At 40.6% G+C, this 59,686-nt stretch overlaps 1 protein-coding gene across 1 annotated transcript; it reads right to left on the bottom strand.

Annotated features, from left to right (window-relative positions):
- Positions 1 to 24,775: 24,775 nt before the first annotated feature.
- Positions 24,776 to 50,600, bottom strand: NDP (norrin cystine knot growth factor NDP). The gene is made up of 3 exons (XM_033201597.1): positions 50,310 to 50,600; positions 34,768 to 35,148; positions 24,776 to 26,026 (listed from the first exon to the last, which is right to left on the bottom strand). Exons 2-3 carry the CDS (start codon positions 34,939 to 34,941, stop codon positions 25,799 to 25,801), a joined length of 402 nt encoding a protein of 133 aa, XP_033057488.1. The 5' UTR covers positions 34,942 to 35,148; positions 50,310 to 50,600; the 3' UTR covers positions 24,776 to 25,798.
- Between the last annotated feature and the right edge of the window lie 9,086 nt (positions 50,601 to 59,686).

Genomic DNA, 59,686 nt, shown 5'->3' with positions numbered 1-59,686 from the left:
TCACGGTAACTCTCCAGTGATTGATCATGTAAGCGCTGATAGCAAATTTATACTCATAAAGGTTTTAATGTTATTCTTTTCAAACAGAAGAAAGCTTCTGAAGTAAATCTCTTAAGGCTAAGATATTACATTTCTGTTTTTTTCTTGGAGATCATTTAAATTAAAATTGTGGCTGAAAAAACCAGTATGTAAAATATCACCTAGTGGTTTCAAATACCATGAGCTCATTAGAACAGCAAAACACTTGCTGATAATTTATCAGAAACGGAACAAGGGGGCACCTAGCAAATGAAGAAAAGTAAATTTAATCTGCAGTTTAATTAAAGAGCAAAGGGATAGGATGATTATATTAATCATATATTTTCATGGGAAAAGTACCCATAGAAATCTAGGACATAATAATTGGCAGTATCTTTGCAGTTTTAACATTTGGAATTTTCATGCAAGTGTAAAGACACAGTTTGAGCAAGGTCTGGGTGCCAGGAAATTGCATGCTTAGATTTAATGGCAATTCTTGGGATGACTTTATGTAGCTCTTGGTTTTAGTTCCTTCACACAATGGAAGTCATCACAATTCTTTATTTCCTCACATAAATCTTGATAAACGTTAGTTTAAGAAATATACCAACCAGGCCGGGCGCGGTGGCTCAAGCCTGTAATCCCAGCACTTTGGGAGGCCGAGATGGGCGGATCACGAGGTCAGGAGATCGAGACCATCCTGGCTAACACGGTGAAACTCCATCTCTACTAAAAATACAAAAACGAGCCAGGCGAGGTGGCGGGCGCCTGTAGTCCCAGCTACTCAGGAGGCTGAGGCAGGAGAATGGCGTAAATCCGGGAGGCGGAGCTTGCAGTGAGCTGAGATCTGGCCACTGCACTCCAGTCTGGGCGACAGAGCGAGACTCCGCCTCAAAAAAAAAAAAAAAAAAAAGAAATATACCAACCAAAAATATTTTATTGTGTTAAGCCTTCTGAACACCTGTGGTCCATACCATTACATAAACATTTTCAAAACAGACACAAATAAAGATTAAGAAAAAGCAGTTTGCATTCAGACATGATGAAGTGCTCTTCTTTCCAAAATGCATGCTATTTTCCAGAATTTGGGGGTATCTTAGTCCACTTTGTGCTGTGCTGCTAATACCTGAGACTGAGTAATTGATAAACAATAGAAGTTTATTTGGCTCCCAATTCTTGAGGCTAGTAAGTTCAAGAGCATGGTACTGGCATCCATTGAAGACCCCTGTGCTGCCTCATCCCATGGTGGAAGGAGAAAGGGCAAGAGTAGCAAGAGAGGGCTGAAATCACTTTTCAAACAACCCACTTTCGCAGTCACAAAACCACTCCAGTGATAACGTCATTAATCCATTCATAAGGGCAAAGCCCTCCTGGCCTAATCACCTTTCAACAATCCCACCTCTTAATATAGTCACAATGGCAATTAAATTTCAACATGAGTTTTAGAAAGAACATTCAAACAGTAGCAGGGCGCCTGGTATTATGGCACAAGAGATAGAGAATTCTAATTGCTGACACAGAAATAATGTGTCTGCTTTTTGAGCATTTAAAAATCCTCCTTTTTTTTTTTTTTTTTTTTTTTACCGTGAAGAGGATGTTTTCTTATTTATTTATTTATTTTTTGAGACGGACTCTCGCTTTTTCGCCCAGGCTTGAGTACAGTGGCGTGATCTCGGATCACTGCAAGCTCCGCCTCCTGGGTTCACACCATTCTCCTGACTCAGCCTCCCTAGTAGCTGGGACTACAGGCGCCCGCAACCATGCCCAGCTAATTTTTTTGTATTTTTAGTGGAGACGGGGTTTCACCGTGTTAGCCAGGATAGTCTCGATCTCCTGACTTTGTGATCTGTCCGCCTCGGCCTCCCAAGGTGCTGGGATTACAGGCTTGAGCCACTGCGCCCGGCCCCGAAGAGGGTTTTCTTACAGACTAAAAAACACCAAATAGCCTTTATTTAATTATGGGCTAAGTGCATTCTGGTGGGAGAATAATGCAACTTCATGATACTATGTCAATATTCTCAGTTATCAAAAAAAGCAGAGTCTCACTGATTTCAACATACATTTTGTCAAGATTTAATATCTTAGGGTCTTTATTTGCAAATTCTCTGCTATCTCTATGAATGTGCCATCCAATTATTTAACCTGTCTGCAATCTCTATCAGCATACAAGATATGGATGGATTGATAGGTATTGACAGATGAATAGCTGTGGAGCTGTGTGTATAATTCTTGTGACAAATTACTCTTTAATTCATAAATGTTGCAGAAATATTATGAAAATAAGTGAATTCAGTCCTTTCTTGTTACTTTTGCCCTTTCTCCTTCCACCATGGGATGACTACTCAAAAATTAAGTTTCTGAAAATAATCGTTTTTTTAGCTTACAATTTTACAAATTGGCAACTTGAGCTAGGGACAGCTAGGAAGGTCCTTCTGGTGGTTTTGACTGGAATTACTCATTTGTCTGGAGCAGGAGTCAGCAAACTTTTTCTGTAAAGGGCCAGATAACAAATATTTTAGGTTTTATGGGCCATACAGTCTCAATCACAACTACTTAACTCTACCAATATAGCACTAAGGGAGCCATAGATGGTAGCAAATGAATGAGCATGGCTGTTTTTCAATGAAACATTATTTACAAAAATAGGCAGCTATTCAGAGAACTCTAGTTGCCATACTCTGGTTTAGGGTCAGAAGCCTGTTGGCTATGGGCTGGCTGGTCTAGAGTGAACTCAGCTGAAAGGTTCCGCACTTTTCAAGTTTCTGTTTGCATCCTGTTTGCTAACTCCCCATTAGCCAAAGCAAATTGCCAGCCAACCCAAATCCAAGGGCTGCAGAAACAGACTACACATCTTGATGGGAGGGGAATAATTTGTGTAATTATTTAGTTCCCAGTCAATCATGATCTATGTATCTAAATAATCTTCAGTAAGATATGCTAAGAGACAATACACAGCTAAAGCTCATAGTAGCCACACATATTCAGTGAGGCTTCCTGTGTAGATCCTGGATGTCCCCATTGCTGACCAGGGCTGGAATTCACGAAATCTCTTAGAATGCTTCTTCTCCTTCCTGAAGAGGTGGGATGGCCCTGGGAAGATTGACACCCTATGCATCTTATATGTAGTGAGCAACTAAGTAAGGTAACCTGAGAATATAGAAGGACCCAGGTGGTCCAAAAGCATCACTCACTGCCAATAACATCTTCTACCATTTGAACTACTTCTTCGAGGTTAAAAGCTGTGAGGCACTTATCCTCCAGAGCATCTGGTTAAAGTGCGTTCAGGCCAGCAGAAAGCCCAACTTCTAGCTCAGATTTACTGCCTGCCACCTTGTGGCTTGTCTCAAATTTCTCACAATGCTTTCATGTTGTTCTATAATGATCTCTTCTTTGTTCTGTTTTCTCCTTACCATTGATAATAAGAGTATGTCTTACCCAATATCTGTTGAAGGGCCTCTCAAATGTAAATTTGGAGTGGGAATATGGATACTGTGGGGTGAGAGAAAATGCAGGCACAGAAGGCAATTTACAGGAAGGCAGATCCTGGGGAGGTTTTGCTCTGCCATCCCAATAGCAGCATGAGAAATCCCAAATCAAATACAGCATGTTTCACCATTTACCTGGAGGAAGGAGAATATCCTTAACTGAGTGTCTGCCATTTTGCAGGAGCCCACCTTAAGAATTTGGCTCACATCCCCTTGTTCAGTCTTCTTAAAAACCCTTTGGCATATACAGTATTATCCCCATTTTACTGATGAGAGAACTGAGGCTCAGAGATGTTCAGTGTATTGGCTGAGGCCACTCACCTAGTAAATGGCATAATCAGGGTTGAAACCCGAGACATTCTCTGGCAACTCCAAATGATGCCGCCAAGACTGACAAAGAAACATCTTCCATCAAATTATCTAAATCCTTCAAAGCAAGCAGCATTAACTTACCAAATGTTTGACATGTAAGTTTTCCTTCACACTTTAGCTGACAAGTTTTCCAAGTCATCCAATGACAGTCAGCAACAATAGCATTTGAATTCGGACTGTGACACATAACACACTCTCTATCTTGTGCTCAGAATCTTGTCATCTCTTATTAGAATTAGGAATGTTCCTAGGGAATCATCCATCATGCCTGGTCCTCACTTCAAGGCTGTGGAATTGTCTCAGCCTTTCTCAAACTGCTATTCTGTTCCTTTCTCAAGGTTCTCTAGCAGAGAGTTCCTATCTTTTCTACTGGAGACCTCTTCTAGTGTTTTCTTCTCTTGAAAGAAAGGAGTTTCTTCTTAATGAAGATCTAAAGTTACTGTAGTTCTAAATGAAATCATTCCTGTATTTTCGTCTTCTAAGAAAATAAAGAAAGATGATCCAATTCATCCCCACGAAAACTCCATTATACAGTCATGTGCCACATAATGATGCTTCAGTTGACACCAGACTACATATACAATGGGTGGTTGAAATTATAATGGAGGTGTCCTATTCAGGTATGCCATTTTTTATCTTTTATGCAACATTTTTACTGTACCATTTCTATCCTTACATATGTTTTGATACACAAAAAGATACCATCACATTACAGTTGCCTACAGTATTCCCTACATCCACATGCTATACAGGTTTGTAGCCTAGGAGGCATAGGCAATACCATATGGCCTAGGTGTGTAGTAGGCTATACCGTCTAGGTTTATGTAAGTACAGTATATGATGTTCACATAATGACAAAATCGTTTTGTGATGCGTTTCTTAGAATGTATCCCCATTGTTAAGTGACACATGAATATATAGTTAAAGATAGCAATTACGCCTTCAGCTTCTCTTGAGCACCTCTATCTTCCTCAATTAGTTTTTGGCATTCTTTAGGAGCACAATCCTGATCATAATTATTTCTTCATCTTTAGAAACTCCTTATTTACAAGAATCAGACTGACAGTCATAATTTCACTTCTTAAGAGATGAGTCTCTGAACTTTGCCATGTCAAGTAATAAAAGATCATGGAATTTGGAGTCAGATGTTCAAGATTTGAACCTTGGGTCTGTCAACTATTAGCTTATTTACCTCTGAACCTCAGTTTTCCCTTAAATCTTCTATTGTACTTTTTATTTTTATTTTGGGGGCAGAGAATATATTGTATCACTTAGGAAATGTTGAGTTTTTGTTAAAACCTAGTACATAGTTACTGTGGTAGGCAGAATAATGCCCCCACCAAAGATATTCTCCTTCTAAACCTTGAAACTTGTGAATGTGTTATGTGACATGGCAAAGAGGGATGAAGGTTGCAGATGGAATGAAGATTGCTAATAAGCTGACCTTAAGATAACAAGAACATCCTGAATTATCTGGTGGGCTCAATGTAATCACAAGGGTCCTTAAAAGTGGACAAGGGTAGCAGGAGAGTTAGAGTTAGAGAAGGACATATAATGGTGGAAGCAAGGTTAGAGCGGTGCAATGTGAGAAGGGCTCAACTCATATTTGCTAGCTTTGAAGATTGAGGAAGTGTTACTAGCCAAGGAGTGTGGGTGGTCTCTAGAAGCTTTCAGAGGCGCGAGAAGATAATCCATTTTCTTGTCTTTCCAGCTTCTAGAGACCACACACACTCCTTCGCTCAGGGCTCCTTCCCCCATCTTCAAAGCTAGCAAATGTGAGTTGAGTCCTTCTCACATCACTCCACTCTTTCCTTGCATCCATCATCATATGTCCTTTTCTGACTCTGACTCTTTGCCTCCTTCATCCACTTTGAAGGACCCTTGTGATTACATTGGGCCCGCTGCAATAATCCAGGATAATATCCTTATTTTATGGTCAGGTTATTAGCAACCACAATTTCATCTATAACCTTGATCCCCCTTTACCATGTAACCAGAGGCTCCCCTGTGCCATCTAAACCCCCAGTTCTCATACAATCCATTTGTGAGTGATGCACTGCTAACCACTCTCTGAATCCTCTCCAACCTCCACTTCATTGGCTTCTGTCTTCACTGGTCCTGCTTCAGCAACTCTGGCTGAAACCCCCCGGTATCTGCATCAGCTCCCTCTCTTCTACCTGCCTCTGAGATGTGAGTGTTCCCAGGGTCTCCTTTTAAGTTTGTTTGCTCTCATGGCTTCCATTACCACTATAGGCTGCAGACTGCCACACCTGTTTCTGTGTTCCAGCCTCCATCTTGTCCAACCCAGCACAGTGCTTCTAAGGGCCTGTCACTCTGCTCTCTGCAGAATGTGCCAGATAATTCACTAATGGGACATTTTAGTACTGCCTTCGACATCTAAACCCCTCACTTCATCTGCAAATCATATGTCTCTTCCCTCTCTACTAGTCCTTCTTCTATTATGCCCTCATGTAACGCTTGGAGGATGACAGATATAGCCAGCAGAGCTACAGCTTCCATGTTCAGATATGATCATGTCACTCCATTAGTAAATGCCAAGTCTTTACTCCAATACTCCCCTCTCCATGAGGCCTCCCTGTCTACCCTACTTAACATTGCTACCATCCCCTGCCAACATTCCTAACTCCCCATACCCTGAGTTATTTTTTTCTTTCCTCCATAACACATACAACCTTCTAACATGCTATACAATTAACTTACTATGAGCATTGTTTGTTGTTTGTCTCCCTATTAGAATAAAAGCAGGAATTTGTGTGTGTTTTGTTCTCTGGTACATTCCCAGCACCTAGAAGAGTGCCTGGCACAAAACATAGTGAGCCCTCAATAGTTATTTGCTACATGAATAGTGAATAAAGCAATAACAGAACAGTGATTCATGAGGCATATGAGAACTAGAAAGAGAAAAAAGACGAGGACGCAGTGAAGGCCAGAGTACAGGGTTCAAAATTCCATCCATATATAATGTCTCAGGCCCTAATGTAGGGCACTATCAGTGGTTATGCAAAATGGAATTACAATCAGAGGACCTGGAAAGGGCCCAGCTTATATAATAGATGGATAATTTAATATCAGAACTACTATAATATATTTTAATATTATTAAAACCTGAAAGTTGTGTGCTTGGTTAAGTCCCAGATGATAGGTGACAGGTAGACAAAAGCTACATAAAATAAGTTCTTCCAACGGTTGCTTATTCTTCTTGGATGGGGTTCCCAGAGTATATTAATCATTTTTTAAATGTTCTGATGCTTTGATATATTGACCTTTTGCAGATCCAGGGAAGGACTATGCCTCTGAAGGGTGGCTAATTCCTAGCTGTAGCAAACAACATACACAAACCAAAGAAGCCAAGCTCATATTCCCCTTTGCCTTCTTTTATTAAGCTCCTGTTATCTGGGACACCATCTCCCTCCCCTAAAACACCCCAGGGCCAAGTACCAAGCAATCCTAGACTTTGCCAACGTTATTCAAACTATTCAATCCTAAAACTGTTTAGCTTGCTTACCCTGACTTGCCCATTTTTTTCCCATGGAAACCAAAATAAAGGCTCTGGCCCATGTGTTCCCCTCACTCCTTCTGCCTCCTGACTGACTCTGGTGATTTCTCATGTGGCCCTGCAGGCTTCTCTCTTTTTTTAAGATTCTAGAAATGCTTAAGAGCATTTGATCTACTAAATAAACTTACCAGATTCACAGAAGTGGTAAGAAGGATTTTACTTGTTAGATTTGTGAGTTTGCCTTTGTAAAAGTGAAAGAATCAAATATATTCAACCTGTAAATGCAGTTTGAAATAGCTAAGGTAATTTGATTACTTAAAGATGAAATTGGTGCTAAATACTTAGAAGGATTTAATCTGTAAAATTAATGAAATTTATGAATTAATTGAACATTAATCAAATAACCAATTAAAATGACTGTCCTTTTTCTTATACAAAAATACTGTTTATAAATATAACCTAAAAGATGGGCTTAAAAGCTTAAGAAAGTATAGGTTTTTATAGTTCTTATTTAAAAAATTAAATAGTAGGAGCCAACCTATGGAATGAGAGAAAATATTGCAAATCATATATCTGATAAGGGGTTAACATCCAAAATATATAAGGAACTCACACAACACAACAGCAGAAAAACAAATAATCTGATTTTTAAACAAGCAAAGGCTCTGACTAGACATTTTTTCCAAAGAAGACATACAAATGACCACCAGGCACATGGAAAGGCACTCAACATCACTAATCATCTGAGAAATGCAAGTCAAAACCACAAACACCTGTTAGAATGGCTATTATCAAAAAGACAAGAGATAAATGTTGCTGAGGATGTGGAGAAAAGGAAACCCTCATATACCATTGGTGGGAATGTAAATTGGTGCATCTATTATGAAAAACAGTATGGAATTTCCTCAAAAAATTAAAAACAGAATTATCACAAGCTCCAACAATCTCACTTGTGGGTATACATCCAATGGAAATGAGATCAGTAGCTCAAAGAGATGTCTGCAGTCCCATGTTCATTGAAACATTGTTCACAATAACCAAGAGATGGAAACAATCTAAGTGCCCTTTGACAGTGAATGGATTTTTTAAAATGTAGTATACAAAAAGGATAAAATACCTAGAATACAGCCAACCAGGAAGGTGAAAGATCTCTACGATGAGAACTACAAAACACTGCTGAGAGAAGTCAGAGATGACACAAACGAATGAAAAAACATTCCATGCTCATGGATAGGAAGAAACAATATTGTTAAAATGGCCATAGTGCCCAAAGCAATTTACAGATTAAATGCTACTCCTATCAAACTACTGATGACAGTTTTCACAGAATTTAAAAAAAAAATTATTCTAAAATTAGTTTGGAACCAAAATAGAGCCCAAATAGCCAAAGCATCCCAAGCAAAAACAACAAAGCTGGAGGCATCACACTGCCTGACTTTAAACTATACTACAAGGCTACAGTAACTAAAACAGCATTACTCTGGTACAAAAACAGACACATAGATCAATGGAACAGGTTAGAGAACCCAGAAATAAAGCCATACACCTATAACCATCTGATCTTCGACAAAACTGACAATAACAAGCAATGAAAAAACGACTCCCTATTTAATAAATGGTGCTGGGGTAACTGGCTAGACATATGCAGAAGATTGAAACTAAACATCTTCCTTACACCATATACAAAAATCACTTTGGGAGGCCGAGGCAGGTGGATCACCTGAGGTCGGGAGTTAGAGACCAGCCTGGCCAACATGGTGAAACCCTGTCTCTACTAAAAATACAAAAATTAGCCGGTTGTGGTGGCACATGCTTGTGGTCCCAGCTACTCAGGAGGCTGAGGCAGTAGAATCGCTCTAACTTGGGAGGAGGAGCTTGCAGTGAGCTGAGATCCCACCACTGTGCTTCATCCTGGGCAATAGAGAGAGACTCCATCTCAAAAAAAAAAAAAAAAAAAAAAAAAAATCAACTCAAGACGGATTATAGACTAAAATGTAAAATTCAAAACTACAAAAACCCTGGAAGACAACCTAGACAATATCATTCTGGACATAGAAATGGGCAAAGATTTCGTGATGGAGACCCCAAAAGTGATTGCAACAAAAACAAAAATTGAGAAATGGGACCTATTTAAACTAAAGATCCTCTGCACAGCAAAAGAAACTATCAATACAGTGAATGGGCAACCTACAGAATAGGAGAAAATATTTCTAAACTATGCATCCTATAAAGGTTGAACATCCAGAATCTCTAAGGAACTTAAATCGATCAACAAGCAAAAAACAAACAATCCCATTAAAAAACAGGCAAATGACATGAACAGACACTTCTCAAAAGACATACACATGGCCAACAAACATGAAAAAAAGCTCAACGTCACTAATCATTAGAGAAATGCAAATCGAGACCACAATGAAATATCATCTCACGCCAGTCAGAATGACTATTAAAAAGTCAAAAAATAACAGATGCTGGTGAGGTTACAGAGAAAAGGAAATGCTTATACACCACTGGTGGAATGCAAATTAGTTCAGCCACTGTAGAAAACAGTCTGAAGATTTCTCAAAGAACTTAAAATAGAACTAGCATTCAAGATGGCAATCCCATTCCTGAGTATATACACAATGGAATATAAATCGTTCTATCATAAAGACACATGCATGTGCATGTTCATCACAACACTATTAACAACAGCAAATACATGGAATCAGCCTAGATGTCCATCAACCAAGGACTAGATTTTTAAAATGTGGTACATATACACCATAGAATAAATACTATGCAGCCATAAAAAAGAATGAGATCATGTCCTTTGCAGCAACTTGGATAGAGCTGGAAACCAATTAATGCAGGAACAGAAAACCGAATACTGCATGTTCACACTTATAAGTGGGAGCTAAGCATTGAGTACACATGGATATAAAGAATGAAACAATAGACTTCAGGGCCTACTTGGGGGTGGAGAGTGGGAGGAGAGTGAGGATTGAAAAACTACCTATTGGGTACTATGCGAATTACTTGGGTGACAAAATTATCTGTACAATAAACCCCTGCAACACGCAATTTACCCATGTAACAAACCTGCACATGTACCCCCTGAACCTAAAATAAAAGTTGAAAAGAAAAGAAATGTGGTGTATATACACAGTGGAATATTGTTCAGCCTTAAAAAGGAAATGTTGACATTTGTGACAACATGGTTGGTAAGTGAAATAAGTCAGGCACCTAAATACAAGCACTGTATGATCTCCCTTATATGTGAAATCTTAAAAAGTCAAGCACCTAGAAGCAGAGAGTAGAATACTGGTTGCCAGAGCCTGTGGGGTGGGGAAGCAGGGAGACGTTGGTCGAAGGATATAAACTTTCAGTTATAAGATGAGTAAGTTCTGTGACTCTTATATACAGCATGGTGACTACAGTTAATAATACTTCATTGTACACGTGAAATTTCCTAAGAGAATAGATCTTGAATGCTCTCACCACACACATACAAAAAAAAGTAATCACGTGAGGTAATAGATGTGTTAACTACTTGATTGTGGTAATTATTTCACAATATATACATATATCAAATCATCATGTTGGACACCCTACATTTATAAAATTTTATTTGTCAATTGTACCTCAGTAAAAGTGGAAAAAAATAAATGGTAAGATACAAGTACTTATAAGAACATTTTTCTATGCACAAAAACATTTTGGACAGAAAAGTCTTTGACCCTTAAAATCTTTCAAAGTCTTCACAATGCACCTCTATTCACAATAGCAAAGACTTGGAATCAACCCAAATGTCCATCTGTGACAGACTGGATTAAGAAAATGTGGCACATATACACCATGGAATATTATGCAGCCATAAAAAAGAATGAGATCATGTCCTTTGCAGCAACTTGGATAGAGCTGGAAACCAATTAATGCAGGAACAGAAAACCGAATACTGCATGTTCACACTTATAAGTGGGAGCTAAGCATTGAGTACACATGGATATAAAGAATGAAACAATAGACTTCAGGGCCTACTTGGGGGTGGAGAGTGGGAGGAGAGTGAGGATTGAAAAACTACCTATTGGGTACTATGCGAATTACTTGGGTGACAAAATTATCTGTACAATAAACCCCTGCAACACGCAATTTACCCATGTAACAAACCTGCACATGTACCCCCTGAACCTAAAATAAAAGTTGAAAAGAAAAGAAATGTGGTGTATATACACAGTGGAATATTGTTCAGCCTTAAAAAGGAAATGTTGACATTTGTGACAACATGGTTGGTAAGTGAAATAAGTCAGGCACCTAAATACAAGCACTGTATGATCTCCCTTATATGTGAAATCTTAAAAAGTCAAGCACCTAGAAGCAGAGAGTAGAATACTGGTTGCCAGAGCCTGTGGGGTGGGGAAGCAGGGAGACGTTGGTCGAAGGATATAAACTTTCAGTTATAAGATGAGTAAGTTCTGTGACTCTTATATACAGCATGGTGACTACAGTTAATAATACTTCATTGTACACGTGAAATTTCCTAAGAGAATAGATCTTGAATGCTCTCACCACACACATACAAAAAAAAGTAATCACGTGAGGTAATAGATGTGTTAACTAACTTGATTGTGGTAATTATTTCACAATATATACATATATCAAATCATCATGTTGGACACCCTACATTTATAAAATTTTATTTGTCAATTGTACCTCAGTAAAAGTGGAAAAAAATAAATGGTAAGATACAAGTACTTATAAGAACATTTTTCTATGCACAAAAACATTTTGGACAGAAAAGTCTTTGACCCTTAAAATCTTTCAAAGTCTTCACAATGCACCTCTATTCACAATAGCAAAGACTTGGAATCAACCCAAATGTCCATCTGTGACAGACTGGATTAAGAAAATGTGGCACATATACACCATGGAATATTATGCAGCCATAAAAAAGGATGAGTTTGCGTCCTTTGTAGGGACATGGATGCAGCTGGAAACCATCATTCTCAGCAAACTATCGCAAGAACAGAAAACCAAATACCGCATGTTCTCACTCATAGGTGGGAATTGAACAATGAGATCACTTGGACACAGGAAGGGGAACATCACACACCAGGTCCTACTGTGGGGAGGGGGGAGGGGGTAGGGGAGAGGGATAGCATTAGGAGATATACCTAATGTAAATGACGAGTTAATGTGTGCAGCACACCAACATGGCACATGTATACATATGTAACAAACCTGCACGTTGTGCACATGTACCCTAGAACTTAAAGTATAATAAAAAAAACAAAAGGAAATCCCTAGCACACCCCAAATTTCCTTGGCAAGGCAAGTCAGCCCCTGCCTGCTTTGCCATGTCATGCTTATGCTCCTCCATCCCCTGCCCAACTTCTCACTTCCCAGTCTGTGTGACTGCCAGCTGGATGCCAGCTCCTCCACCTCCTGCATGTGTTTGGCACCATCCAAACCCTCTTCTTCACCTGGCTCTCTCTTGCTCATCCTTCAAGTCTCAGCCTGAATGTCTCTTCTTTGGAAACTCCACATTCCAACTAAATTTGTCCCCTTTCCCTGAAAAATGCTCTCACAGCATCCTTTAGTTTTCAGTTTGAATCCACCCTGAAATTCTGATCCATGTACTTATTGCCTTAGGGCATTGCTAGACTCGGTTGCAGCTTTTAGGGCAGGAACAACCTCCTCTGAGTGGTAATTTACTGTTTAACCAGGTCATTGATGGGAGTTTTCTGAAACAGCAAGCAAGTCTCTTGTGATTTTCTGAAATTCAGGAGGAAGACTACAAGTCACATCTCAGATCCCCAGGACTAATTTCCAATGACTGACATTCAAGCGAAAAGAATACAATCCGTCTCCCCGTCATACGACCACACCCTCTCAACGCAGCGCCCTCTCCACCCAGCTCTGTATCAGGGTGCAACTCTTTGGTCAAATTTCTTCATGTAGGCAAGATTTCCGAAGATTAGCAGGACTGTAATGTTTTAAACAAATGGAACCAGAGCAATTGGATAGAATTAACAAAAAGAACTTCTACCTCTATACCATTGACAAAAATTTATTCAGAATGGATCATAAACCTGAATGTAAAGCCTGGAGCTATAAGCTTCCAGAAGAAGACATAGGAGGACATCTTCATAACTTTGGAACAGACAAAATTTCCTACACAGCTCACAAAAAGTCCTAACCAAAAAGTTTTTGGTTATTTATTTAAATAGGTCATTTACTCTGCCGCACACATCAAGCTGGTGTCTCCCATATGATATATTTGCTGTGCTGATTCTTGAAATTTGATTTGTGATATAGCCTTTTTCAGTTTTGAAAATCTAAATCTTAAACAGTTCATATTTATTAACATCACCAGTAATGTATCCTAGTGGATCCTGGATCAGAGGGAAAAATACGGTTACAAGTGCATCAATGAGACAATTGCTGAAATTTTAGTATCATTTATCCTGGTTATGTAAGAGAATGTCCTTGTTCTTAGGAAATGCATGATGAAATATCTAGGAATAAAGGAATATTATAATGCTGTTTACTGTCAAATAGTAACATATATAATATATATGTATTTTATATATATAGTGGGAATGTGTGCGTGCATTATATATATTTATATATGTAAATAACATTGTTTACTGTCAAATAGTAACATATATATATAAAACAAAGGGATATTATAATGCTGTTTACTGTCAAATAGTAATTATATATATATAGAGAGAGAGAGAGAGAGATTGGAAGAAAACATGGCAAAATATTAACAATTGAGGAATCTAGGTGAATAGCACATGGGTGTCCTTTGTACTTTTTTGCAACTCTTCTGTAAGTCAGATTTTTTTTAATTTTTAAAACCTGAAAAATACCATTGGAATTGAATTGAAATCTATCTCCTGAAGATTTCTATCCCTTTGAATCTAATTCTACCCCAACATGATCTTTCTGGAAAAAGTATTTTTTCCACTATAATGGAAATCCAGACATTATAATAATGGTACCATGATCCTCCCAAACCTTTTTCTCGTTCAGTGTCCTGGATGGGAACTTCACCTCCATCCTGACTTTTGCCCCCTTCTTGCTTTGAGCCATTCTTCTAATTGGAGTGGAGATACATATACATGCAAGCACACATTCCCATAAGCACCATGTATCTATATTAGGCGTGACATCTCACTTGGAAACCTATGTCAGCTCCCACATGTACAGAGCCATCCATGTGAATGGACAAGAAGTTATTTTTCTTCCTGCAGAGAAAACCTTATCAATGTCCAGGGCTTCTCAATGCAACTGTGACACAGCCTGTCACCTGCTGCATTGGCAAAGAAAAATTGGATAGCAAAGCATTGTCTGTTTTGGGAGGACTCTGAGACTGATGGAGTCTCAAGAACTCACAATGTGTGGAAAAGAAAAGAAAGAAGACATAAACCTGTAGTAGAAATGTTGCTGCAGTGTGATGTGCTCTTCCCCAACCCTCTTTTCAGAGCAATAAAAAAAATGATGCTAGAGTTTTATCAGTTCTTATTAATTGAATGAATGAGGCTTTCCTGAAGAAAACTGTCCCACAAAATGAATGGTTCCAACACACAATCCAGCAACACAATCAGACATTATGAACTAAGATTGCCACAAGCTCCAGTCAATACACAAAGACACAAGATAAATCTGAATCCAGAGGATGTATATTCGTGTTTGAAGTATTGACTGATGGCATGGATTGCACAAGACCTGCCCAGGATAACTTGGTACATTTAGCATCACCAAAACTTTGCTGTGGCAACCAAAGCCCCAGAAATTTATTTTTGTCAAGATGCCTCCAAATCTGTGAATGGGTTTCCCTGACTGGGCACAGGATGTTTGAAATATAGCTAGCCTCTTGAGGTCTCATCCAGCTCTTTGATTTCAAGTTTAAAGGAGTACTTGCAGATTTTGTGTTATAGTAGACCATTAGCACCATCTAAAGGCTTCATACCAAATGTCTTGACAGTCAATGTGCATGTTGCTCAAAATGCTTTTTGCTCTGATGATATAATTATTTGGGAGACTGACACTCTGAAAACTTTTGCCTACCTGGAATGACACAGTAGGCCCCTATTGTATACGATGTGTCTGTGACTTAGGTTGTATTCCTGGGGAAGTGCATGTTGTCTGTAGCCCTTGCCTGTTTGAAAGAGGTAAAAGTGTAGTCCATGTATATCAGAAGCTGTGTTGGCCTGCTTTCTTGGGTAGGTGCCCTGTCATTCTTCAGCTCAAGAAATTCATTCTGCAATTGAGCCTCGTCTAAACTTGGCTATGAGTGCAGGAGTCAGAGGGTCGGGGATGGGAAGAAGAATGGGGCAGACATCCAATAATAACCATTAGCTTGGGCTTGAGCAATTGAGGCTCCAGTCCTGCATTGCTGTGTACTAGGTTTGTGACTTTAACCTCTTTGAGCCTTTCATTTCTAAAGCAAGGCCATTATCTTTAGGGGCCCCTCCTATTCTGCCATCTGTGTGGCCTTGGGTTTTGGGAAGATTATATAGATGGCCCAGTCCATTACCTCTGTTTCATATCATGGCGGGGAGCAAAATAAAACGACCCAGGCAAGTCTTTGTTATACAATTCTTAAGCCCAGCCAACTTTCACTCAAATTATTTGGATTCAAGGTCAAGGGAATTCTGACTTAAAATTTCCTTGGGAAGTTTTAAGTTTATTGGGGCCCTGGTGTTTTGCTGGAGTCCCCAGAGTACCTGGAAGCTCATATGCTCCTAAAGACATTTTAGAAATACACACTGGTTTTATAAAAGACTTAGGTGGCATGTGGTTTTTGGAACAAATTTACCTTTGATCCTGACCAGGTACTTTGATGTAGTCACCCAATGGGAAGGTGTCTTGTATAAAGGTCAAACCCAGGTAGGTGTGAGGAGGGAGGGTGGATAAAAACAACAAAGAATCTTAAGCTTAGTAGGCATAGAGATTTGTGGTCGAAGTTTACCCCCATCCTTTACTGGCTGTGAGACTTGGGGAAAATCATACGACTTCTCTAGGCTTTGGTTTCCTTGTCTGTAAGACGTGGTTAACTAAAAGTTGTTAGGCTCAGCACAGTGGTTCAGGTGTATAATCCCAGCACTTTGGGAGGTTGAGGCGGGAGGATCACTTGAGGCCAGGAGTTCAAGATCAGGCTGGGCAACATAGCAAGAGTTTGTCTCTACAAAATTTAAAAAATAGCTGGGCATGGTGGTGTGGACCTGTAGTCCCAGCTACTTGGGAGGTTGAGGAAGGAGGACCTCTTGAGCCCAGGAGTTTGAGGCTGCAGTGAGCTATGATTGCACCGTTGCATTCCAACCTGGGTAACAGAGTGAGACTGTCTACAAATAAATAAATAAATCTTTAAAAAATGGTTGAGAAGATTAAATTAGTCTATCTATCCTGTCTAGCACCATCCTTGATACAAAGTAAAGATTCTATGAGGGATGTCATTGACTTCTTATCTTAAAAGCAGACAGTCCTGTTTAAGGCAACACACTGCACAAAGAAAGGCTGAAGGCTCTCGCTTATGAAAATAGGCCCCAGCAATAGATTCCGAGTCTAGATTCAACAAACTCTTGCTAGTTTCCTCTGACTCACAGCCTGGGGCCTTGCCTTTGTCTTTCAAAATGTCCTCTCTGCCCACTGTTTCCTAGTATCTGCCATGGCTCTGCATTTCCCCTGCGTGATCCTGCTTCTCTGCTTTTCACACAGGTGGCTTTTGCTATCAGGGTATTTGAAGTTTTCCTTTGATGGCCCTGCAACTAAGCAACTTAATTATGGATGAGCACTCTGCCTAAATGCTTGTATCTCTCTTTCTTTTTTAGTCGAATACCCCTGGCATATATCCAGGGCTTCAATGCACAAAAGCAAAGGGTAAAGCTGACCCACCCACCACTGAGCAACCCCCAATCCCTTCCCATCCATCTGCTGCTTGGAGCCTTTGTTAGAAGGGAAGAGGGAGGAAGAGTGAGCTAGGAGGAAAAGAAAAGGAAAAATGAGACCCATTTCCATAAAATGTGCCATATTTAATATTTTAAATTCTCAAAATGAATGATGCATTATCAGCAATGCCACTGTATGCAAAATAATAGAGTTAACTGTGTTCCGATATTGGTCAAACTAGCATTTTAATGAGATTACTAGAATACTCCCGTTTTTAATCACATATATAAAACATCACCCAGGCACAACCCTTGAAAAGAAGAAAAGGCAAAACAGAGAAACCCAAGAAGTAAAATATACGATTTCTTAGTGGTGAAAATAAAACAGGAACAGATTTTTCTAAAGTACCTTTACCTTGAGAACAGAGAAATATTAGAGGAAGGAAGCATGTGCTTGTGTGTGTGTGTACACGTGCACACATGTGTGTGTGTATGTAGAAAGAATATTCATAGTACCAGAAGAGATATTCACAATCTAGCCTAAGAAACTGAGAAACAGAAAGCGTAAAAGTGGTTCACTTGGAATCATGCATTTGCTTACTGGTGGAGCCAGAGGTGCATTCAGATTTCCTGACTCTGAGGGGATTGCTGGGCAGAGCCATGTTGGCAATAAAGTCTCTGAAATGTCCAAGTAACTGTTGCTTGCTAAGTGCTAAGCTGGTTCATTCAGTCTGCAGTCCCATCCTCTTTGCTCTTGTTCTTAGACTTGCTCACCCCATTGGCCTTTTGTTCCCAGTGATTTCAGTATGCCCATGAAATCTCAAAAAGAAGCTATAGTTCCAATTGATATGCCCCGTAAGCATAAAATACACACCAGTCTTGAAAGACTTGGTATAAACAAGAATGTAAAGGGTCTCATTAATAATTTTTCCTATTGATTACATGTTGAAATGATCACTTTTGGGACATAGTGTATTAAGTAAAATATGCTAACAGTAATTTCATCTGTGTCTCTCTATTTTTTAAAATGTGGCTAAAAGGAAATTTTAAATGATATGTATATATAGTTCATATTATATTTCTATTAGGCAGCACTGTTTTAGGTAATATAAAATTGCAATTTTTCCCCCTTTAATTTGATATTCTACCCTTTATTCAAATTTAAGACTTGCTACAAAATTTCTGGCTCTGGATGAATGACTGCTGTTTTGGAAAAATGGGAATTAGTGTAAGAGACAAATGATTAAGATATATTAAACTGTGCTAATTAGTAATTGTGCTGTTTTTAGAAAATGTAGAAATTATACGAATCAATAGTTGTACTATTTTGGAAAAATAGAAACTAATGTAAGCAATCAATGATTTAAATGTATTAACTTGTACTATATATTTAAATCCTCCCCTTCTTGGGGTGGAACACACAGTCCCTGACTCTCTGGTGTTCTTAATTTAAAATTGACCAGAGGATTTACCTTCTTGTGGTTCTTCCATCAGACTACTACCAGAACATACTTCAGAATGGGCTAACTCACACGTTAAAGAGGAATCGTTAAGGCTGAGGTTGGGGGGCCGTGTGGTGGAGCACAGTGTTTTCGAGAATAATTGGGTAATGAGAGGAAGAGAAGGTCATACATTTACTTAAGAGTAAAATAACTTCCTGAGAAAAATGTTCAGAAACTCGCATATTTCGTTGCTTTAGTTGTTCTAATCTAAGCCTGATTCAGACATGTAGGTGGGCACATAAAATAATCTCATAGGTGTTTTCTGCCACTACTCTGAATGTAATTTGTTTTGATTTTTGTTGTTTTTTGAGACAGAGTCTTGCTCTGTCACCCAGGCTGGAGTGCAGTGCTGCGATCTTGGCTCACTGCAACCTCCGCCTCCCAGGCTCAAGTGATTCTCCTGCCTCAGCCTCCTGAGTAGTTGATATCACAGGCACACACCACCATGCCTGGCTGATTTTTGTATTTTTAGTAGAGACGGGGTTTCATTATGTTAGCCAGGCCGGTCTTGAACTCCTGACCTCAAGTGATCCACCCACCTTGGCCTCCCAAAGTGTTGGGATTACAGGTGTGAGCCACTGCACCAGCCCAGAATTTGAAGGAAGAACACACAAGCTAAAAATTAAGCTATAAAATAACAGCCAGCTCTATTTTTTTTCTGTGAATTTAGTGCTATAACCTTAGAAAATGAAAATTTTTGTTGTAGAGTAGTATAACAAGAAATGTCAAAAATGCATAATTTTTGCTGGAAAAAAAGGTGGTGGTGGGGGAGGGGGGACAGTCAGAATAACATTCACCTTAGGCAAAGTTGTATTTGACAAGTTACAACTTGTTCAAACTATGACTCCATAATGACAATGGCAACTAATACTCATGAGTGCTTACCAGGTTGCAGGCATGGCTCTATTTCTCTATTTCTCATCATGTGTTAACTCATTTAGTCCTCAAAATGGCACCATGAAGTACAGTATATACATATTGTCCTTTTCCTTGCCTTACAGATGTGGAATCTGAGGCACACAGAGGCTAAATAACTTGCTCAAACTCACGTGGTTAATAAACAGCAGAGCAGGAACCTGTAAACTCTGGCAATCTAGCCCCAGAGTTCATGCTCTTTGCAATGAAGACAACTATGAACTGGCAAGTAATAGTGGACAAAGAGTCAGAGAAATTCACAATGTGTTGGTTTCAACAACAGTAAAGAATAGTTTCAGGTGGTCCATGGAAAAGTGTCATGCAAGAAAAATCACAAACAATATTGGCCAGTAGGGTGAACATCAGTTGGGAAGTCAGGAGACAGAGGATCAAAAACCTCTATAAAGTGAGAGAGTTGGACTACATGCCTTCCACGTTCCTTCTCAAACCAGCGATTTTGTTAGTGCTGTGGTTCCTTGTGGCTTCTTCCAACAATGGTTACCTAAAGAGTTATGAATTGCAAACGGAGTTGTGAAACCTACTAAGGGAAAGAGAAGGAGACTGTCCCAATGCGAAAGGGGAAATAATTTGATATATTAGGATTATGGGGAATAAAAGCACACTGCTAGGGCAGACCACAGATAGAAGAGAACACATTGTTAAGAATTTAATGATTGAAGAGAACACGTTGTTAAGAATTTAGTTATTTAAAACCATAGCAGGGTTTATAATGTCAGATCTTACAAGGATAGAACTTGCCTCTTTAAATTATTTCCAGAGCATGTATGGATGCACAGATACTTTATCTACACTTTATGTTGATGATGGCAGTATTAGTGTTGGTGATCATTTTGAAGATAATGAAGAACTCTGGGATATTTTTAAAAAGCCAGAGTGATTATGAATCATAAGCACTTATTCATACCATCTGTAAAGTGTGGGTAATATTAACCTCAAGGACTTTGGGGAAGATTAAATGAGAGAAAGCAGGAAAAAGCTAAACACAATGTCTGCTCCATTATATGCTATTAATCAAGGGTAGCAATGATGATAGAGGGTATTTTTTTTTTTTGTGGTTGTTTTGCTTTGTTTTTTTTGAGACTTGCTATTTTGCCCAGCCTGGCCTTGAACTCTTGGGCTCAAGCTATCCTCCCATCTCAGCCTCCCAGGTAGCTGAGACTGCAGCACCATACCCGGTCTCTGACAGAGTTTTAAATTCGCAAGCCTGGCTTTGTTTCACATACAATTTTTGAATATATTTATTTTCTTCAGAAATTCATATTAGAGTAGGTTGTAAAGGTCTGTTGGGTCAGACCCTGTATACTTTATGTCAACAAGCTCCTCGCATTCTGGGATCATAGTTTGCTAATGACAATTGACAGATACCTACACAAGATGGTTTGGTGGTCCTTTTCTTAGTCCACATGCTTTAGAAAAAAGAAAAAGACAGTTTTTGGAACAACAAAGAAAACATAGACTTTGAGGTCAGAAAATGACCTCAGTTTTCTTTTCTGTGAAACTTTTGTAATAATTAACTTATTCCATAAAGATATAGAATCTTTTGAGAACCAAGTGAGATACTCTCTGTGGAAGTGCTATACAAATGCTTGTGTTATTATTAAAAGTCATATTGCCTTGTGTTAAAATGGTTGCTTTCAAACCAAGAACACCAGATTATCTCTTTGTAGATTACCTCTATATGTCATTAGCGCACTTAGTATAGTCATCTCTCACTCTCTCAGCCTGTGCACCTATGAAAAGCAGGATATGACTTTTTGATCTCAATATCTCCAGCATTTAGTATTCTAGCTGACACATAGGAGGCACTGTCACATATTCTTAAACCATGCATTTAAAGGAAGCAGAAACATTGATTTGAACCTTTAAATATTATGAGCCACACAATGAGACTAGATGGCTTAGATCCAAAATGAGTGAATTTCTTTCCTTTTACAGACCAATGAATATATAAAAGTTACTGTTGCAGGTTTGGTTCTCAGAGTCACATACTGAGTTAAAGTTTGTGGTGCAGGATATTTATTAGGCATCAGCATCCATAGAAAACAAGTGGGGAAGCTAGCTTAGGTAGAAAGAGGAGTGCTCATTAGAGTTGTCCTTCATTGGGCCAAGATAGCCAGGCCTTTATACCCTGGCCTTCATCAGTCACTGGATATGAGCCATTCAGAAAGAGCATGTCCTTGGGCAAGGTGACTCCTGCAGCTGAGGCCATTCCTGAAGGGGTTGACAGTTGAGGCAACCCCTTTTGAAGGGGGATCTGGCTGGTGCATCTCTATGTTTGCCATAGTCATCAAATTTAAAATGTTCTGTGCCCCACATGAGAAGATGGCATAGGGCACAGGATGACTTTAATCAATGAGACATTTCAAATTACATTTATAATTGAATAAAAGGAAAGGCTTATGCTCTCACAGATTTATGGTAGAATATGCCAAAAATTAATGCAATGAAGACTTACAGAAAAACAAAAGGCTCTAACATTGATTTGTTGGCATGTGATGTCAATTTCTCATGAAATGTGGTCCTTCAACAGGTGTTGTGAGTACCTTTTTGTGCGTTGAAACAGGCATACTAAGGAAAGAGCTCCTCCCAGAGTGTAATGATGCAGTGATAGGAAGAACTCTTCCCAGATTCAAGTCTCTCCACTATTCTAGCTTCTGAAGAGAACAGATGTGTCTGTCCACTAGGAGGTATCTGTACCCTGGAGTCATGATGAGTGCAGCATCAGCAGGATATGGCTTCCCTTTCTGATCTAAGCCTTCTCACTCCTACCCACCCCTCAGCGCTAACACATTTGGTATTTCATCTTGGGCAGCTCTCTTGCTCAAGTGTGTAGGTTTCAATGGTGCCCAAAGAAGTGAACAAAAGCAAACCCATACCTTAATTCATTCAAGGTCACAATGAAGAAATCAACTTACTCAGTTTCTCAGTCATAATGTGTAAGCAACCTGCTCTACCTAACACAAAATAATGTGTCGGGTGGACTAGCAAACACAGGAGTTTAGAAGAAAATCAATCACTATTTCCTCAGGACCTAGAAAGGTTGATTTGTCCTTCATTTTGAGCTTCTGGGGGTAGTTCAGGAGCTTATGCGTATTAAGATTTAAGGTATGGGTCTGTAAAACTGGAATCTCAAGAAAATCAATTAAGTTCATAAACCTCTCTATCTTTCACTGCAGTACTAACTCATTATTACTAAATGCTTAAAAAATGATGAGGGCAAGATCAGTCTACAGGAGGCTTGCCCTCCACCATTATAGATTATCAGACAGATTTCTAAGACGTAAGCTACTAAAATTATAACATATTTTAATTTTCTCATGCATAGTAAATAGAGAAGCAAATGAACGTTTCTTAGGCGTTCCAGGAGTAATGCTTTTAACTGATCGATGTTTTCATTTGGTTCTCTCTCAATCCTTAGGGGTAGACACCAAAATAAGGCTATGTTTAATTTTTAAAAGATAGAAAACAAATTCCATAGTAACTTAATATCCATAATGTCTGAACTCTCTCAGTTCCCAGGGCTATTTTTAGGTCTTTAGGGAAAATATAACTATTTTTCCCCTTTCTCAGCCTTGCTATTCCCCAATTAAACTTTACCCTGTCTCGCCACACCCTGAGATCCTGAAAGGAGCCAGGCTCCTTTCACTGGTGGCGGAAGGAAATTAAAGCAGTCAAGGTTGTGAGGAGCAGGAATCGTAGGTTCGAGTTCCAAATCCAAGAGTGTCTGTGACTTTCAGCCAGTTCCTTGTTTTCTACAGGCTTCCATTTGCCCATGTATTTAAGGAGAGAAGAGGATGTATGCTTTCTAATAGTTCTTCCAAGGTCACTGTCCTGTGATTCTTTAACGCTCCAAGCATATTCTGCTCATTTCCATGGGGGAAACTTTGACAGTAGACCATGTAATGGGATTTGAAGGTACTATTTTCTATGGCTTCCAGAGAATTTGGAAGATATGAGTCATATAACTGCCCCCTGTAGTCCCAAACTGGTAGGAAGGAAATAAAGACTAGAGTTTAGGGTATAGATTATAGATTCTCAAAGAAAATTGAGTTTTTAAAGCCAAGAAAATACTTTTTAAGGCTGGAAGTATTATTTTTCACTTTTTGATTAACAACATGAAAGAACAGCCATAAATGTGACCAACAGTTAATACTTTCATTATCAGTTAAAAATTATGACCATTTAACTTTCAGTATTAAATTTAATTCCATTTATGGCAAAATTCTTCATGTAATGGTCCAAATTGCCATTTCGCATTTGCCTTCAGAATGAGGAGAACCTCCAATTTAGTGGACTGGCTGGCTGTGTCACCACAGAGGTTAAGATCAAGGTCAAGATTTAATAACATTAGTTTCATTCTGTTTCAAAGCCATGAATACAAATTTAACCCTGCTGGCTTTCTTAAGAATGTGTGAAAGCTGTGCCAAAGAGTGTTCAAAACCATTATCTCTACTGGAAAAGTAATTCACAGTTGGCTGTACTAACAGTAGGGGAGTTAATATCATCTCTGGTTAACCAGGACAAGGTTGCCCTGGAAACTGAATTGCCAAGTCTGGGTTTGTATTGAGATGCCTAAGATGGACATAGCATTGTGCTAACATCATGAGCATTCTTGTAATGCCCAGTAATATCATTGGATCCTGAGCACTGGACAGTCAATGGCACAGAAAGGTTGTTAACTATTTTGTCCTTCTACTGGTTCTTCCAACTTCACTTATGGATATTTATTTTCTTCTGAGAAAAGTAAAGAGATTAAAAAGGAGGGGACTCCTCCGTTTCATTCCATAGCTTCCAACGAAGCCAAAATGCATTAGATTTTGTGTTTACTCAATGGGCTAAAATCTAAAACTCATAATCAAACTTAATAAGCCCTCAACACCTTGGTACATTGATTTCAAAAAAATGTTCCCACCATGCATTCTGGAACCCCATTTCTCGCTCTCTCTTTTTTTTTTTTTTGACCCTTTTACCGCATCATAGGAGATGCTCAAGTCCTAGCTACATGTATGTTCTAGTCCACATGATAGTAGGATATCAAGTAGGAAAAAAATACTGAAACAGTCAAAATTTTGAAGATACTCTCTTTTTATTTCAAAACGTGGGAATAACTCAAAATTTGAGCCTCCAGGACCAAAACGCATTTGAACCAAATGTTCAGAAGACAAGTCAGGCCACCATTTTGGCAACACATTTCACATGGACAAGTGGATATTAGAGAATGATGCCCGCGACACGGCTAAAGCTATAGCACACCCACAAATAGATTCATACTTTGTTGTCTAATTTGCATGCATGAGTACGGTGCATTCTCCATGCCACTAGTACATATATGCCTTTTCCAGAGTCAGTACAGGATCCGTATTTGTGCAAGTCTTTAAAAGTCTGCTCCCTTACAAAATTTTACCATAATTTATCTGAGACAGCCTTCCTGTGACAAATTCTTTATGCCGCTTTTACTTCCAGAAAGCCATTTCTGAATAATAATTATAGCTGTCAAGAGTTCCAGCATCACATAAAAGAATCTGTTTGTTAGTTATTTTAATGTCAGTTCGCTGGCTGTGAGTAAACCTAGCTAAACATATCCACATGCTTGCTATCTGGAATTTGAAATCGGTAACCTTTAGCAGCAATGGCAACCTTAGACCAAAATGACAAGGTAAAAAAAACATCAACAATAACAGATGATGTCCCAGAAAGAGCTGGGCTTTTCTACTTTCCAAAGTAAATTCTTCCTCAGTATGCACCAGACACTGACAACCTGACATGCTTGTGTATGAAGGCCCACTTTTTCCCACTAATGCTGAATTGTTGGAAACCCAAACAGCATTGAGATCCAAGGGGGAAAATGTCTGAATCTGAAAATCAACCAAAAGAAATTGTACCAGAGAAAGGAGATGGGAACTGCAAAGAAGTTCCCAGAGTATCTCTCTCTGTCAACAAGCGTGTAGAGTCTTTATTACTAGAATATGCAGAGTCCGGGAGAATTGTTGCATCCTTTTTTGCCTTAACTCTTTTCTTGCCAGGCTTTCCCTGCCTGGTCGAACTGCTTCTACAGTTGTCCCATCCAGAAGCCACACACAGCAGCGGGCCTCAGGAATTGCATTCCTCGCAGTGACAGGAGAGGATGTACCGGTAGGTGGCAGTGAGTCGCATGCCCCCTGAGCATCGCAGCCGCAACGCCTTCAGCTTGGAAGTCTGAGGCCGGCAGCAGTGACAGGAGGAACGGAAGGGTTGCTTGAGGACAGTGCTGAACGACACCAAAGGCTCGGAGCGCGATGCCTGGCTGCAGTGCCCCTCGCACCTGGCCAGGAGCACCATCTGGGGAAAGAAGAGGAGGTGGTTACTCTGTAAGCCACAAGCTTAGCCAGGTAAAACAGCATCCTTTGAAAGACCCTCACACTCCTTGCCAATTCCTGCTAGATTAGACCAGTGACTCCATGCATGCTGCAACACCCAGGCCCCTTTCAGACCGATTGAATTAAAATCCTTGGGGATAGGGCCCAGGCTTTCATGGTTTTCAAAGCTTCTTAGGTGATTTCTAAGTGTACTGAGGGTTTAGAACCACTGAATGGCACCCATCACTGTGATGTACAAGTAAAAACCAAAGAACAAAAGAAATTTCTCCTGACAGGTAGTGGTCTGCCACTGGCCCAATGTATTGCAATTCTACCAGTAGCAAAATGCAGAAAGTCAATCCAAATTGAAGCCAAATTAAAATGAAGTAAATGAAGTAAATTAAAATGACTACAAAAAAAAAAAAAAACCAGAAAGAAATTGATTTGTGCAGGAAATAGCTAAAGAACAGGAATATAGTTTCTGAAGAAGAAAATAGGATAGCCTGAGTAATGCTTACGAAGACATAGTCTGGGTGCTGCAATTTGGTACAAGAGAATGAAATAGACACAGGGCATGTTTGGGGCCCTGAAATCACACTTCTGGGTTTATGCATTGAAGGAGCCTGGGATTTGTGTAATTGCATCTGCATCTTCAGTCATTTGGGGCAAATATTAGGATGTACCCATTCTGATAATCTCTATTTCCAAAGATTGGGCTGGAATAACAGAGGCTATGTGTTCTTTATAGTAGCTCTTAATCTGGTTTTAGCAAACACACACCTTTAAGAATCTGATGAAAACTACCAAAGTAATCCCCAGAAAAATGTACGTAAGTGCACACACAATTTGCATACAGCTTAACGGAAAGGACAAGAGGATCACTTGTGTATCTCATACATCAATCCTGGCATCCTGGGAGCTGGAGTCATGGATGGCTAGGGTAGAACAGCTTGACTCATTCAGCTACATAATCTTAATATCAAGGTGGGGAGGGGAGTGGAGAACCTGAGATTCTTTGTCCGTGGTTATGTAAGAGGTTTTGCTTGGTGAATTTCATGTTAAGTGATGGAGAAAAAAAAAAAAAAAACCCTGGGCCAGGTATATTGTCTCATGCCTGTAATCCCAACACTTTGGAGTCTGAGGAGGGAGGATCACTTGAGCCCAGGAGTTTGAGACCAGCCTGGGCAACATAGCAAGACCGTGTCTCTACAAAAAAATAAAAAGTTAGCCAGGCATGGTGATGTGCGCCTGTAGTTCCAGCTACTTTGGATGCTGAGGCAGGAGGATCACTTGAACCCAGGAATTACAGGCTGCAGAAAGCTATGATCAAGCCACTGCACTGCAGCATGAGTGACAGAGCAAGACCCTGTCAGAAAAGAAAAGAAAAAGGAAAAGAAAAGAAAAAAATTGTCGTATAATTCCAGAATCAACAGCAGGATCATAAAAAGTGAAACTGTTCAAAGGAAAGATTAAAAGATACATATATCTGCATGAAACCTTTTGACATTTACCTTACAATATCGTAGGAATTAGCAGTTATTATTAATGACTCACCAGCTATTATCTCTGACATCATCCTGTAGCGCAGAATTAAACACCCAAGGTTTACAAGAAGAAAATAGCCAGTCCATCTTTCCAAAAGGGAGAAAAGATGAATTCTGGTAATTATAGATTATTGGCATAGTTATCTGAGAATATGCTGGGGCTAAATCCAACAATCGCTTAGCAACCACCAAGGCAATATGAGATACTAGAAAGAAAAAAAAAAAAAACAGCAGGGCTTAGGGAAGAATAAGTTGGACTAGACCAGTGAATTTATTTTCTCTGAATGATCACAGAGGCAGAGAGAAAATAGCAGCTGTAAGCTGTTTTGATTTTTTTAAAACTTTTGATTCCATCCTATCTGCTCTTCATTTTGACAGGCAAAGTAAACTATCAGAAATGGTTTTGTTTGTTTTGTTTTGTTTTTAGAGACAGTCTTGCTATGTTGTCCAGGCTGCAGTGCAGTGGTTATTCATAGGCATGATCATAGCACACTACAACCTTAAACTCCTGCCTCAGCCTCCTGAGTATCCAGGACTACAGGCATGCACCACTGTGCCTGGCTCTGAAACGGGTTTTGAGAGATTATGCCATAGGTCAGTAGTACACAGGCCAGTCCCTAATTCCCACCCCCATTTCTCTAATGAAAGAGAGAGTCTAAGATCTTCCTTAGTCTGTTCTCCTGCCATCCGCCTGTATGTGGGAAGAGTTGCTTGACACCACACCTTGGAGTAATGTTAAATTTGCTAATCTCTCATCTAGATCATCTATTAGGTTGATTAAACAGTTATTCACAGAGTCACCGTCCATAATGGAGTCTTCAGAGGTGCAGTTTCAGTCTGGATGAACAAAGTAATCCTGTGCCAACAAACTTAACTCAGAAGGGCCAACAATGATATGGGACATAATATCCAAATGATGTATATACAGGTGAACCAAAAGTTAGGCCTAACTGATCGGGCCATCAGCACTGTCCATAAAATGACTAAGTCAACAGCGTAGGGCCATTTGTAAATGAGCTAATCTGATTGCAATCTCACTAAAAGTTTTCAGGATGTCCAGCTCCAACCCCAGCCCACTCTGAAGCACAAGAACTCCAGGCACTGAAGGACGTGGGGCCACCTCCAATGGGCTGGGCCCCTCTTCCTTGGGAGCTGGACTGTTTGTGCAAGAAGAATGCACAGACATGTACAATAAATGCCTTCAGTAGTTCAGAATAAAACCCAAAATCTTGAAGAAGAGTCAAGGCCCTTCATGACCCAGGTTTCAGATGCATTTCCAGTCTTACTTACAACTGTTCTCATCACTCTACTACCCACTCCCTACTCCAATCAAATTTAACTACTTAGGAGTCCAAGAAAGTGCCCTGAATTCTCCTGCCTCTTGCCCTTGCTTATGTCTTCTGTCTCCCAGATATGTCCTTTCTACCTTGCTCTGCCTAATAAAATCCCACCTATCTATCCTCTGTAGCCAAATTCAAATGCCCTTTCCTGGAAGAATAGACTATGAAGCAATTATTGGACTCTTGATGTTCTCAACACACACACACACACACACACACTCCTAGAAGGAAATCTATCTCTGTTTTGTGTGTTGAAGTGGTAAAGCAGAAGTTTGAAAGATAAGATCCTTAAGGGATGGAAGGAATAACCGTCTGCTCTCCTGGTCTACTCTCAGTACTTCACATTTTAGCCTCTGCCATGTCTTACCTGTGTTTCAGCACTTGAACATCTCCTGATCTCTTCCAGATCAGAACTTCTCAGACTGGAATGTGAGTGTGAATCATCTAGGATCTTGTTAAAAGGCAAGGACTGATTGAGTAGTTCTGGGCTGGAGGCTGAGATTCTGCATTTCCCTTCAAATTCTAGTTGATGTCAGTCCTACTGGGCTGATGCCCACACTTTGAGTAGCAGGTCTCTGGACCCATTCAAGTTTGAGGGCTCTGCTCTAGATGGATCGCTAGATAACCATCATTTCGCTAATAAGAACATTTATTGAGCACTTACAATGTGAATTATTTTATTCTTATAATAATACTACCAGAAAGTACTGTTATGATCTAAACTGTTAGGACGGATAAGGAAACTCAAGCTTTAGAGAGTTCCAGTAACTTGCCCAAACTCACATAGGTGGTAAAATGCAGAGCTGGAATCAAACCAAGGTCTATCTGAAACCAAACCCCTGACCCAAACCACTGTAATACCTGCCTCCTGATACCATGTTTTCCTGAGGCATGTGCCAACTCACACACTTCCTTATCTACATTGATTTGCCTCAGGAACCCCTGACCATATCCATAGACATACAAGTCTAACTTTTTGTTGTGGACTTCTTGGGACATTAGCTTCACCATCCCCAAGCTTATGCCGAGCTGAATCTTCCAAGAGCCTTGACCGACCAGATGCCACCATTAGCATCAGAATAAAGACCCACCTGTCCCATTCCAGAAGAGCATTTTTGCGATTTTACTCCAAGAGAGTGGAAACATATTTTGCCTTTTTCGCAGCAGTGAACACTATGCACCCTTATTTCCATGGCACCTTGTGAAGCACCCCTTTTCTCCTCAGGAACAAGACCCACCCATGCTTCTTCTCCCATTCTTTTCCCACAGGCAGTCTCAATCACTCAGCTCATCTTCAGGGACCCAGGTCAACCTCCAAAAGATCTGTGCCAGGCTGAGGGCACCAAGAAAATTGCAACCAGGGAACAAAGCAGCAGAGAGATGGTGGGGGCTTTGAAAGGGTGGATGGGAACTCAGCTCACTCCAACTAGTCTGGTCCCTTCACTCAGGTCATGAATCAAACAGATACAGACAGACCTTTGTGCACTGAACACCTCTCCTTCCTCTCTCCCCATTTACTTGTGAGCATTATGAAGGCAAAAAAAAAAATTGTCTCTTTTTTCTTTCTTTCCACTTTAGAGTCTCCAGCACCTTCCACAGCACCTGGACATGGTAGGCACTCAGTATAAATTTGTTCCTTTTTAAAAAATCAAATTATATTTCTCAAGTAGTCTATTGTATTATAAACACAACATTCCTGACTCCCTCCATTTCTCCTATCACACCATGAGCTTGGTGAGTAGCAGGAGAAGATGGCTTTGGGGGTCCTGTTAGGAAGCTGTTAGGACTCAGCCCTTAGCATACCAGCTCCTTTTTTTCCTAGGTTTTGTCTCCCAAACCTCTTCCTCCTTATCCTTTGTTGTTGCTCTTCCAGCTCCCCACCTGCTCCTGTGGCCATTACCAGTTCAGACAATCATGCCCTGGTTCCATGCCCCGGTTCCACGTCCTGGCCCGGGGCCAGCATCCCCCACTCCTCACCCAACTGAGACTTTCCAGGTCTTCCCTGCCAGTTTGCTTTCCCACCCTCCCTTCCTGAAATCCCCTCCCTGGCTCAAGACCAAAGCTCACCCCCCTCCAGCCCCTCCTTCCTCCACTCACCTGGGAAGGGAGGTTAGCCAGACATCGGTGCTGTTTCTCTTTTACTTTTATCCTCCCTGTTAGCACCCAGCACAGTGGCTTACATTTACTTTGCTCTTCTGCCCCACCCTGTGCTTAACAAGAACTACAATAAGGTTCATTTTCCTAATCTTTTAAGGCTATAGGAGATCCCAGCAGTTATTGAGGTCTCAGTTGTGACTGAAATAGAAAATTGAGTCTAAACACCTGCTTAGTTTATAACGTCATCATCAAGATCATAATATCATCTACTCACTCAGCTCACTAAATGGCTATTATGTGCTGGACACTGCTGGATGCTTTACAAATCGCCAACACCCATAACCATACCCTCAGGTAGACAGCTGTATTTTGCATGGGAAGAAACTGAGGCACAAAGAAGGAAGTTACTGAACTTCCTCAAAGTCACTTATTCGGCAAGCCATGGAGCTGGAATTGGAAACCAGGTCTCTCTCACTTCAAAGCTTGGTATGCCTCAGTTTTCATAGAGATTCCCCCAGGCAGTCTGTTTCCACTATCAACTGGTCTTTTGCCTGTTTGCTCTACAGCCTTTACTCCAAATTTTAGAGAAACTTAGTCTCCCATGAAGATATTAAATGAGCCTGCTACTCCCAGGATCTTTTGTACCCAATCCCAGGAGGTGTCACCACTTAAAACTATCAGGCACATCCTAATCTGTGGCCACACTGTCCTCCTTAGTGGGCCACTGTGGCCAGTCTTTTCTGCCTGACTCCCTCTCAGTCCTTTCCTAAATTGCTAGGAGATGGGCAGCTGGGACCTAGGACTGGCCAGCTGCAAGTTCAGGGCTGGGATGAACAGTCTCATTGAAAGCTCCCAGAAAGGCTTTCACTACTATTTATTTTTTCTAGAAACATTGCTGAGTATAAATTATTACTGCCAGCAGATCAGAAGTAGAGCCTGAACTTCTATGTGATGGCTCCTACATTCTACTTATGCTCCTCCAATATGAAGATCCAAGTAGTAGGAAGATGAATACTGTGAGGCAGACATTGCCACTCCCTGGCTATGTGGTACCAAGCAATCTAATTACTTTGGGCTTCAGTTTTCCTTACCAGGATAATGGGAATAATAATGCCTGCCATCACAGGTTTCTTGGCAATGACTAGAGTATACAGTATGAGGTGCCTGATACATATTAGGTGTGCAAGCACGTATACTCCCTTCCCTGAGCCTGGGTCACATTCTCCCTTTCTTGTCTTTACAAGGCCAGATAATGGGTAAATGTGAGTCAGGAAGCATTAACAATTGGCAGGCAAACAATAGGCACACATTTAGTAAATAATGACCCTTGAACATGATGTCAAGGGAAAATTTTTATAGAGACAAAAAATCTACCCTAGTCTTTTCTTTGTAAAAAGAAGCTAGGGTAGATTGTCGTTGCCTCTTTTCTAGACACAGGCTGAATGTTTTATCCAAGTCTCTAAAGGCAAACAATTTCATTAAGTGAGACACATTAGAGAGAAGATCAGCCTGAGAATGTAAGAGTTAAGAATTATAGAACATTTCCAAATGAAAACAGTTTTGCTCCTGGATACATAGAGAAAAATCTAACCTAGAAAAGGTCTGGGTAGTTGAGATTCTGCCAGGCATATTTTATGGCCAGGGAAGAAAAGTTTATAATTGCAAGCACCATTTACATAAAACTATTGCTATATTTGGGATAGTTTGGGATGTTTGAAAACAGATTGTTCCCATGAAATTACAAACATTTCTCCTACTATCACAATTTTGCGCTGTTATTTGCTATGGCATTCTGGAAGAAACAAAGGTGAATAACAGTACACTAAAGTCTGTTTCTAAGACTCATGCTCAGAATTCACATGTGAATTTCTTCAGTTTGAGTTCATGATGTCTCTTCTTTGACCTTCGCTAGATTAGTGTGATTGTTGCCAAGGTACTCCTCCATCATTTCATCCAATCTTTCCAGATTGTTTTCTAGTTTTTATAGATGCTCCTATTTCTTTGTTCCTTTCTATCATAGTGACACTTTCTTTGAAATAATTTTAATGCCTTTTTTTAAAAAAGAATCATGATTATGGAAGACAACTCAGTAGAGAAAGAAATTATCCATGGAATAAAATCACTAAATATTAGTGCTGTCTGTTTCTGAAGAGGGAGGGAAGGAGAAGCCAGTAATTGCTGCACTTCTCATGTTTTTTCTCCATTTCTTTGAGTTTCCTTTTCCTAAGAAGGAATTGTGGCCCTGCAAAAATTTACGTTAATCTCTTTACTTCATTTTTTTTTGTTCTACAAGCACAAATAAGAGCCAGAAAGTTTTTATTAAATGGAAAATCTCTATTTTTTTCCGACAGTCATAGACCTTATTAATATAATGGTTAAAATGATTTAACCCGAATTCTGATCCTCCTAAACTAAAATGAATCATCATCACTGAACTATAATCAGAGAAATTAATGGAAATTTGCAAGGCATACAAGAGTCATAGGCCGGGCGCGGTGGCTCAAGCCTGTAATCCCAGCACTTTGGGAGGCCGAGACGGGCGGATCACGAGGTCAGGAGATCGAGACCATCCTGGCTAACACGGTGAAACCCCGTCTCTACTAAAAAAAATACAAAAACTAGCCGGGCGAGATGGCGGGCGCCTGTAGTCCCAGCTACTCGGGAGGCTGAGGCAGGAGAATGGCGTAAACCCGGGAGGCGGAGCTTGCAGTGAGCTGAGATCTGGCCACTGCACTCCAGTCCGGGCAACAGAGCGAGACTCCGCCTCAAAAAAAAAAAAAACAAACAAACAAACAAAAAAAAGAGTCATAATGTCTTTGAATGGCGAGTGGAGGGATTGGCTTATATGGTCTTAATTCTAGTGACTGATATTATAAAAAATTCTTAATTATACTGGTAATTTCAAAAAATACTTGCCATATGAGCATGTTTAAGGATTTTCGTCTCAAAACTAAATGTACAAATCTCTGAGGTTGGGCTAAACAAATTCTTATTTACCAAGTGTGGACGAATTTCATTCATGTGCCTGTTTAGAGGCAGTGACAGTCGTGAGATCTCATATGTTCCACCCTACAATGTGCCTCCCTTCTGGGTGGTCCATGTTGCTAGCCACTCTTGGTGGCCTTTTCAGCATGATATTCCTTTGCAGACCACTGAGGCACAGATTGCCTCTGCAACAAACATGCATCCTTTACCAAACGAGAATGATTTGGATAAGCAATGTAAAAATGATAAATGATCATATTGCCACCTTATCTTTTGAAATCATTTTAACAGAAATGTAGCACCTGAAGAAAGGCTCAGACCACAAAGCCAGTTATTTCACCAGCCAGTTATTTAAAAAATTCTTTAAAGACCTTTCCAAGAAGTGTGTTCCACTGCTCAATCACATTCTTTGCATTCTCTTCCTCTTTATTGATGATGGAGGTAGAGAGTTATGATAACTTGTAGACTCCATCTTTTTTTTTTGAAAAGCACACTATCACTCATAAACGTCACAGCCAGGGGCAAAGGACACCTGTCCCACTGGATGGGTATGCACACGATTGATTAGGCAGTTTTACTGACAACAGTGCAAAGCATGGGGGGAAATTCTAAAAGCCTCATTCTCCCACAAGCCTTGTGGGCCAGCCACATCATTTAAGTTTGGGCTATGATCACAGTTCTCCATCCCCTGACAAAGAAATATGGCTCCTCGCCTGTTTCTGAGGGAAATGCTCTCCTCACAGAGACCTTGATCTTACCTTTGAGCTACACTTGTACAATGGGTGACTGATAGAATCCACATAGTGATGCCTCATGCAGCGTCGAGGGTCCGAGTCCATTATGAACGAGCTGTCCGTTTTACTGTCTGTATCTCCCATTATCACCAGCAGGGAGAGCATAGAGAAGGATGCAGCTAGTACATGTTTTCTCATTGTTGTAAGGAAAAACTTCTCCAGAAGAACAGCAGAGGGAGGCAGAGGACAAAAAATTGGAAATGGCTTCACCTCCTAGGATCCAGTCCCGTCCAAGGAAAGGGCAGGATCGGGCTGAAGCTTTCTGGTTGTCATTGTCCTTTATGTGCTGGAGTTTTGTCTTACTCTTTGCACTTGCAATCCATCATCACAGTATCTGCTGCACAGCTGGAATGAAAACAGAAATTATTTTCCCCAGAATTATTTACCCAGAACCACTAATGGAACCCAGGAGGTATTAAGTAGAATTTTCCCGTGTTATTTTGAGAGGAGAATATTGGTTTCTAGAGTGTCATTAGCAAAGGCTGTCATCCATCCCACCCCAACTCCCATAGCTTACGCTACATATTTATAACCATTTGGAGGTGGACACAATGGTTTAATGGAAGCACATGTTGACTTTAATTGCTGAAGTCCAAGTTCCTAGGGGTAAGAATAGTTTGAACCCATGTTAAAGATTAAACATTGTTCTGGCAGCAACGTAACCGAATTGGGTGGTCTCATCTTTGTCCTTGGTTGGTGGGGGCAGGAGGGTCTATTCAGTTTCTCAGCGAGCTTTGGTGTCAACGTCAGCTTACAGGGTTAGAGAGGAGGCAGGTCAGCACTAATGAACACAAGCCACGTCCCACAGGGAAGCACATTTTCCATTTCCAAGTCCATACTCACCCACCCACCTAATTTTCCACTTCTGTGCTCTAGGCTCATCCTGTTTTTGTTTTAAGCCCCATACCACCCAGCACTGATGACAAACTGCATCTGAAATACACATTATGCTAACTGGCCTCCAGCATGGTTAAGGTATCACATGTGTATTTGCCAACAGAGTCACATTTCTGCAGAGCCTTTGTAGCCTGGGCACATGGTGTAATTCAAAAAAGAAAGCAGTTGTTGGAACAGACTTATCATTAAAATAGGATCATGTTATACCAGTTTTTCTGAAATTTGCTTTGTTCTTTTGACCATACCTCTTGGACAAGGGACTGGGGTCCAGAGATCTCTCCAGATTACCTCATTAACTCCCCAGGCATGGCCAACACTGGTGCTTTCTTTCTTTCTTTCTTTTTTTTAATCACAACAGAAGACAGAAAGTATCAAAAATATTTTCAAACATTTAGGAAAATTGGGAGGGCCTGATATTACATCCAAAACAAAAGGAACATGATAATTAAAGCTTCGGGAAAAGTTTCAAAGGTATTTCAGATAAAAGTTTGATCATTTTGTTCATAGGCAACGTTTTCCTTAACTTCCTACTCATGAACAGTCTGAATAAACAGGGCAAAGTGTTGATAAAATCAAGATTAGGAGTTCAAGTTGGCATAAGCCAATTTATTTTGCACTAATAGAATGGCGTCAGACCCATTTAGCCTCAATCAGCTGTCTTGGAAGTGTGAGGCAGGGGATCCTAAGTGGAAAGGGGTGTGTGAGATAGGGCTGTTTCAGAGCAGAGACTCTCTGGCAATAGCAAAGCCTCAGCACATGTGCCTCAGGGAAGTCCTATAAATTGCAGGAAGGGCAAGGACCAGTAATGAGGGGACCCTCCTGGACTTGAGTCCTGGCACTGCCATTAACTAGCTGGGGAAGCCTTACACAAGTCATTCAACCTCCTCTAGCCCAAGTTTCCTCATCTGTAGAGGGAAGGAGTTGACAGAGATGGCATCTGCTGTCCCTTCGTGTTCTAAAATGCCACCACTTGATAACTATGGATTCAGTTACTATCATCTCCATATGTATACAGTGAGCCCAAAGTTGAGGAGACCATATTCCAGTACAACTTTGCACCACTTTATGTGCATGCTAAGAGCAATATCTCATTGAAATAAATCAAACCTGTGCCCAAAGTTTCAAATCTGCAAAGGATGCAGAAGAGCATGTTTGTTTTCTTTTCATCTGCATAATCTAGGTTTTCCTATACACGTTACCTTGAAAATTGTCAAGACATCAACTCAAAGAGCCACAACTTTCTTGGGGTCCACATTCAGTGGATGAAATATTACTGACCATTTCCCAAGTTTCAGTGTGACTAAATTATCCCAAGTGGTTATCTGTCTCTTTGAAGCCTTAATTAGTGTCAGAAAGAGAATTGATTAGATTTTACTGCTTCGGTCTACAGATATTTCCCCCAGGAGTCAATGACAAAAGGATGAAGAGAGAAGCAGACATTCCAGTCCTGGCCCTCTTTCTGCACTGCCAGCAACTTCTCTTCAGAGCCATGGCCAGGAGGTATGGTTAAATGAGCAAAGCAAATTAAAGAAAATCATGTATAGCATGATGGCAAAAACAAGCTACATCAATAACAAAACCCTACATATATGTATGCATGGGTGTATTTATTGGCATTTCCGCTTTCTTCACAGAAATAGGAAATATAAAGGGCCCTTAAAGATAGAAGAGAGTAAAAGTCTCATTTAAGAGAATGAAAATTAAAGTACTTTGAAATACATTGTTCAACCAATCGGATTAACAAGGATTCCAAAGTCTGATCATGCACCCTACTGGCAAGGCTGTGGGAAAACAAGCCCATTTTGGAGAAAGTTCAGTATAAATGGGTCCAAACTCTGTAAAGGCCAATTTGGCAATACCTTTTAAAAATGCAAATGTATATAATTTAGACCCAGCAAGTCCACTTCTGTGAATTATCCTACATGTGAAATGACATGAGCACATGGCTGAAATAGCATAAAATTGGAAACAGCATAAAATATCCATTAATAGGGGACTGGTTAATTATATTCTAAAATATTCACACAACAATATACTGACCAACTATATATGGAAGGATGCAGAAACTCTGTGTACTGATTTGTGTTAAAATGCGGAGAGATAAAAACACATATTTGTCTAGCGAAACTCTGAAAGGATACCCAAGAAACTAACAAAATTAGTTACTTGTGATAATTGAGGGACAGGCATGAGAGAAAGACTTTTCACCATATATCTTTTGTATTTTCAGATGTTTGAGCTTGTGAATGTATACTTTATTTAAAATTTCATTAAAAAAAAAACAAGGCTTTCGGCCGGGCACGGTGGCTCACGCCTGTAATCCCAGCACTTTGGGAGGCCGAGGCGGGCGGATCATGAGGTCAGGAGATCAAGACCATCCTGGCTAACATGATGAAACCCTGTCTCTACTAAAAATACAAAAAATTAGACGGGCGTGGTGGCGGGCACCTATAGTCCCAGCTACTCCGGAGGCTGAGGCAGGAGAATGGTGTGAACCCGGGAGGTGGAGCTTGCAGTGAGCCGAGATTGCGCCACTGCACTCCAGCCTGGGCGACAGAGCGAGACTCCATTTCAAAAAAAAAAAAAAAAAAAAAAAAAAGCCTTTCTCTTTTAAAAGCTCAGCTTAAATCTGGTAACTAAGTTAATGGATGTTTCCTGTTTGTGCTAGTTTGAGTATTTTAAAAATATTATATTGTTATTTCTTATAATTACGGGAAAACATGCTAGTCTCTTAGTCAAATACTCTTCCAGGGCAACCACATAGTTCTTGTACATTACTGCCACCTAGTAGCACCATCCTGAATTGCAAGCACAGTTTAAAAATTTTTCCTAAAAACGAATAAAACACTTTGCAAGCAGATATTAAGACATTTACACAGATAAACAGATAGTTAATGTCACATACAATGTAACTTGATCATCTGACTTTCTCTTTAGAGATGGTAAGCTGAACCCAGACGTAATATTAAAGAATAAAAGATTGACAGGAAATGTTGCTTTACCATTAATTCTGAGAAATAGATTTTTTATTTCAACACACTCAGAAAATGTGACACTTGTCCAGTTTTTATCTTAAATTCTGAAATAAGAATGTAAGCAACAATATAAATATGCCACAAAACTCACAGAACCCTCAAAACAAAAAGGTAAGATTCTGAAAACATAACCTGGGATTTTTTTTCTTTTCTTTTTTTTTTTTTTTTGCCTTAAGTGTTCAAATTGAATGAACCAACACTGTTGTATTGAAGAAGAAGTAAAAATGAAGCTCAAGAAAAGAGCAATGCTCAGTCAAGTTGTCAACATTGTGTTGCTCAGGATGTGCACAGGTGAGAATGTGCAAAGTATGGGAGTGGGAGGAAGACCTCACAAAGAGGAAAATCAGGAATTAAGAAAATGTGCCCCACTGAGATCACCACTTTCTGGCAGCCTAGGATTACCTCTGCCTTGTAGCAGCTTCCGTTGTTTTCTCAAAACTAAATTAATTCCAGTTTGCCTTAATTTTTTAAGCCATGTGTCATAAAATCAAATGCTGCCTATGAAGACTTAGAACCTTGGCCCAGGCAATAATAGATTGAACAAGAGAATGACTTTCTTGCTGAATTCAGTAGCCTGTGGCCACTCTATGCTCTGGATGCAGTCTCTGAGACATGGACTTGGCCGACGTACAGAGCCCACATTCTAATAGCTCCAATGTGGAGCCTCTGCCGGCAGGAGAGGCACGTAGGCTGGCGTGCCCGACTTTGGAGCTACCTTCCAAATGATACCAGTGGAAAAGAACAACTGGTGCCCAGATTTCCCCACCTGTCATCCTCAGCGAAATAATATAGCAGAGCTTACAGTGGGCCCAGCCTCCTGGGTGAGAGATGGTGTTGTGCCCACAGATCAGCTCACTCTTGGGCTGACCTTCTGGCTGGCAGAGGGTAAAGTGCTGGTTTCACACAAGTTATCTCAGCAACAGGCTAAGACAAGTGGCATGTGCCAAGAATGGCCTTATTCTTGCCTTGCTTGCCAGGCACAAGAGGGTGGTGCTTCAGTATCCATATTTCCCCCTGTGCTGTTTTCAATACTAATGTATACTGATATTCCCTTCTGTGGCTTCTTTCAACAAATATTTTTTAACATGTATTTATTGAGCACCTACTATGTGTCTCCTTTTGCTGTAGCAGATAAGAGATAGGGTCAGGGGAAAAATATAGCTCCTATCCTCGATCCCTCTTCTAGCTCACTAACTCTACAGGCAAAGAGTTTTGGTCTGTTGTTTTCCTGGATGATTTTTTAGACACATTGATAAACTCTCTGAACATCTAATTTGTATCCAATATCCATTGCATCATTTCTAAGAAGAACAACTGAAGCAAATAAAATATAATGACCTTGGAATGGAGTCAGTATATCAGCCAGAATTACTTGATATTTATTGTAATTTTTTAAAAAATTATGGTATGAGGCATAAATAAAGTGAAGATGGTAGAACATAGAGCCTCTATCAAAGAAATTGCAAAAACATCAAAGATTTATAAGCGGAAGAAAGCTTGCTAGATAACCCTAGATAAAACTTCATACAGTACTAGGATCAGAAAAGCAAGAAACCCTAGGTCTAATTCAGAAAGTGTGAAGTGTTAAGTAGCCCCTTCCCAGGAACTCAAAGGATTCCAGTTGGATCTAGTCAACTAGATGCCTTGGAGAATAAGTCAAATGCCTCTTCCCAAGGCAGTTAATTTATAAACTGTAAACAGCATGTTGGATTTTATAAAGCATCCTGTGCGCTCAATGAATGGTTTTTAATATTCCTATCTGGCAGCACATCAGTAGCAGCCAAGGAGCCAAGCCTGGGCTGACCCAGAGGCAGCGGCACTGATTGCAAACGCTGCTAGGCCTCCAGCCTGCCAACTCCAGGTATCTCCAAGAATGGGCAGGCACAAGGTCAGTGGGGAGGAAGCAGTTCTTGCTCCTTTCATCTCAGAGATAGGCACATTTCATGTGTCTATTCTACAGTGCAGGGGTGGTGGGGGGTGAGGGAATAAAGACAGCAATGACTGTCCCCAGAGTGCTACCTTAGGAGAAAGAAGACAACATTCTTTTGATTAAATAATAGTCCTCCAGTCTGTGGTAGGACTCTGTGTTCTCTCAACCTGCACTACTAGCCAAGTGTGGCCAAGCTCAGCAGTGGGGGTGATGGAGGAAGAAAAGAGATGGGAGAAATAAAAGGGATGGAGGAATATGGCCAGGGAAAGAGGCAATGAATTACAGTCCTGGGGTAAATAGTAGTGCTAAACTGAAGGACTAGAAATATGAATAATTTGGAGGGTGGGGAGATGAGCCAACTGTCAAGTGCCCCCACCTGTATGTATGTCCTTGACTTGAATAGTTTTACTGTCTGAGGAGGGACTGGAGTGGGAGGACTCGACCTTGAGCCTGACTGAAGCTTAAAATCCTGATTTTTTTTTTCAGGCATTGTCAGGAACTCCAGAAAAACATCTCATTGTTATCCAAACTCCCACTTACCTACAGCTTTCATCTTTTCCTCCTTAGACCCATTGCTCGCCTATGTTGTTAGTGTTCCGTGTCCCGATACTGATTTGAAAGAAATATGGGATAACGTTTCACTGCATTCTGAAATCTACAGAGCATTCCAATGTTGCCTGATCTGGTATAAGGATGGCTGATCTGAAGATCCTCAAGCCCTGAGTCCTATCCTCCCATTATCGGCTGTGTGATCTTAAGTAAGTCACTTGCCTTTTCTAGGACTCAGTTTCCTCACCTGCAAAATGAACAGATTGGTCTAAATGCTTTTATGTGTCTATCCATTTCTAATAGTCTAACTCTACCCAAGTTTCTCAGAGTATAACCCCTGCCTGGGGCTACATATTCCCCAAAGCAATCCTACAAAAAGAGTTCCCTTCTTACTCAAGGAGTTAATGATTGCAGAAAAGTTCTAAGGTGGTGCCTGAACCAACACTGAAACCCAAACTATAAGTATTTGCCCCTTGATGAAGCTATACTGGTGGCCTGAAATATAAACAGCCATTAATAACCATTTGACTGAGTGCTTGCAATGTACTAAATAGTTTATAAATTAATAATATCCTGTTAATCATAGGAAGTGGGCCGGGTACAGCGGCTCATGCCTGTAATCCCAGCACTTTAAAAGGCAGTGTTGGGAGGATCACTTGAGCCCAGGAGTTCGAGATCATCCTAGGTAACATAGGAAGACTTCATCTCTACAAAAATAATAAAAAAAAATTAGCCAGGCATGGTGGTACATGCTTGTCATCCCAGCTACTTGGGAGGTTGAGGTGGGAGGATCACCTAAGCATGGGTAGTTGAGCCTGCAGTGAGCTGTGATCACATCACTGCACTCCAGTCTGGGCATCAGAGTGAGACCCTGTCTCAAAAAACAAAAGTTAACAGTAATAATAATAATAATAATAATTTGAAGTAGTTAGTGAGGATATTTAGCCAGTTACTATTTCTCTTAAAACTATCTTAAAATTTGTGGCATTTCTGTCTAGTATCCACCAAAGCATAAACGGGGAGAGAAGAAAGGCTAATAATAGTGTATCATGCTAGAATTAGACTTCTTGCATTTGAGAATGACAGTATAGACTGAGTTCCACCCTCTTGCACCTTTCTTTTGAAAGACCCTTATTTCTTAACTGAGCTTGAGCCACAGATCCTCATGCTCTAATGAGACGATCTGTGATACTCTGGTTCAGGATAGAAGAGAAAGATTGATTAGAAAAGTTGTCTTAAGCCGGGCGCGGTGGCTCAAGCCTGTAATCCCAGCACTTTGGGAGGCCGAGACGGGCGGATCACGAGGTCAGGAGATCGAGACCATCCTGGCTAATACGGCGAAACCCCGTCTCTACTAAAAAAAAATACAAAAAACTAGCCGGGCGACGAGGCGGGCGCCTGTAGTCCCAGCTACTCGGGAGGCTGAGGCAGGAGAATGGCGTGAACCCGGGAGGCGGAGCTTGCAGTGAGCTGAGAGCCGGCCACTGCACTCCAGCCTGGGCGGCAGAGCAAGACTCCGTCTCAAAAAAAAAAAAAAAAAAAAAAAAAAAAAAAAAAAAAAAAAAGAAAAGTTGTCTTGTCTGCAAGTAGAATCAGTAGTCTTGGGGTCAAGAGCAAGGCCATGTGCTTGGTAAAATATCTACTACAGAGGTTCTCTGCTAGGGGAGGTACATTCCAGAAGCCCTGGGCTGGGACTTAAGTCTAAAAGAGTTGACCACTGGGTATGGCACTTGGATTCTGTGTTGGGTATCTCTGGGCTTCTGTGGCCCACAGATACTCAGAAAAGACTCATTCTGAAGAATGGAAAGACTCATTCTGAGTTTTTAACAGTTGACATAACTAATTGACTTTTAGAATACAAACCTTGCATAAATTGGAAATGACCAGGTCAGGTTACCCAAGTGTCAGGAGGTACTTTTCTGTTGAAGTCTTTTCCTCCAGGGATTTGATTATTTCTGTAAATCCAGCTACCCAAGTAAAAGCTGTGACTGAGATGGTGATGAGCTGTCAGAGAATGCTTAGGGGTGGCCTCTCTATAGTGCCATAAATCAACAGTAGCCCTAAACACAGAGTCCCCTTCTATCCTTTCTCAATGGGGAATTAAAGTAGGCAGAGAGCAGGTCATGGGAGAAGTAACAAAAGAGGAGGAGGAGGAGGAAGGATTCATTTTGAAGTTCAACATCTGCCACTGCCCTTTCAATTTTTTCAAAGAGCGCAATTTCAGTCAGGGAAGAATCCCTTCATTTCACCCACTCCCTCCCAGGAAGCGGATTTTATATGAGGAATGAGACACACTCCACTGTTCACCTTACATAAGACCCTTTGGAAAGAAAATAGGAGAGTTCTGAGACACCCAACTCAGAGGACTCAGTCTTGCCAAAATGCATGAATGTATATTCTCCCTGTGGAAAAGAAAAGGTGCCAGGTGTTCTGGGGACACTTGTGCTGAAATAACTAAATACTTGTTCTTCTGCTGTACTGCTGGCTGTGGCATGGCCTCAGGAGAAGAGAGGTGACCAATGTTAGCTCAGGGTACAGGCTCCCTTTTACCCTAGAGCCAAATGAGCATGTTGGCTTTTCTTCAAAGAGTGCAGCAAAGTGTTTCCAAAGCTGTGTTTGAACCTCCTCACCCGCAACAACATTTTGGAATGGTGGGTAGTGATCTCACCTAACAGCTGTAGAGCCCTTAGTTAGGAATGGGGCATAAACAATAGGAGCAACTCAGTGTTTCCATTCCCCATTCAATTTGCCTTTTCTGCCCAATGGTGGGATTTGAATACTGAATTCAATCCCATTGCAATCCGGAATGCTCCTAGACTCAGACATATGTCAAAGGGGCAAGGTTATCATAAAAATCGCATAAAAATACGTGTCCCTATATTGCTGATAACCCTGAACTTGTTGGGGTGGTGGTTTTCTGACTGTCTTGCTTTGCTTAAACCATGCATGCTGCAGCTATGTCTTTTGATTGCCAGCTTTCCTGTAACAATACTATTCTGCTGCCTTTGGATTCCAAACCTCAAAAGAAAAATTTAAATTCTGAAAAGGAGTAATTTTTCATAATTTGGAGGAGGGGAGTGAAATCACAGAAATGTGACGAGTCCTAAAATATCCTCTCAAGTTTTAAAGAAAACTTGGACTTTGATTAAGGATTGGATTTCTTTGATTCTTTACATCCATCATAGTTTGTGGATACAAATTATACGTGTACCCACATAATTAGGTACAAATGTGTGTACCTCCATTTTACTTCGAGTTGAAGATAGGGGATGTTTTTTCCCTTGAGGAGTTGACCTCCTTTTCAGGTAAAGACAGCAACTTCAAACACCTTCCTGGGAGGGAGAGTAGGTGAAATAAAGGGATCCTTCCCTTTCTGAAATTGTGATATTTGAAAATATTGAAAGGGCAGCAGCAGATTTTGAACATCAAAAATAATCCTTCTTACTTCTCTTTTGTTACTTCTCCCATGACCTGCCGTCTCCCTATTTTTATCCCCTACTGATGAAAGGATGGAAGAGGACTCCACGTTTAGGGCTGTTGTTGGTTTGTGGCACTGTAGAAAGGCCACCGTTGAGCATTTTCTGACAGCTCATCAACTTGCTTGAATGTCTTAACCTGTTGCCCTTTCATTTTTAAAGGATACTGCAATTGGTTGGATCATGGCTTAAAAGAAAAAGTTGAGATTGAGCCAGGCCTTGGAAGAGAGCAAATTGTCTGAAAAATTCTTAGCTTTTGTGGAAAAAAAAGAGAAAAGACCAAAATGTTATCTATTGCAAATCTTATACCCAGTTTAAAGCTACTAGTCAATGTTTATGTTCAGATTTTGCCATGAGGGTGAAATGGACCCCAACTGGATGAATTCCTGATTATGAGCACTGGGGATATGTCGCCAACTGAAGTTACCCATTCTTTGAATTTTCTGAGTCAGCAGTCTTCCTAACAAGAAAGTAGTTGTTTCAGATTGCAAACTCTATCCAGGGTTTCACGTTCTTACTGTTGAAAATGGGTCTGGGGGTATGACTCTAGTGACATATCCTTGACCATCAGGCTCTGAGAACCTCTGATGAAGGCGACAGTACACATGAATGGTGACAAGCAAATGACTGCTGGAGACACAAGAAAAAAGCTTTGCAGATGCAAGGGAAGCTGGCATCAGAAATAATGCCATCGGCACAATCTTCCTCAAAACCTCAACTGTGTGGGTGTGTGAATTTGCAGCATGCAACCTGCACAGCCAAGTGAGTACTAACTGCAGTTCCAGCCTACCCTACCCTGCTGCACACACATAGGGGTTTCGGAAGGATTTCCCACCCTTTGTTTTCTCCTGAAATTAAACACAGAAGTTCATGATTGCTGACCTGATGGGCGAGGAGTGGGTACTACCAGTTGGAACATTGCCACTGGCAGGGGCAGACAAGAAAACAGGAATGCTCTTAATGTCCTCCCAAAGAAAACCTTTGATGGACAAAAGAGTGGTTGTATTTTTACCCTCTCCCTTCATGCTGCCAGGCGTCTTTAAATAGATCTCTAGCCTAGGGACTTGTATGGAATAATTCATATTAAAACCCAAGAAGTGGTAGCGGAGGGGAATTGGGTCTTTCTTCTCTTTTTTCCCTTTCTTTCTTCCTCTCTTTTTTACTTCTTGTCAGGCTAACAGGGAAAGACTCATTTTAATTCAGCTGCTTTAAATTTTTCCTTTTGGGTCTTTTAATGAACTTTAGCTAATTTGGAAAAGACGACCAAAGCCCCCAGAAAAAGAAAAGGAATAGGAAGCTGCCTGGTAGCTTGCTCTTTAATATCTTTTGGTCCCAGGGACATTAGCAGCATCTTTTAAGGATGTCACAGTTAGGTTTACATTGAGGCTCTTAAATGGGAATCTCTAATTGAGAGGTCCACTTCCTTCCATTTGCAACTCATCAACGAAACTGTTGTTCTGCTGTTAAGAGACAGAAAGAAAGAAAGAAAAAATCTCCCCGCCCCGCCCCCCGCCGCCCCATCTCCAAAGCCCCATGCATTTTTTAGTTCGGATCAACCCAGAATATATTTCTCCCCTCTTTCTTTCACTAAACGGGTTTCATAAAGACATTCGGGTCTGTGCTGGCCAAATTAGAAGTCCTGTCTCTCTTCCTTTCTGTTTGGGGAGGGAGGGATGTGGGAAGGACAGACGGGGAAAGGGGGCAGGGCAGGGGCCAAGGATCCAGAGAGCTTTGTTTCAAACCACTTGTCTCTCCCCCGAATCAGAGAATAACCACATTTCTCTTCATGTAGGCCGAAGCGCATCCAGGCATTCCCATAGCGCTCCCACCCCAAGGCCTTTGCCGGAGATGTTCGGGTCACTGTGATGGTATGCTGGTCCCTGCCAACCCGGTCACTCCAGTCCTGCACTCGGCAGCCCAAAGGGCAGCTAAGCCATGTGGCTGCTCCTCTCTGTGAGTGGTTTCAGGCTCGGGACTACAAAAACCCCCCAATCCTATCAGCCCGGCAGAGCTGGTGCCAAGAATGACATCCTGGGAATACTATGGAGATGGGGAGATCTCATGGGCTGTTCTCCCCGGATGGAACAGGACCCAAGCTGTCTGGAAAACAGGCAGAGCAAAGAGCCAGCTGACAATGGAAGGAGCTCAGGCGAAGGGAAAAGGGGGCGGGCTGGGAGCGGTGGTGAGCAAAAGAAAAGAAAAGCCACATGCCACCCAGGAAGATTCCAGGACTGGCGGGAGGAGGTGGCGGAGGAAGGACTTGCAGGAAACAAGTACCCAGACATGGCACTGCCAGTCTAGCTGGATTCTTTTCTGAATTAGATTATGCGAAAGAAAGAAGGGAAATATATAGCCAGCCAGCTGTTCAAAGGCTTACAACCTTGCTTTTATTGTCCGGGTAAGTTGGTGAGGTGGGGCATCAGAGGAATTCCAAACATACCATCCCAGAGAAATTTTAATATGTTCCACAGTGTCATACACGAAGAGGAAATGACAGCTGATCACAATCAGGACAGGCCATAGCAACCCAGGCCTGGAGCTCACCCACCCTCTCTCACAGCCCTGCTTCCCTGCTCTGCCTTAGCACTTCACAGTTTGCCCACCTGGCTTCCCATCCCCTCTGCTCCCACTGGCCGCTGAAGAGAGCCTGGGCAAAGAAGCAGTCTCTGACTGTCATGGGAAGAGGTGAGGATGGGCTCGAAGGCCGCTGGCCAAGAAGCTGAGGGCTGGCTAGGGTGAGTCAGGCACCCCAGGGAGTCAGAGGCATTTTAATCCAACCACGGGGGATTATCTGCTGATAAGGACCAAGTCAAGGACCCTGGTGATGCTGTTTTCAGGGTTTTCTTCCCCAGTAACCCAACCGCGTGATAAAACACCATACTGGGTCATTTGAAAGCAACACTGTGTGGCTATGATGGAGACCTGGGTTTGGGGAAGAGTTTCCAACAGCTTCTTCCCAGGGACCTCTTGAATTTAGGCCAGGCCCAGAGGTCATTGGTTTTGATATTGGGGGTGGGACAAGTAAGTGGTGAGGGATAGTGACTGCATCTTCTTCCATATGCATGTTTCTAATTCAATGATTCAACAAGTGGCCCTGATGTTAGCTACTGAGTAGGTGACTCACACCCAGCCCCAGTAGAGACAGCATATGGTCCTTTCCAAAGAGTGCTCAGGAGAGCAGAGAAAGGATAAACTACTGTCTTTTTCCAGAATTCTTCTACCCAGGCTGGAAAGATCTAGGCCGTGTTAGCTGTGCAAATGACGTGTACCCAGGATCTGGTGAAAAAGGCCAAAGGGGAACCCCTTAATCATAAATGGAAAGAAAACCCGCTGATGAGCAAGAATCACTTCAAGTAAATCTGGAAACCAGTAGCTGTTTTAAATAATTCTTTAGAACAAGGAAGTTATTGGCCACTTTACCCATTGGCAATGCCCATTTCAGTTCCAAAATCTAACTAGAGATGGCATATGGACTGAGAATTAGAGTATGGGACAATGTCTCATTCACCTTTGCATCCATCAGGACTAGCATAGCACTGGGTATCTAGAAAATGCTTAATAAATTTTTATTTTAAAATTGATGAAATAAATAATTAACCAGAGAATAATAGCACTTGAATTGTGAGTTCTTAAAATAGAGTAAAGATTGCTGGCCACCATTGGTGGCTATAATTCCAAGAAACTCACCACATTTTTCAAGGGCCCAGGAAAATAAATGAGTTGGAAATTGTTAAATGTATTGAAAAATGATTTATTTTTCCCTTGACAGTGTCATTGGAACTCGAATTAAGATTGAAAACTCCACAGGCACACTTCCATCTGTGGGTGTCAGCTGCTTGGTACATGGTCGTAAGAAGGCCTCAGCCAGTTCTCCCGTTACCTGAACCAAATGTATTTTTAAATAAATGATGCAAAACATTACATTTTGTGTTCAAATACTCTCATGTAATGATCTGAATAATAGTTTAAGAAAATTGTTTTGATTCAGCTAAATGCTTTACTGACAGCAGTTTTTATTTTTAATTACAATAAAATTTTATAGCAATGGAATCCATAGTCTTTTATGGCTTTCTTGAATAATGAATACCCCAAAGTTGTAAATTAACTCATTCAAATATCAGATTTTCATTCAGCGATGCTTATTAGGCTAGTTATCAGAGAAAATCAGAAAAATTTTGCATAAACTATGTCCCGATTTGCAATGAAAACTGGCAAACAGGACCGTAAAGTTTCCTTGAATTAGCAAGACTGATGAGAAGAAAATGAGCAGATATTTGAATCCGGTTTAAACGCTCATTGAGAAGCATTGTACAGTCCCCGCTGTATTTGGTTGACACCCACAGCAACCCCGCATTTCAGGCATCTCTGTGTTTTCAAATGCACCTGGTATTTAATCTTATGTGTTGGGGTAATTTGCCAATGCCAGCTCCTTGTAATTAAAATACACTAATATTAGAAATGAAAAGAGATGTTTCACAGCAGCCATATCTGTTATTAATGAGTTACAAAGAACTGTACAAGGGACTCCCATCTTGCCAAATAGCTTCCTTTCCCGCACCTGAATCTCAGTAAAGATGGGAGTCTGCCTCTCATGGAGGCTTATCTGGGTTTGTCTATTACAATGAGCCTCAGTTACTGGGCGTTCTGAGTCATTAACATTCTGTACACAATCAAACTTCCCGTCCCCCAAGAAAGAGTTATGCCCAGGCCTCCTACAGCTCAATTGTTCATTTAAAGAGAGAACTTGTATTCCAAAGTTTGAAGGAAACCTCAGAATATTTCTCAGGTAGGAGTCATTCCTACAGGTCCTGGTCCCTGTACTGGTGGGAGCATCCTTTCCCCGTCACTCCTTGAACATCATGCTGCAGGGACGAGCTGATGACTAAAAATAACCCCCTGCAATAAGTCCAAGGCAAACAGCATGCATTTCCTCAGACTTTTTGCCCAATCAAAATCATACAGTAAATCCATCCTCATCTCCTCCCGGTGCTCCCGAATGCATCTATGGAAGCGAAGACCTGCACGCTGAAAGAAGAATACAGGGGAGCAGGATTCCTGCAAAGCGTGACACAGAAAGCTAGAAATAAATGTTGCCTATTGTTTGAAGTCATTCTGAGCACTCCGGCAGAGCCCTGGCAGGAGATCAGCAGCATACATAAGTAGTAATAAAAGTAAACAGTGCGCTTTTAAACTCGCAGTCTTGCCTGCGTTAATAGTGCCCCCATTGTAAGTGGGATGAGGGTGCTGGGAAAGATACTGGGCTCCATGAATCCATGTTGGCGAGTTGCTACTTCGCAGCCCCCTTTCACGGGGTCAACTATAAGAACCATCACAAGTTATATCTAACTACGCAGAGAGTTTGAAAAGCAAAATCTCTTCAAGTCAAACCAAAAGATATTTTCAAGCTTTTCTAGGAAGCTCCCTGCTCTGTCACAGACTTCAAAGACCCGTTCATTTAAGAAACACAATGCTAGCATGCTACAGATTAATGCAAATTAAAGTAATGCAAATTTAAGTGGTATTTAAAGGTTGTCTCTTTGTCTGAGAGGAGGATGAAATGCTCGGTTTGGAAAGAAGCGATTTCCTAGGCAAGCCGGCAGCGCTTGTTTTCCTGCTTACCTTAGGGGAACGCAGGGCTCCTTTCTTCTCAGACTTTTCTGAGAGCTAGAAAGAGGTCCTGTTACTTCCAAATGCTTTTGTTCTTCTGTCTCTCTGTCACATGGCTTGCCTTTTATATTTGCAACACACAAAAGTTAGGACTGTTGTTTAAGCGACACAGGGAGAGAGAGAGAGGGAGAGAGAGAGAGAGAGAGAGGGAGAGAGAGAGAGAGAATGTCAAATGGAAAAGTGCCATTGCAGTCATATATCAATCAGGCGTGCGGCCGCAGCAGCGCACTAGCAAATGGGAATGCCACGGAAATGTGAGGCGCTCGTTATCGGGGACTCAGCCGCTGCCCACCGCTCGGCTCCCTTCCACGGAGCATCTTACGATGGGAACAGCGTAGCAGAACAAGGGCTAGGAAGTTTCTTTCTTTCTTTCCTTTTTAATGGTATTATGGAACTAATAAGAGGCCAAATGAATATTCTGAATTTAATTCTTTTGCAAGCATGTGGCTGCCATAAAGATGTGCCGTCCGCAATAGAGACGCATAGTTTTGGAAATACAAAGGCAGAGTGGCATTCTGTTGAACGATTCGGCAGCTGACTGTGATGAAGTTGAAATTCTAAGTAAGAGAGGGGAAAGATGGGAACCAGAAATTTTTTTCTCAGGCGATGCTGTTGAAGCAAGTGCAAAACGCTGCCCTATTTTATCACGATGTGTGTGGGTGGTGAGAGTTCTTTTTTCCGGGTTGTTCATCCATTAAATGATTTTTAGCAGCATATACATGATTAAATTCACAATGGCACTTTAATAAGCGCCTTCATCTGCATCATTTAGAATAAAACTTTAGGTCTGATTTAGAAACAATGAGAACGTGTATTCCGTGACTCCTTGAGCTATATGAAGGAGAGACTATAGATAAGGCTAACCTATTACACAACACCTAGTAGAAAAGTGACAAAGGTAACTATGTGCGTGGGTTAAGTACCTGCAGCTGAATCATGCTGTGTTATGACCTGTGGGACTACAAAGGCAAATATTTCATAATTCTTGCCCTTTAAAAGCTTAAATTTAAGACAGAAAACCGTCAGGAATTTTGGAAGAAAATACAAAGAACATTTAATAATTATTTATGTCAGGTAAACTTGGATCCAGAATAATTTGTTTTGTTAATACTACTGATGAAGAATTAAACTGAGAATTAAAAAAATATATTTCATGGAAAAAATAATACATTATAAAACTCAAAAAGAAATTTTTCTTGGGAGCTTCATATAATTGCTGATGCTGAAACTGTCTTGTTCAACTCTGTATCAAACCATTTGTTATTCATTAATAAATTTACATTCACCTTATTACTTTTCCATGTCCATGGGACCTTTACTCCGGTCACTGATATTTACAAGAGGTGTCTTAAAACTTTCAGTTTTATTGCCAGAAATCCCTTTTCTTATACTCCACCTGGAAAAAAAAAATACCCTGTCTACCTTGGATCAGCCAGTCACAAACAGAATCCACCTGTGAAGATCATGGATAAATGACAAATTCAATTCTTAAAAGAAAACCTGGCACTTGGCTGATGATGATATTGGCTAAATGTCTTAAAAGCAGAAGATCGAAAAGCAAATGGAAATGGGCCTTAAAACTGGAAATCATCTGAAAGGGGAAATGACTTGTAGCTGAGTAACAGCCATGGAAATAGTCAGGAATACATTTTCTGGCCTAATTTTGTGGGTCACATTGGAGGGGGAATAAACTCTTTGGCCACCAACATTTTCAAATATCAGAGCTTGACATCCATCCACCTTTTCATTTCTCCCAATAAATAATCTGTGGCTTTCTCAACATATGCTTGCCACTCCACCCTGCCATCTTTTGCCTTCAGGTTGTCAGGGTTGCATAAATTCTGCCCAGTTCCTGGGCAGAATTTTCCAGCGTTCTACAATCTGCCCTTCTGAAAGAGCACCACAGAAAGTGTAAAGATTGCAAACACATTGACTGCTTGGCCACAGAAGACAAGATCTCTCCCAGATGGAGTCCCACTGCTTCTTCCAGCCGTTATTTTGTCAGGAGTGGCAAAGAATACCATCTGCTGCCCCATTCAAGAGGAAGGCTTTGCCTCCCCACATTGGGCTCCGGAGAACCCATTTCTAAGCTTGTCAATAGACAACAGCAAGCTGGCAACAGCAACTGTTTTCATCTCATCACCGTGCTTTTTAGAAAGGTCACTGTGGCACGTGTAGTTTCTTTACTGGCCATCATTAATGTTGCTGAGAAAGAGGGCTCCCTTTAACTTTGCCAAAGGGATGAAAGGACCCCTGCTGTTATTTCCTACACATTAAGGGAGAGAAGAGTTTGCAGAAGGAGATGTCTATCAGCTGGCTGAGAAATCTTTCAAGGGATCACTTCTCAGCCTTTTATTTCTGGTCTTGTTTCAGGTTGGGTTTCTCTTTCTTGGTAGCCCTGGTGGATATTTACAGGAGTCACCCAGCATTCAAACACCCCTGGGGGGATGGGTCGTCCCAAAGCAGGTGGGAGATAGGACCCGAGTTCTTGTTGCAGAATCTGAAGAAGCAGGTGTTTCCCCTCCCCTCCTTAGGACAGCTGGAGGAGCCAGGTGTAACCAAGCCTGGTTCACAGATGAGCCATCTGGGAGGAATGACCAAGGCATGACGATTTTGTGGTTCCACAGGAATCGAGATCCCACAGGTTGCAGCAGCTGGTGTGGGGAGCTACAGAGTCCAGCAATGTGACAGTTAGTAATCTGGGGATACAGGGCCTGTGACTGCATCCTTAGTAGTTTGGTCTCTTTGGTTGCATCTGTGTTTGCCACCATTTCATGAGCCTGGGGCTCTAGCTTTCCTGGTGATTCTGTGAATTGCACCCCATCCCCACCCCCACCAAGATCCTGCCAATACATTCCTTTCTCCTTTAATTAGCTAGAGACACTTTTTGAGGTTGGCAACCAGGAACCCTAACCTGAATACTACATTTTCCAAATTTAGGCAAACTGACATCATTAACATACAGATGGAAACACAGTGTCCACTTCTTCCTAGTTACTTTCCCAAACAAATAAATGGCTTCAGATTCATTGTCAGTCTGCTCTAGTCTCTGCTATAGTATTTCAAAAGTAGGAAGTTCCTTTGTGGGTATATAACAAGATCCATGGTGTATGTGCATTTGTGTAATCCCAATATACCAGCATAATCTACGAGGCACAGTTTATAATTATCAAGTGAGACTGCTAATTCCTGTTGTCCCATGAATATGATAGTATTCATTCATTCAAAAATACCTGTTAATAGTAATAGCAGCTACTTAATGGGTGTTTACTCTCTGTCAGCCTCTGTGCCAAATATTCTATATGTATTATCTCTTTCAAAGAGATATACAACAACTCTATAAAGTAGATACTATTATTGTCTCTATTTTACAAATGGAAAAACTGAGGCTCTGAGAAATTAGGTGGCTTGCCTGTGGTTGAAACAGCAGGCAAATGGTAGGTATGGACTCTGGCTTTCTTGTCTCCAGAGACCATGGCTTACCTACTACGCTCTGCTGCCCCTGTTCAACAGAAACTCCCTGAGCAGCACCTACAGAGTAACGCTCTGCTATTTGTTGGGGAGACACATAAAAGTAGGACATGGATCCAGTTCTTAAAAATGTTTATGATATTATAGGGAAGAGAGAAATGTTCACTTGTGAAGACACTGCAAGGTAGAGCATGATAAGTGCCACAAGAAAAGCAAAAGATACAATAAGAGGAAGTGGTGCATCCAGGAGAACCAGATCTGGGCTTTGAAGGCACAGAGTGGGAACTAGAGGACAAAGGTGAGTTTTCGAAGTGATTTGCAGCCACACGTTTTGTCTAGGCTTAAATTTAGGCTACCGTAAGCCAGGAGGGTGTGATGAGCAGAGTGAAGGTCAGGGATCTGGTGCCAAGTGGGGTTAAAAAGGAGAGGATAGAATGGCAAGCCAGACAGACAAAGGAGAGGTTATATATGTGCAAGGAGACTAAAGCAGAGGAGCAAAGATAAGTAGCCCAGGAGGGCTGAAAACAGGTGCTTTCTTTCATCCAGGCGTTCATTCAACAAATATTCTTTTATGAAAAAACTGTTTTTCAGAAAGCATGACTATTTAAATGTCATTATCACAACGCCATAGTAAATCATTGAAATAAACTTTGAAATACAGAAAAAGAAATTTCTTTGAGTGCCTCCTAACTGCCCGAGCTGTTCTCATCCCAGGGGCTCTGGCATTGAATAAGACAGACAAAGTTTCTACGGTTGTGGTGTAGGAGTATGTCCACAAGGACACATTAAAGGCAAATGACAAAACCTTGAGTATCAATAGCTTAAAACATAAGGACATTTATGGTGCTCAATCTGGAAGTGGGCAGTTTCTAGGGCTGGTATAGTGGCTCCATGATATCATCAAAAACCCAAGGTCCTTCCACTTCCATCATACTCAGCACTGTTGGCTTCTGTTTTCCTCTGGCAGGTCAATTCATGGGCACCAGATGGCTGGTGGAACTCTAGAAATCACGTTGAGATTCAGGAGTCTAGAGGGAAAGAGAGAAGAGTTTGCTCTTTGTCTGTCTCTTCAATCAGGAAGCTTACTTTGGCTCATATGTCAAGATGGATCATGTGCAGATAAGGAGGTGGAAAGGAGCAAAGTGTGGCAGGAGAGAAGTCACTGAAATCTCCTAGACAAGAGAAGGTGGTAGCTTGCACCAAGGTTGAAGTAGTGGAGATAGAGTGAAGTGAACAGATTTCAGATATATTTGGGAGAACATACAAGATTTCCTCTGCATTGGACGTGGTAGTTTAAAAAAGGAGAAAAATCAAGAGTGATTCCTGCCCCATGGTGGAGGGAGGGAAGCACAGGTTTGGTGAGGGGTGGAGCTGTATGCATTAACTCCATTTGAAACAGGTTCAGTTTGACATTCTTGTAAGACATCCAAGTTGAAATGTGAAGAAGACAGATTGATATACAGGTCTGAATTCCAGGGCCAGTTTCAGAGCTGGAGCTATACATTTGGAGGTTGTCAACCTATGGAGTGTATTTAAAGCTATTTGACTGAGATCATCCAGAATCAGACTCTAGCTAAAGAAGAAATGGTAGACTAGGAGGAGCCCTGGATCTCCCCTACACTGAGTAAGACTGTAAAGAAGAAGTCGGCCGGGCGCGGTGGCTCAAGCCTGTAATCCTAGCACTTTGGGAGGCCGAGACGGGCGGATCACGAGGTCAGGAGATCGAGACCATCTGACTAACACGGTGAAACCCCGTCTCTACTAAAAACTACAAAAAACTAGCCGGGCGAGGTGGCGGCGCCTGTAGTCCCAGCTACTCGGGAGGCTGAGGCAGGAGAATGGCGTGAACCCGGGAGGCGGAGCTTGCAGTGAGCTGAGATCCGGCCACAGCACTCCAGCCTGGGTGACAGCGCGAGACTCCGTCTCAAAAAAAAAAAAAAAAAAAAAAAAAAAAAAGAAGAAGTCAAAGAGGTAGGAGGAAAGCCAGAAAAGTAGACTGTCACCAGTAAAACAAATAGTAGCTTTGTTTTTGCTTTTAATCATAGAAAGCTACTGCCTGAAACTAGAGAAAGGTCTCCATGTCTTTAGACTTGTACTTTTAAATTTTAGGATTGAATGGAGAGTTTAAAGAATGCTGAGGCTTGGGCCTCACCCAGGCTAATTGAAATAAAATTTCTAAAAGGGGGGTTGGGTATTTGGTATTTTTAAAAGCTCCCTTTACAACACCAAGGGCACTATCCATGAAAGACATAACTGATAAGCTTGACCTTACTAAAATTAAAAAACTTCTCCTCTGTTAAATATGTCAAGAGAATGAGAAGAAAAGCCACTGACTGGGAGAAAATGTTTGCAAAAGACACATTGGATAAAGGACTGATATTGAAAATACACAAAGAACTCTTAAACTCAACAGTAAGAAAACAAACAACCTAATTTTAAAAATGAGCAAAATACTTGAACAGACATCTCACCAAAGGAGATATACAGATGGCAAATAAGCATATGGAAAGATGTTCCACATCATATGTCATTAGGGAATTGCAAATTAAAACAGCAATTAGATGCTCCTACACACCTATTAAAATGTCCAAACTTCAAAACATCGACAACACCACACCACCCAATGCTGGTGAGGATGTGGAGAAACAGTAACTCCCATCTGTTGCTGGTGGAAATGCAAAATGGCACAACCACTTTGGAAAGCAGTCTGGTAGTTTCTGACAACACTGAACAAAGTCTTATCATAGAATCCAGCACTCACATTCCTTGGTATTTAACCAAATGAGTTAAAAACTTACTTCCACACACGTGTATGTCTGCACACAGATGTTTATAGCAGCTTTATTCATAATTGTCAATACTTGGAAGCAACTAAGACGTCCTTCCGTAAGTGAATGAATAAATCAACTGTAGTACATTTAGACAATGGAATATTATTTCACACAAAAAAAGAGCTATCAAGCCATGAAAAGACATGGAGGAAACTTAAATGCATATTACTAAGTGAAAGAAGCCAATCTGAAAACGTCACATACTGTATGATTCCAACTATATGACATTCTGGAAAAGGCAAAACTATGAAGACAGTCAAAAGATCAGTGGTTGCCAGGGGTTAGGGAGAGAGATAAATAGATGGAGCACAGAGGATTTTTTAGAGCAGTGAAACTACTTTGTGTGATACTGTAATGGTGGATGCCTGTTATTATACATTTGCCCAAATCCATAGAATTTACAACATGAAGAGTGAACCCTAATGAAAACGATGGACTCTGGGTGATAATGATGTATCAGTGTAGGTTCACTGACTATAACAAATGTACCACTCTGGTACAGGATATCAATAGTTGGGGAGATTTTGTGGGTGTGGAGACAGAGGATACATGGCAACTCTCTTTACTTTCCACCCAATTTCGCTGTGGACCCAAACCTGCTCTAAAAAATGAAGTCTATTTAAAACACACACACACACACACACACAGCATGGCATGTTCTCTCCCCTCCCTCTAAATGTCACCTGATTAAAGAGACAACCTTAGGGAAATAAACAAAAGCCAAGAACGTCAGATGACACCAAAGAGCAGTTTTTACCCATCATAAGTGTACCCAGTGTTTAGCTATTATACACGTACATAGTCAATCAGTTAATAAACAATTTCATAGTGTAAATTCAAGCCAATGAGCCGCTAGATATGCAGTAATTTTAATGAATGATTTCTTTTGGCATCTTTTCCACCATTTTATGAGCTTCCTCAGAGCACTGAGAGAACATCTTTTTTTACAACATACTGTACATCTCATCAAAGGCATAAATAAGGCGCACTCTTTGGTTTATAAAAAGATGACAAAAGAAAAAAGACTTGGCTCTAAATTTAAGCACCTTTTGAACTTTGTAAAAATCATTTTATGAGCAACATTGTTATGTAATAGAAAAATTAAGATTATTATCTAACTCATCGCTTTTTAAATAAATTATCTGTGAGTTACTCCATAAAGATAATGAAAAAATATTTTTACACAAAATTAAAAATGTAAGGATTCAAGTAGGTCCAAAGAACATTTGAGAAAAAAAGACTTGTCTTTAAGTGGGAAAAAATCCTGTAATAAAGTGTGTCATCTTATTTCACTATGGTTCTAAAATTAGCCCTTCCTCATTTAGGTGAGAAACATGGTTATTAAAATCATCACTTAGCATGCTGCCAAACTTCTGGGGGCCTCCATGCTAGGAAAAGATCCCGGATGTCCATTTTATTTCAAAGGTCTTAATTTTACCCCAAAGGACCTCTCAATAGCATCTGACACAATTAAGCAACTCTTCCTTAAAGTTCTTTCTTCCCTTAGTCTTCATTATGTTATAGGATCCATTCCTACCCTGGCATTCCTTTCCTCCAAGGCCTCAATTCTCTTCTCCACTCACACACACCTGATGGTTTATTCGATTCACCATTCAAATGTTTGTTGGATGTCAATTCTCTTGACCCGCTTCCTGAACTCCACAGAATGAGGATTTCACTTTCTCCTGAAAAAATCTCCAGTTAAGTATCCCATTGGCATCTTTCACTGGTAACAGTCAGGCTGATCATCTGCTACTATAATGCTGCTACAATTTTTTGTATCCTTAACTCAATTATATCACAGTTGCCCCAGCCTGGAAACTTATTTAGCTCTGCAATTTTGGGAAAGTTATTAACTTCTTACAGCCTCAGTTACTTCATCTGTTTTATGGGTAAAGAAAACCAATTTAAGAGGCTCAGTGTGAAAGCTATTTGAGACATCGAACTGCCACTTCTTCTGATTTCAGACATTATTGCTCTGTGTTGTTGTTAGACCACGGCCTTGCTGTAGAGCACCTATGGAAATAGTGAACTTAGTTCCATCTGTAAACAGACCCAGGTCTTTGACTCCCATATTATAATGCCTACAAAACTACTGGCCGACTAGGAAGTAACAACTTGCTCCATAGAATGAGACAGAACTGTTTCGGTCATATTTGAACTTCAATTTCTTATGTTCTTGCTATAAAATAATAGACTCTACTGTCAAATCTTATTTGCTCAAATTCTTAAAACTTTACAGGATTAAGAAATATTCTCCTACTTTTGTATAAAATATGAAATTCACTTACAAATACATTGTTAATTAACTTTGCATGTTTCAGGATCACTATTTTCATTAGTAGCTCAACAAATTCCTGTAAGGTTCATTTTAATCTTACTTAAGGTCAATGTCACATAAAAGCAATTATTGTTAGAGTTTGTACAGATAGCTTATAATTAAGGTACACTTTTGAAACAAAATTAAAAATGTAGTCATTGACTGGATACTCAAAGAAAAATTATATTTTTTGATCTTCCCCCAGCAGAAAAGAAAATCATACCAGTCATCATACTTGACACTTATTTATTATTCTCAAAATAATTTTTTCACATATTGAACAGTTTCTTTGCCCCAAATTTATGAATGACTTTTTCAATTAAAACTTAATCTTAAAAAAACATATTTGGTGGTTTGAGGCTAGAAAAAATAAAAGGCTTCAATTGCAACAAAGACAATAATTGACAAGTGGGACCTAATTAAACTAAACAACTTCTGCACAACAAAAGAAAGTATCAATAGAGTAAACAGACAACCTGCAGAATGAGAGAAATTTTTTGCAAACTATGTACTCAACAAAGGTCTAATATCCAGAATCTATAAGGAACTTAAACAAATCAACAAGCATAAAACAAATAATCCATTAAAAATGGGCAAAGGACATGAACGGACACTTTTCAAAAGAAGATATACGCACAGCTAGCAAGCATATGAAAAAAACGCTGAACATCACTACTCATTAGAGAAATGCAAATCAAAACCACAAT

The sequence above is a fragment of the Trachypithecus francoisi genome, unplaced genomic scaffold (genome assembly GCF_009764315.1).
Source record: "Trachypithecus francoisi isolate TF-2019V2 unplaced genomic scaffold, Tfra_2.0 Lachesis_group6, whole genome shotgun sequence".
In the NCBI taxonomy this organism is placed as follows: Eukaryota; Metazoa; Chordata; class Mammalia; order Primates; family Cercopithecidae; genus Trachypithecus; species Trachypithecus francoisi.
Note: the sequence above shows the minus strand (reverse complement) of the source record. Positions and strands in the feature narration are given on the sequence as shown.

What these genes read in the sequence shown, in the direction of transcription:
- NDP (XM_033201597.1), bottom strand. Translation starts at nt 34,941, where the DNA reads ATGAGAAAACATGTACTAGCTGCATCCTTCTCTATGCTCTCCCTGCTG. An exon ending in TGTACAAGTGTAGCTCAAAG is followed by an intron (nt 26,027 to 34,767) that starts GTAAGATCAAGG and finishes TTCTTTCCCCAG; the next exon opens with ATGGTGCTCCTGGCCAGGTG.